Raw genomic sequence first — 60948 nt, forward strand, 5'->3', positions numbered from 1 at the left:
CGTGTGTTGGCCACAGAAAAAACAATAAAACACACGCTTTCACAGCTTGTGATTTTTTTTGTACAAGTGCAGCCAAACACGAGGCTGAAGAGAGAGGGACAGCAGAGCTGCTCTGACAGCTCAGCTGCAGGTGAGCCAGGCAGCTGAGACAGATTGCAGATTGCGCATTAGATCAATAAAAAAGTAGCGAGTATGTGTGTGTGTGTGTAAAATCGGCAAGAAAACAAAACATCGCCGCTCGTCCTTCCAATCGGCAATAGACGATTGGATCGTCAATCGGCACAACCCTAGCCTACACACAAAGTGGTAACAGTAGTGCATTCAGTTTTTTTTCTGCTGGATTATATTTAAAATACGTCCTATATCTTCTCGTCGAGTGACAGCAGGTGTGTTGAGCAGAATGTGCGCTGCATGCCAGGTGGTGGGTGTGACCACACAAGGATGGGATGCAGCAGCGTTGCAGATACTTGTTGATTTAAATTGACAGATTACACGCACAATAAGCAGAAATGTCGTGCATTTTGAACATCTGACCATCAACCTGTCAGCAGCTGATCACTACCTGCTGCACTCTGCCACTCTAATCACAAGCACCGCGGCCCGCGGCTCGTCTCAGCAGCGTTGTTCTGTTGTTGATGGAGCCGTTGCTAAATCGTGTGAAGCTTAGAGTAATGACAATCCACAATATGAAATTTAGAGGTAATCGCACAACTCTACCACTAACATTTCGGCTCGTCAACGAAAACTCACACACGTCTCGTCATGTTTTCGTCATCAGAGAGCCATGTTTATCTCATAACCGTCTCGTTATCGTCAAGAAAAAAAGGGGCGTCAACGAAAATATTTCGTCATCGTCATCGTTAATGAAAACAACACTGGTGCGGGAACACCGTCCTGGTACCGCAGCTCCGCTCACCCACAAACCAGCGCCCTGTGTTGGGCTGCTGGCGACCGCGCCGGTCCGACAGCAACAGGCCCGACAGCGGCGGTGGACACGGCAACAGGACCACCCGCGGTGGCGGCAACGATGGTAACCCGGGACTTCCTGCCACCGGCGGCAGCGGCGGACACGGCAACGGGACCGCCGGTAATAACAAATTCACGTAGGCTACTGTGCTTCTCTGGAAAAGAGCAGAGCAGACAGTTGCTCTTCTCAACCAGAGTACCAGTACCAAACACAACTGCAGCTGTGCTTTTCATTGTTTCATTTCATTGTTTAGCATATATTTTCAGAGTGTTTTCTATTAGTTCGTAACTTTTTCAACATGACAGGCTTTGTCATAGTGTGCAGTATTGTGCACAGTGTGGCGCTGACTGTCCGTACATTGGAGGAATAAGAGCAGGCTGCTACTCACTCACAGAAGCATATTCACCGCAGTAACATGTGAACTGCTGCTTGATTTGTGAATTTGTGACAAATCTGCGGACGGAAGCGCAGCACAGCTGTTGTTCGGTACGATAACCAGTTAAATCAGAAACCAGTTGGACCATAACACCGGTATTTTGAAGCAGCAGGGAGCAGTGTGTGTTTTTCTGCCTTGTCCTAAACCAGCGGATAGCGGGGAAGTGGATTGTTTTGACCGCCAGGGGTGCGTTCCATACGGGCCGTGACCTCACACGAAAACTATCAATTGCGAAAGGCTAAGCAGGTGAAAGAACAGTTTTTTATTGTGAATGTTAATGGCTGGCAATTATAGCAATGCTGTTAGTTGGACCTAAAAAGCATACATTTTGTAGACCAGGCGCAGGCAGCGCACTTTACAAGTTTCTGTACTCTTTCCAACCTCCGTTCCTCCTACTGGCGCAAGTGGGAAAGAGGGAGGGAGAAGGTGTGAGTGGGTTCAACACAGCCGACTCAGATCTTCACCAATCAAATGAACTCCTCTCCTCACCTTTAAATGTGCTGTGGGCGAGGTGCCAAACATCCCTCAGGAGGAAACTGATGTTCTGGTCTGGGAGGTCCAAGCTCATAGTGGCCGAACAGACCCCACGGGCTGATGAAGCAAAAGCAGTCTGGGAGGAGGTTACTAATGTCATTAATCAGGTTTGCCCTGATACACTGTGAACCGTTGCCCAGTGTAAAAAAAAAAACAACACCCTTTTTTCACTAATAAAGACACTCACATTTAGTAACGTATATTTAAACCCTGTGTAAAAAACATGAGTAGTGTGCACAGATGACAACATAAACAAATACCATGTGTAACAAGGATGAAATCAGAAGCACCTGTGTGTAAAAGACAAATTGCCAAACTCCGTGGCCTGGAACATGTCGGTGAGTGTCTCTCTCTCTTTATCTTTTCTTTTGAATTTTCTGGGAAGAGTGATGCTGAATATATACTCACTATCTGATGCCGAGGCTGTTTGTGGTTGGCTGGGAGAGATGTTTCCATTACGCATGCCAACTTACTTTGATCTGACATCAGATGTGACGGGACACATCTGTGCTGATTCAGATAGTTGCATTGCATAGTGATTGTTGTGATTATTTGTTGCATTGAAATCTTCCTGACATTCTGGAAATCTGCCTGTGAGGTTTTGGTGACGTGTGTGCACTGTGCGCCGGTCAGCCAAATTACCACTTGACCAGCTGCGCTGAAAGTAGGCCAGGTTGGGGCTGGCAAGCTTTCAGTGCACTTTCGGCGCACCTTTGGCACACCTTTGGCGCACCTTTGGCGCAGCCTTTTGGCATGAAATTGCCAATGCCAAGCTGAATCTGTCGGCACCTCCCCCTACTGCACCACCACATCCATCTCGGCGCACCTCGGCCTACCAAATTGCCAAACTGACTGTGCATGGTGTTGTGCCAGATGATATAAGCACTGCATGGCAACTGGTAGGAAAATATAGCCCAGGGGGTCAAATGGCGCTTTTCCACTAGCGCAGTACGGCACGGCACGGCCCGCTTTTTTTGCTTTTCCACTAGCTAAAAAATAAAAAAAAGTTTGCAGGTGACTTTGGTCTCTCAGCATTAGCAAGCTCGGCTTGGCTGCGGTAGCTGTGTATGGACGACATAAAAATGAAAGTTCATAGTGGGGAATATGAAATCGTGGACAACAAATCAGTGCGGGCGAAATCGGATGTCTGGGAGAAGTTTGGTTTTCTTTCAGACCAAGAAAACAACATACTTAGTGGCTATGCCGCCTGCAGAAAATGTAAACGTGTTTTTGCCTTTGACAGCCGCAAGCTAGGCACCTCATCCATGAGGAAGCATGTGGATGTCTGTGAGGCCCGCCGGACAGGCAGTGGCGGTGGCGGTTCTTTGGACAGATTTTTAAGAAGAGAAGAGCGCCCACTGCCAACCAGGGAGGACAAGGATATGATAGCCAACTTGGCCGTAAGATTTGTGTGTATGGACGTGAGGTAATTTGAGACTGTAGGTGGGGGGGGGGGGGGGGGGGGGGGGGGATTTATTGAGCTAGCCCAGGGTTTGATCAATGTTGGGCTAGGGCTGGCAGGGTTGACGCCCGTAAACTGTTGACTACCTGACCAACAACAACAACAACGGTGTCGCGGAAAACCCAAAAATATGGGGGAGAAAACAGGGAACAACTCATGCCGGTGCTGAGGGAGCAGCTGTCCGAAAGCAGCGTGGCAGCGACGTTGGACATGTGGACTGACGATTTTCGAAAAGTTGGATATCTCTGCATCACTCTGCATTACATCAACAAGAGATGGGAGCTGATTGAGCGTGTGCTGTGCACAGTTGAGTGGGACAGTTCTCTATGCAAGACGGCTGACAACTTGAGACCAGCAATCCTGGAGGCACTGCGGAAATACAACATTGATGAGTTCTTCCACCGACTGGTTTATGTGACTGACAGGGGTTCAAACATAGTCGCAGCACTGCGCACCGTTACCAGGCTGAGTTGTGCAGCACACATCCTGAACACAGTCCTGCACACCACACTCGGAAAAGATGATAAAGTGTCAGCTCTCATCGAGTCTGCCAAGGCCCTTGTCACTTATTTCAAAGACAAAAACCTACAGAATTGTCTTCCTAAAACAGTGAAGGCATCCGTGGAGACCAGGTGGAATTCCCTGCATACGATGCTGGAGTCCATCCACAGTCAGACTTCCTCTGCCCCTTCGTGCCCCCCTCAAACAAACTGCTGTTCAGGGTTGAAAAGAGTTCTGGATCAGGCCCCTTTGCCTGCCCTGGGTCGGCCGTCACCCCCGCTCTGGCCTGGGCGCGGGTGATCACATGACCGGACAAACCCTTCCCCAGGTCACTGTCTTTGGGCCCGGCCTCCAGCAGCACGTCCAGTAGCACAGGTAAGTCCCAATCCAGGATAGCAGTAACGGGTAACTTTTCACTACCCCCACAGTCAGCAGGTAAGGTTGCTCACCCACCACCACCGTCACCTCAGCTATGGGGTAGGAATGGCTGTCCCCGTGCACACACAAAATGTCTTCCTGTCTGCTATAATCCACAATGCCCGTTGGCACCAACTCCCTTCGGACCAGCATCAGGAAGCTCCCCGAGTCAGCCAGGGCAGTCACAGATTCACCATTAATGGTAACGTCTTTAAAACGCTGTTGACCTCCACTTGCATGCCCCACTAAGCTTAACTTTTCTGATGGGGCACAAAGAAGCCTTGTGCCCTGCTTGCTGGCAGTAAAAACAGACAAACTCCTTACCGGGGCTGCGCTGGCGAGGTGCGGGCCGGGGTTCTCCAGGCGGATGTTGGCTGGCTCTGGCTGCTGGTCTAGGCTGCGATGAAACCTGACGACCGGGACCACCCTGGTAGGCAGTCGGGCCTCCCCTCCGTGCATTGAGGTACTGCAGCGCTAGCTTGCCTGCAGCTAGCCCATCCGTCAGCTCGTGCTCCTTCACTCAGGTGCGGATGTCTGCCGGGAGTGCCAGTAGCTGCTCCAAAATGACCTGCTCACCGATCTGCTCCTTTGTATGCTGCTCTGGCCGAATCCATCGACGGTAGAGACCCTTACAGCGGTGGTAAGTCTCTGTTGGGTTCTCTCCCGGTGGAACTGCCAGGGACTGGAACTGCTGGCAATATGTCTCGTCTCCGGTGAGACGTCAAACTTGGTCAGGAGCGCTGCCTTCAGGTCCGGGTACGAGTGAGCCCTGTCCTTGTCCATTGCCGTGTATGCCTCGAGCGCCTTCCCCGTGAGCAGAGGCACCAGGCGACACTGTAGCCTAGCTAGTGTTTATTAGTTTGTATTATTATTATTATTATTATTAAAGCAGAAGTAAGCGATCCGGTCGTTTTGGCTAACTTCTTGTCAGCCGATGGAGTTAGCAGTCCCCGCCCTCGTCATGGATCTATTGGCAGGGTTCGTACGGTCATGAAAAACCTGGAAAAGTTATGGAAATTGAAAATGGGTAACGCTTTATATTAAGGTCCTTGTAATAAGCATTAGTTAATAGGTAATAAGGCCCTTATAAGTGATTATAAGATGCTTATTAACATTATTATGCATTTATAAGACTATATATGTATTAATAGACTCATTATAATATAGTTAATAGCAGACTATAAGAGATTTATAATAACTTATAATAAACTTAGTTAACTGTTTGTTGATGCTTATGAACATTAATAAAATCCTTATGAGTATCTTATAATTGTTCATAATAACATTACAAACACATATATTGACTCAACTAGCCCAATCATTATGTCTTTGTTATGCCTTTATTAATCTTTTTTTTGTTTGATAATTAACATTAATATATACTTTATTGCTCATCTATTATAAGTTAACTATGCACTTGTTAACAGTTAACTATGTTTTTTGCAGGTACTGGATCTAAAGCGAGAACAATGTCTTATTAAGGCTGATAAATCTTTTGATTTTGGTTTTCAGAAAGGTGCGTCGGAGGAGAAGAGCAGACTTGTAGAGAAACTCCTGCACAGTTTCTTCTCAAAAATCAGTTTTCTGTGTTTGTTTTGTGTGCCTGGCAAAGTCACTTTTTGTTTTCTTCCTCCTCCTTCCAGTGTTTTTGAGGCACCGCTTCTTTTCTGCTTTTTCTCAGTCTGTACAGTCTATGCTGTTGAGTGATTCGTCTACCTCTTTCGCTTTTATTTTGAAGGCAAACAGTAAAACCGGAAGTTCCGGTTTAAGCTAGCAGCTGATAGCTTAACACATGCCCATGTGTAAAATGGAGGTAGTTGCCCAACATTTTTGCCCCCGAGTAGAATTCAAACCCATTCTGCAGCTGACAAGAGGAAGCGTTGTGAGACGGTGGATGACTCTTCTGGTAAGTTTAACTGCTGCTAACTAGTTAGTACAAACTCAAACATCCATAGCTAACGTTAGCCGAAGCTAGTGTAGACCTAGCCGCCTCATGACTGTTGCTGCCCTACGAAAGCGCTCCTCTGTGTATCAGTGAGGAAGTTTTTATATTAAAATGTAGTTAATTTTGTCTCCAGCTAGGCTTATACATACAGTGTACATTGTCGAAATATATAACTTCTCTCTTTCGTTGTGCACCGTCTGATATGTTCTTGACACTTTTCTGTACATGATAGCCTACTTACTGCTGTGAACATTCAGCACAGTCATTTGAGTTTGAGTTTAATGAAATGTGCTAGGCTACATTAAGACTCTATTTAAAATGCTTGAAAATTCAACTGTAAAGTGTTATTGCAGGATATATCGAGACTTTTATTTTTATGTTTTTACATTAAAAAAAAAATGCCATTATGAAAACTCAGATGTAAATTTCCTCTATCCTCATTCTCTACCGACCCCTCCTCAGACTCTCCTCAAGCTCCTCAACCTCAGATGATGGCAAGAAGAGGAAGAGGGAATGGCTTTTGATGCAAACAAGAGTGCAAAAGAGCAGCTGCGTTAAATGTTCAATGGAATTAAAAATTAAAAAAAATAAAAGTGTACTTTTTTTTTTCAAACGCCTGTTTTAGGTTATTTTTATTTTTATACATTTTAAAGCAGATATCAGCTTCACGGCCGTTTCGGCTAATGCTGCGTTCAAGGCAGGCTTTTGAAACCGTAAGTTACAGCTTCAAGTCACAACTACGACTTGGTAGCGTTCCAGGTAACCCGTAGCTCGTGTTTTTACCATCCTGTTGTCTGTGAAAGTTCCCTATAACGGCCACTCGTAACTTCCGACCCGTGAACTCGTACCAGATCGAACTGGTATGACTTCACAGGAAGGAAAAACACAAAGTACGAGTTTTTTTCTTTTTTCTTTCTTCTGAACGCACCATGAGTTAGCAGCCCCCGCCCTTGTCAGGCATCAATTGGTCCTCGTGCTACGTCACCACATTCACGCGCATCCCTTGGCTGCACACACAGCCCTTCATGCCGTTCTCTCTCCTCATTGGATAACACTTGTATCCCACAAGGAAAATTTTCTCCTCGGGTTACAGCAGAGCAGAGTGACGGAGAGACTCGTGTTTAGGCTGAAATACTTCATGTAAGTGATTGCTGACGGAAAATAGGACTATTTAGGACTTATATTAACAAAAACATTCCACTGATATCTGCTTTAAGTATAAAAATCATGTTGCACTTTGCAAAATTGCACTTTTTTGAGTTAAATTATGTTTTGTATAATATGCCTAAATGTTTTAAAGGTGCTTTCTACTTGTTTTAGGTGATTTTTATTTTTATACATTTTTAGTAAAATGTCTCTTTACTTGACAGCAATGAATAAAACAATGTTGGGCTTCACTGTTGAAACATTTGTATTACTATGCAATCTTTTCTTTACATTTTATCAACCTTGATCACATGTATTGTTCATTACAGATGTGGAAGTTGTGAAAATCATTGTTAACCATTAATAAATGCATTACAAAAGATTGATTAGACTTAATAAGGCATTGTTCTCGCTTTAGATCCAGTACCTGCAAAAAGCATAGTTAACTGTTAACAAGTGCATAGTTAACTGATAATAAGGGCATAATAATGCACAATAAAAATATTTATCAGCCTTAATAAGACATTGTCCTCGCTTTAGATCCAGTACCTGCAAAAAGCATAGTTAACTGTTAACAAGTGCATAGTTAATTTATAATAGATGAGCAATAAAGTATAATAATGTTAATAAATCAAACAAAAAAGATCAATAAAGGCATGACAAAGACATCATGGTTGGGCTACACTCAATGTGTTTGTAATGTTATTATGAACAATTATAAGATACCCATAAGGATTTTATTAATGTTCTTAAGCATCAACAAACAGTTAACAAGTTTCTTATAAGTTATTATAAATCTCTTATAGTCTGCTATTAACTATATTATAATGAGACTATTAATACTTGTAAGCACTTATAAGAGCCTTATTACCTATTAACTAACGCTTATTACACAGACCTTAAGATTAATAAAGGCATAACAAAGACATAATGATTGGGCTAGTTGAGTCAATATATGTGTTTGTAATGTTATTATGAACAATTATAAGATACTCATAAGGATTTTATTAATGTTCATAAGCATCAACAAACAGTTAACTAAGTTTATTATAAGTTATTATAAATCTCTTATAGTCTGCTATTAACTATATTATAATGAGTCTATTAATACATATATAGTCTTATAAATGCATAATAATGTTAATAAGCATCTTGTAATCACTTATAAGGGCCTTATTGCCTATTAACTAATGCTTATTACAAGGACCTTAATATAAAGCGTTACCTGAAAATGCAATTTCTAGGTCCTTGAAAAGTTATGGAAAAATAAAATCCTCTGTAAAGTTTTGGAAAAGTCATTGAAATATTGCGTGGTTAATATTTCGGATGTGTAATAGGCCTATTCAAAATAAATATGGTGTAACGCAATCGCGTCGCCTGGCTCTAGCCCCGAACATTTCTTATTCAGCCCCGGATGTTTTCTCAGACGGACAGAAAGTGCACATTGACTGAGAAGGTAGTTTTGTAATTTCCCGGTCACAGTGAATGCAACACAGGCACGACGCCACGACCAATCAGAGAGAAGTGTTGTGGAAGCGGAGAATCCTCCTCCGTGTTTTATTGGCTAACAGCCAGGTAACCAAGGTAACTATCTGAACTCTAGCGTTCCGAGCGTTCCCAAATCATCAGAAAAATTGAAAAACTGACGTTTTTTTACACGAAAAGGGGGAGACGTTTCTGCAGTTGTGGTGGCTCGCGGCAGGGCGGACTGGACATCGGGAGTACCGGGAGTTTTCCGGTGGGCCGGTGGGTCAGTGGACTGGCCCGGTACGACGTGGTGCTGCAAATGACGCGCTGATGTTAGTGTGTTTACATTTTTCTAACGTCTATGAGCGCGAGGAGTGCCTACCGTAATTAATTTATCAGTCCCTCCAGGAATTCGCGATGTTGCGATCGCAACAATTAACGCAAATTCAGCAAATCCCCGCAAATTTTTGCGATCTTGCAATTTTGTACAATCACCGCAACTTTTCCGCAAATTGGACCAATCGTCGGTGCTTTCCGCGAGTTACACAGCAGAGAGTGCGAGTCTGGACGGAGCGGTGGTTGAAAGTGAGTCCACGGAGGAACAGCGTGGCTGGGCTGATGGCAAGAAACTTGATACAACGTGCACAAAGTGATAAGTAAAGGAACACAAGCTGAGTTGAACGTGTTGAGTGTGTGAGTTGTCCTGGTTGACCACCCGAGGCTGCATCAACCCCGCAGCACTCGCCGAGGGGGAATCCAGTGAGTGCGCCACTGCAGGGCCGGAGCGGAGCAGCCGGCGGCCAGGTGCCCCTTCCCCCATCCTAAGGCCCTGGCCCTGGATTTGAGTAGCCTTTTTATTCAAAGACTGGACTGTTTTAATGGCATTTTAAAACAGTTCTTTTACCACGATTTTTAAACAGACATTTTAATTAAAAGTAAAACAACTTTCAACTCTATATAATTTTCCTGTGCCTTTCTTAACAAGTGGAAAATTGCTGGTATAACAGGACCTCACATTATTTTGTGACATTTCAAAATTTTCAATTTTCCTTAGATTTTTTATTATTCAGAACAAAACTGCAACTTTTTTTTGCAACTTTAGCTGTCTCCCGCAATTTAATCGCAACAAAAGCGCTTAAAACATCGCAACATGCACCGCAATTTTTTCAAAATGTGGCCGCAAAATCAGGCATTTTAGGCCGCAACAATCACAAAAAAAGCCCGCGAAATCCTGGAGGGACTGATTTATTCTCGGTCCGAATCCGCCCCAGTCCCAGCCAGGCCAGACCAGACCAGACCGAGTTACGAACCAGCGCGTCCGGTCGGATTGGGCCGTCCATGTTCACTTTATGAGCCCAAAAGAACAAAAGCAGAGCAGAGGAATAAAGAGAGACAGCACAGCAACAGGTGTGTGTGTGTGTGTGTGTGATGTAGGCCTATATGTTCTATACATAGTTGGCTGAAAATTTTAGGACATTTTTAAAGCTCAACCATGTTGGAGCCTCCTTATATATTTAATATTTGATAGAGATGAGAATGGGGCAGAAGTTGTGGAAGAAGAGGAAACAGCCTTTGAAAGGCTGTTGAAGCCAAAATTTAACAAATGGGTTTTGTTTTTGCTCTCCAGCTACAACTCCATTAGACCAGTTCTGAGTTCACTTTCATACACTCCAGCCATTCTTGCCATTACAATGATAGGAACCTCAGTCAGTACTAAATCTGTTTGTTTGTTTGTTTTGTTTGTTTTTATCTGAAGCAATGTTGGCTTTTGCCTTTATTTTCTCCTCTGAGTACACCAGAATGCCTCATTTATGTGTTAAAAATCACAATTTTTTTTTCTGGGGGAGTGCCCCCAGACCCCCCTGCTAAAGTGCTTTAGATAGACGGCAAACCAAGGGGGGGGGGCAAAACCATTGCTAAAAAAGTGTATGAACCCTGATTGGTCCTCGTCCCTACGTCACCACATTCACGTGCATCCCTTGGCTGCACACACAGAGAGGACCGCCCCTTTATGCCGTTCCCTCTCCTCATTGGATAAAGGTTGTAGGATACAGAGATGGGGACTCGAGTTTGCGACTCGAACTCGAGTCGCACTTAAGTCGCACCCACAGAGACTTCAGACTTGACTTGGACTCGTGCCCAAAAGACTTCAGACTCGACTCGGACTCGTGTTTTGAGACTCGTGAACAATCTTTTTTTTTTTTTTTTCTTCTTCTTTTTTTTGCCGTTAACACACCACTAGCGGAGCAGTGCCACATGGCCGGTAACGTAAAAGTTTGTGGCGGAGTGTGTTTGAGGTCACTTTCCCGTCTTTATTTCATGACGTGTACATGTTTAGTTGTGTATCAAAGATGTTCAGTGAAGCCTAGCTCTAGTCTCTGAAGACTAATTTAAGAATACTATGGTTGATTGAAGCAGAGTAAAGTTTGCGATGCTAAGGGTGACCAAGACAGTGACTGGAAACAGGCATACATGAAGCGGCGCTCTACCCGAAGTATAAGTAACGTTGTGCAAGAAGCCTATTGCCAATGTCAATCATGTCAGTCACAATGCATTATACGTATGTCCTCTGTTGAACAGTCCTTCACAGTAAAACATTTAGGCCTTAGTTCATTGCTTGAGTCATTATATGCAAAAGTGTTGAACAAGATGTGATGTGCAATCTGTAAAGTATAATTTTGCGAGTTCTAGCTTTTTAGGCAAGAATTGTGCTACTGTAAAAGAGGCTGGTTGCTTTTTTTCCCGCCTGAATGTCAATGGATAACATGGTCTGGCAAAAAACTGCAGGAGAAACCAAACAATAAAATAATGCATAAATCCTGCTAATCTTCCACAATCTCCTATACCGTGTTATGCAACCTTTTTTCTGTTGAAATTGATATATGTAAAACAGAAAAACCTGCAGCCTTGTGTATTTTCATAGGAAAATGCATACAGTAGAGTAAACTGTCATATTGACAACATTTTGACTATCTTGTTCAATACAATGGCACTGAAACTTATCCTGATGACATTGATGGAATAATTGGCATAAATATTTGCCTTTCAGCCATAACCAAGGCATTTTGAACAAGTTACAGGATTTTGCATGTTATCCAATTTGTTTTGTTGTCCATTTGTTTGGTTCTGATGAAGGTCAATAGACCGAAACGTTGACTTACCAATAAAAGAGCTTCAAGTGAGTGCGGGAGCAAGTGCTGACTTTTTATGTCCAATTTGTTTTGCCATTGTTTTGAAAAATGTTCTAAAAATGCAGTGATGGTAATATTCTCCCACTCTGCTGCTGTATCTCACCTCTTGGTTTTGGATGGACCCAACGTTAATTGGTGTATTTTTGTTGGCTCTGCATACTACTTTTCACAATATGCCAGCAAGAAAGGCAACCTTACAAAGTTTGGCCTTCTGTGGTCATCGCTGTGTAGAGAACGTCCCAGTGGTGGAGATAGCGATTGAGATCTGGCCAGACATGAAGAGGTATGATGAAGCCATTACAAACAAAAAGCTCCCATGTTTACATGATTGTATCTGATGTTAATATTGTGTAGAGATTGCAGAGGACTTAAAAGACTCTTGACTTTGATTATGGATCTGTCCTTCCCCCCGCTCTCTCCAGCTGGTGCGTCCCTGAATTAAGGACCATTCTTTGAAGTCCTTTGCAGATTGAACCGATTTGGGAGATTGGTCATTTTAATTAGCTTTAGCTAGTGTCTAATACCCTCAGTTTCACAGATTGGCCATGGTTGGTTCAGCCATATACAACGTTTTTGGCTAGTCTTGTTGAAGTTGTCTTAATACAGTATGATATGCCCAAATGTTCCTCATCTCCATTATCAGAAAAAACAAAAAACATTGTAAAAGATAACCCTTCCAATTTTACAATATTTTACATCTCATCGCTTATGACTATGCTATGAAAAGCCTGTTGTAAATATTTAACTTTGTGGATTGCATCAGCACAGTAATTTGTGTCTAATAAGTGACACACCCACCTGCATCCACAATGAAAGGGAAAAGTATAAATGACAGTTCTCTCACAAACAAATCACTTTAGTGTGCTGCACCCCTCTTATTCTCAAGGTAAGGTTGTTACAGCAGTTCTTATCAAGCAACCGTGTCATACTTTGTTTTGTTTAAATACATGTTCTGTTATTTTCTCTTTTTATGTCCAGGAAACAGACATTGATAATGGGCTCTGAAGAGAAAGCTGCTACCATATTTAATTCCACATTTGTTCGTCCCACATATTTCTATGTCAGCGGGTTTTCCAACATCCCTCATGTAACTTATTACTATGTGTTTCTGTGTTTTGTCTATATCATGACTGTTGTTGGGAATGGCCTCCTTCTCTCAGTTATCTGCCTGGTCAAGACTCTTCATACACCTAAATATATGATTGTGTTCAACCTGGCGTTGACAGATTTGTGTGGCAGCACTGCTCTTGTCCCTAAATTGTTGGATATGTTTTTGTTTGACAGGAGGTATATTGTTTATGAGGCTTGCTTAAGTTACATGTTCTTTGTTTTGTTCTTTGTAAGTGTACAGTCATGGACACTTGTCACTATGGCCTATGACCGATTTATAGCAATTTGCTTCCCTTTAAGGTACCATAGTATTGTGACAAAACCAGCTATTGCTTCAATGCTGCTATTCACATGGATTTTTTTATTATGTCTAGTAGCGTTTACTGTTGGACTTATTAATCGTCTTTCCTTCTGTGGATCTGTGGTAGTGAAAAGCTTTTTCTGTGATCATGCACCAGTGTATCGTCTGGCTTGTAATGACACTTCTTTAAATAATATAATGGCATATGTTGCTTTCATTTTTCTACTTTGTTGTCCTCTTATATTGATAGCAATCACATATGTTTGTATTTCTATAGCACTGAGCAGGATTGCATCAGCAGCAGAGAGACTCAAAGCGTTGAAAACTTGTACTTCTCATTTGATCCTTGTGGCTATTTTCTTTCTCCCAGTTGTGGGAACCAACATTGCTTCAGTGGCCACCTATATCCATCCTAATGCTAGAATCATAAACTCCTCTTTGACACACACTATACCAGCTTTGCTCAATCCTATAATATACTCTTTAAAGACAGAGGAAGTGTTGAACTCTCTAAAGAAGTTTTGCAAACGAAGTAGGCTCAGCAATATAACTTCATTCAAGAAGGTGAACTGTTTATCATAGTAACATTGGCACTGACTGGAGTGTTACCAAAGTCCTTCTCTGGTGTTACTTAAGCAATATATCACGACAGGCCATGGTATACGCTCATTATACCACGGCTAAAGGGCCTTCTTAGCGTGGTATAATGAGCATATCACAGACTGAAATTATATATTGCTTTTATAAAACGGTTACCAATAATGGCAATATGAAAGAGGAATAAGCAATCAATTTCAGGTAGTTTTTATTCAACCATAAATACATTATCCAATAAAATAGCCCCACTGTGAGAAAAATAGTCCCACATCTCGGGACGTTGCAGTTTTTTTTTTTTTTTCAGGTGAAAGCCACTGCTCAGTCCACTCTACCATTGTTAACCCTCCCTGGAGGTGAAAGTTCATCGATGTTCAGTTTCAGTTTCATCATAAACATGTGAATTCAACTAATTTAGTCTGTTTGTTAACGTTGTCAAAACACAGGCTGCCTTTTGCTACCTACTGCAACAGTCTGACTTTCATTCATACCAGTCATTACGTGCCTGATGCGGAGTGATAGCCATGCTGTGATAAGGCTTTAGAATAGTAGCTGTGGTATATGCTCATCACAGTTAACAACCAATCAGATGGCTGGATTTCACCTTTCTGTTTTATAAAATGGCATAATTGATTTTTGATTTTTTACTGTTTCTTGTCTAACAAATAAATGCTACCCATTTAGGTTCAGTTGCAGCTCTCTCTATTTTGTAATTTGTTGTATTTTACTGCTTAAGTAGGCATATAAGTAGACATTGTGTTTTTACTTTTCATTGCCAACTTTTTGATAAAAAGATCAGTGCCATGGAGATGTATACATTAAAATACATACAATTATACATCAAGCCTCATTCAGAGTCATTAAAGCAGAAGTAAGCGGAATGTTTGTGTTGTTATGAGTCTTAAATAGTTATATCTTTCGACGGCAATCACTTATATAGAGTGTTTGATCTGAAACACGAGTCTGTCAGTCACTCTGCTCTACTGTAAGCCGAGGAGAAAACTTTCCTTGTATCCTACAACCTTTATCCAATGAGGAGAGAGAACGGCATAAAGGGGCGGTCCTCTCTGTGTGTGCAGCCAAGGGATGCGCGTGAATGTGGTGACGTAGGGACGAGGGCGGGGACTGCTAACTCCATCAGCTGACAAGAAGTTAGCCAAAACGACCGGATCGCTTACTTCTGCTTTAAGTTTACAATCACATTTTTAAAACATTAATAACTAGAAAAAGATAGCATTTCCTGAAGGAAATGTGTGCGAATGCTGAAAGCAGCGGAAGAAGGAAGCAAAAAGACAGAGAAAGGCGGTAGGTAGAAAGAAAGAAAGAAAGAAAGAAAGAAAGAAAGAAAGAAAGAAAGAGGGGGTAGTTAGTTCTAGTTCTTGTTTTTCCCTTATGTTTTTTTCCTTTCGTGTATAATGCATAATGTACAGTAATATGTATAATGATAATTATTTATAATAATATAATAAGAATATAATATAATACAATAAAATATAATATAGGCTCATGTAATATAATATAATGTATAATAGACTACATACAATCACTTATCACTTGGATTCGATAACTAAAGTAACTCACCAGAGCAACTCACAAGTCCAGGGATTCACTGCCATTGCAGTGATGATTAGAAAGCGCAACAACTTCTTGATTGGCATCTACTCCATTTTCAAAGAACGCACGGTGCGAGTGTCGTTCATTAGCTGTCACTTTTACCCCAGCTGTTGCTATAGCAGAGAAAATAGGGGCAGCCCCAAGCGCTTCAAACGCACGTGCAGTGCTACTATGACAATAAACAGAGCTCAGAGTGCGGGCATATACCGGCAGTGCAGGCATATCTTGGCAGATCACTGGCTTCTTGACATTGCTGGGGGAGATGTTGTGCAGGACATGGTCTCAATTTGCGTGACGCTTGAAAAGAGGCAGAAATGCGTGAAATCACGCACAAAGCGGGACATCTGGTCACCCTATGCACCAAACTTGCAAAATAGTAAGTAAGTAAATTTGATTTCTATAGCACTTTTAACAGAAAGGGTTCACAAAGTGCTTCACAGTAAAATCAGCAGAATACATAGTATAAAACAAAGACACAGTTAAAAACGGGTACATAAAAAGATTAAAAGATTAAAAAACACAGAAGACATAAAAGCCCCTAAAAAAACCCTGCCTAACTGAAAGCCTGTAGAAACAGCAGTCTTTAGTAGATCCTTTTTAAAAGACTCAATAGAATTTAAAGTGCGCATGGACAGTGGCAGAGCATTCCATAGTCGGGGGCTACGGCTTGGAAGGCTCGGTCACCTCTGGATTTAAAGTGAGTGTGGGGGCAGACCAGCAGGTATTGATTTGAGGATCTAAGGGAACGTGTTGGCTTATAAAATTTGAGCAACTCAGAAATATAGGAAGGGGCTTGACCATTTAAAGCTCTAAAAGTAAGAACTAAAATTTTAAAATTAATCGTGAGACGGACTGGGAGCCAGTGGAGTGAAATGCACGTGGAAACACCCTAAACTGCGCCTGGTCTACGAAACTAGAGCCCCAAGGTGCCAGATTACATTCATTTGAGCAGGAGAACATCCCCATTCACAACAAAAAAGCTCAAGCAGTCCGTGTGGGAATCGCGCATGGTTGGCAGATGAGGATGGACCTGGGGAAACAATTGAGATTTCGGAAACCGCAGAGAAAGCCTCAAGTTGGGTGTGGATTGGAAGTGACACGCAGTGGCTGTTTGGGTTTCATGGGTGAGGGGGTCCAAAGTTGAAAGACCCAAAATGCCCTGACCATGAGACGTCCTCAGATATAAGGACTCCCAGGATTCAAAGGGTCTGCACCTTCTGCACACATTCCCCATGTATGTTAAGTCGGGCAAGTTCTGCAGCACTTTGCTTCCTGAGGTCCAGTAGCCTATGAAACCTTGGGTCTTTGTGGTACATTACGTTGTGCCATTAACAGATAGCATAGTCTTTTATCTGGCTTTTATACCATGGTCTGGGTGAATCCTCGATTCTGATTGGCTGCGGGGTGTCCATTAAAAAGTGTTATACCATGGTCTGGGTGAATCCTCGATTCTGATTGGCTGCTGGGTGTCCATTAAAAAGTGATAATGGACACCCATAAAGATGTTCCGGTCAAATTGCCTGATTATGTTCTAAATATTACTGCACTGGCTCAAACGCTTGTTAGTAACCACGGCAACGGACACTCGGACCATAACAACTTTTTTTCAGCGCATCAAGGCACTGGAGTAAACACAAGCGGTAAGAAGTGCACTGGCCGTCTGAAAAACTTTGTGTCACGTAACATTTAAGCTGTCACCTCACTTCCCTTTACTGATCAACTACCAGGCTGTGGCAGAGTCACTGGCTGTACACTGCGGTCACAGCGGGTCCCTCTTTTTTTTTTTCCTTTTATCACCGACGAGAGTTATTAAATAGTCCGGTCAGCCGCTTATTGTGAAAGACGTATGATTTTAACGGTAAAAACAACATTAAATCATAAGTGAATGATTGAATATGTATTTTTCTCGTAAGTGACCATGGTATATAAGCGGGATAATGCCCTTCGAGGTGTCCGATTATCAGAGATTAAGGTTCACGCCTCCGCGTCGTCCATTAATTTCTGATAATGGACACCTCGTCGGGCATTATCCCTTACGTAATGGACACCCATAAAGATGTTCCGGTCAAATTGCCTGATTACGTTCTAAATATTACTGCGCTGGCTCAAACGCTTGTTAGTAACCACGGCAACTGACACTCGGACCATAACAACTTTTTTTCAGCGCATCATGGCACTGAAGTCTGTAAACACACAAGCAGTAAGAAGTGCACTGGCCCTCTGAAAAACTTTGTGTCACGTAACATTTAAGCCGTCACCTCACCTCCCTTCATTGATCAGCTATCAGGCGGTGGCAGAGTCACTGACTGTACGCCGCTGCGGTCACAGCGGGTCCCTCTTTTTTTTCTTTTATCGCCGAAGAGAGTTATTAAATAGTCCACTCAGCCGCTTATTGTTAAACGTATGATTTTAACCGTAAAAACAACATTAAATCATGAGTGAATGATTTAATATGTATTTTTCTCGTGAGTGACCATGGTATAAGCGGGATAATGCCCTTCGAGGTGTCCGATTATCAGAAATTAATGGACTTCGCAGAAGGAACCATCCTCCGCTTCGTGTCGGACGGTTCACGCCTCCGCGTCGTCCATTCATTTCTGATAATGGACACCTCGTCGGGCATCATCCCTTACGTAATGACACAGCTTTAAATAGCATAATAGCATATCTTGCTTTCATTACTACTCTGTTGTCCTTTTATATTGAAAGCTGTCACATAAATTAGGATTTCATCATGTTCCACACTGTGCCATTAACAGATAATCCAGTGTCTTGGTGACTACATTTAATTTAGTTGATTACATAAACTATGACATAATTACACATTCATGTTAATTACTGTCTAATTCATTACCATGTGACACAGCCACAATGAAAGCAAAAGAATATTAATGACCCTCACTTTTGTCAAGGTGAGGTTGTGAGCAGGTCTTATCAAGCAACTGTGTCATACTTTGCTCTGTTATTTTCTCTATTTACGTCCAGGAAACAGACATTGATAATGGGCTTTAATTCCACATTTGTTCGTCCCACATATTTCTATGTCAGCGGGTTTTCCAACATCCCTCATGTTACTTATTACTATGTGTTTCTGTGTTTTGTCTATATCATGACTGTTGTTGGGAATGGCCTCCTTCTCTCAGTTATCTGCCTGGTCAAGTCTCTTCATACAGCTAAATATATGATTGTGTTCAACCTGGCGTTGACAGATCTGTGTGGCAGCACTGCTTTCATCCCCAAATCGTTAGACATGTTTTTGTTTGACAGGAGGTATATTGTTTATGAGGCTTGCTTAAGTTACATGTTCTTTGTTTTGTTATTTACAGGTGTACAGTCATGGACACTTGTCACTATGGCCTATGACCGATTTATAGCAATTTGCTTCCCCTTAAGATACCATAGTATTGTGACAAAACCAGCTATTGCTGCAATGCTGCTGTTCACATGGATTGTATTATCAAGTCTAGTCTTGTATATGGTTGGACTTATTAATCGCCTTTCCTTCTGTGGATCTGTGGTGGTAAAAAGCTTTTTCTGTGATCATGGGCCAGTTTACAGTCTGGCTTGTAATGATATCTTCTTGAACACGATAATGGCATATGTTGCTTTCGTTATAGGACTCATTTTTCCTCCTATATTGATAGCAGTTACATATGTTTGTATTTCTATAGCACTGAGCAGGATTGCATCAGCAGCAGAGAGACTCAAAGCGTTGAAAACTTGTACTTCTCATTTGATCATTGTGGCTATTTTCTTTATACCAATTGTGGCCACCAACATAGCTGCAGTGACCTACTCCATCCATCCCAATGCCAGGATCATAAACTCCTCGTTGACACACACTATACCAGCTTTGCTCAATCCTATAATATACTCTCTAAAGACACAGGAAGTGTTGAACTCTTTCAAGAAGCTTTGCAAACGAAGAAGGTTTAGCAATATAACTTCATCCAAAAAGGTGAACTGTTTATCGTGACTGTATTGACATGTTACGGACATTAGATATAAATGGTTTAATTGTATTTCTTCAAATGTTCTATGATCTTCCATGCAGTATGAAATGAGGCATTTCCAAGTGTTATTAATGTAAGCTGCAGAACATCGGAAGAAGTTCAGAAAAAAAAATTGAAACAATCTTTGATCCTGGTCTTAAAAGACTTTTTGTGCCTGTATCTAAAAGAGCTGCTGTGTCGATGTGTCACAAATACAACCCAGCAAGTGTCTCCGGTAACTACTTCTGAATATTACCTTATACACTTACCCCCTCTGGCAGCAACTCTAATATAAAAGTAAGTAGTTCCCTTCACTTATAATGGTACAAATGTCCTTTTATTCATGTCTTTCAGTTTCAAAGTAAACTCGTAATCCAACACATCATCCTGCTAAGTCTTCCTGTTATTCATACTGTGCAGATATCAATATGAAAAATGATTATTCCTGTACTTGCTGTGTCTCTTTAGAAATATCTCACTGGAGAGGTAAAGGTGAGGCTAGTCAGTAAGACGGCCATTATGTTATACTTCTATATTCCATTCATTTTCAGTGAATGGAAATGAATGGAATATATCTGCACCTATGGATATGACAGGTGCAGAGATTCATTCAACTTCAGATTTGGTAACTAATAAATGATACATTCTCACATGATTACATGTGTTTTGACCTAGTACTGTAGAAGGGCATTTTGGGAGACTCAGTAGTTCTGGTATGCTGGCACCATCTAGTGGTTTGTACTTGTACCCTACAGGATTATAAAGAGTAAATAAGGTTGCGCACATCCAGTTTAAAAAAAGGTGCTGGCCTCAAACATAAACGTGGATAGAAAAGAGAAAAGAGCAGACCGCACACTTCAGCTCCCTTACGAAATACATAAATTAGAACACACCTTGTGCTAAAGTAGAAAAGACATAGAATATATTTAAGCAATATCACACGAGAGGGAGTGCTGTTGTACTGTATATCAGCACGGCTGTGATTCGGTCGTAGGCACGAGGCCGCAGGCCGAGTGCCGCAGATATTTTTCTGGAAACTGTTACATTATGTAACGTGTGCACAACTGTAACTTGTAATCCAAGAGGCTTCAGCCTGAGGTGAAACGTCTTCCTAGACGAATAACCAAGTCCAGTTGCATTCGATTTAAATTTCCTTGAGATAACTATGACCGGGAGTCCGGGACAAATGAGAATATTCACAGGCTTAGTGCATGTGCACACGCCGGCCGGAGATCAACTCGCAACAATGTAGCTTTCCCTCGATTAAAGTAGCTCTGTCATCTCCCACTTTGTACCGGATAAGAGACAGCACCCGACAGATATGCTAAATGTTTGGATGCAACAAAGTCACTGTTAACAAAATCAGCATCTAATCTGTCCCTTTAAGAGCAGCTGCTGACAGATGTGCATTATTGCTCCGCTCGTGAGTCCAGCAGCATCGGGTCCAGGCTGCTGGCACGGACGTAGCGGTCGTGGGCTATGAGTGGATTATTACATTCACCAGAACTTGCAGAACTCAAACTACTCAAACTTGGAGCCAGACCCGGCCAGGCTACAGGAGGGATCAAAAATATGCAGGGGACCCCCAAAAGGCTGAGAACCACTGATCCTGTTGAACGTAGGCTACTGTAACCACTGTGAAACAATAAAAAAAACAACATTGATCTGATTGACCGGCGTAGCGGTCCCTCTCTCCATCCACTCTCTAGCTCTCTCGACCACAGCTGCAAATGAAGTACCTATGGCCTATGAACAGCGCCACTCTCCATTGCAGCTACGTTGTGGTCAAACGTGGAATTATCCCAAAATCTTTTGAGCTGCATCTCAGTACGATGCTTCCACCTAGTGGCTACAGTGTGACCTACAATTTCACACAACGCGTGAATCGCGCTTTCCGTGAGGGAAACGTCCAAATGAAACTAGTACCCACTGTATTCACAGATTTTCACAGATTTTTTCACAAAGCTCATAAGAATGGTCTAATGCAGTGATTCTTAACCATAGGGCCGCGGCCCACGCTTGGGCCGCCAGCACCCCCCAGAGGGCCCCAAAAACGTTCAGTTTTGCACCTGTGGGCTGCAAGGGCCGCGGACTGCGTAGATCAGCATGTCCAAAGTCCGGCCCGCGTCTCTGGCCTCCAAACAGGCTGAATGACAAGAGGGAGTGAAGCCTCTTGTCAGTCATCCAGGATCTTTGTCTCTGTGGGGGGAGGCGGGGCCGCTACCACACACACAGTGCTGCATGTGAACCTGTGAGGAGCAACGCTAGGTAAGTGTTGCCAACTTGGCGACTTTCCAAACCCTCTTAACGACTTTCTTTTAGTCAAAAGCGACTAGCGACAAATCTAGCGACTTTTCCGGTGCTGTTACAAACGTTTCTGGTTTGGAGACTCGGACGTGAAAGCACGTCATCACTGCTGTTTTCAACGGTGCTGCCGTGAGCCCCCCGCCCCCGTCCCTACAGCCCCCACCGGCGGTGTCACGGAGCTGTCCCCGCTACAGAGACCCGCTCCACGCCGCTGACACCCCCACCACACAGTGCGACATAAACAGCCTCAGCGCAGTCACTACTCACCTCATCTACTGTGATGACACACGGTCAATATCTATTGAAGTGCTATTTTGTTGATACTTGATAAGAACATTTTTTGATTTAAAAAAAAAAAAATTCCAGACAAATTTTTCTTCATTTTATGTGGTCTTCAAATATGAAAAGCAGAGTGATTTTTGGTAAAAACTTGTTTAGATTTGTTTATCTGTGAAGATCTGTTAGAGTGTCCAACGTGTATATCCAGTATAGTTCTCTCCTGAGGAGTAAAGTGTCAACATTGCCACCTCTGCGAGGGGGTTTGATTGATTCAATCCCAATGTATTTTAATGAGGCGACACTGTGACGAGCTTCTGTGAAGTGGACTGCAACTGGACTGGACGGGTCCTGGTTCCGGATGGCACATCTGTGTTCTGTGATTCTAGTTTTTAAAGGTCTTGTGGTTTTCCCGACATAGGAGAGGCCGCAGGGACATTGAAGCATATACGTAAATGACATTTTCTGTTTTACAGGAGATGATGCTCTTAATGGGGAACCTCGTCCCAGAGTGAGGGTGGTTAAAGGAGTGTGTTTTGTATGTGGAATTACATTGTTGGCAGTTTCCAGTTGGATTTGGGTGAGAAAATGTGAAGCGACAGGTGGTGGTCGGTCTGCTCTCACCAGTATGTTACGAAGAGAAGCATGGCTACTGTGTCACATCATCTACTACATTTCGACATGCGGCATCTCTGCAATATTGTGCTTATTCATCAACTGAGAACAGGATGATTTTGGACACTGACTGATGAAAATAAAATCAGGACTCATTCTCCTATTGCTTTACTTTTATTGTGATCCATGTGGTAATTCAGAACTAATGTTTTACAACTTCTATCTATTTAATCCACAAGTTTATTTAAACTATTAAGCTTATTTAAAATCTAGATCTCAAAAGTGTTTGGGTGTAGGTGGGTCCAAATGCAGAAAACAACAAGTGAGGTTCACTGAGGATCAGATAATTTAACTCCGAATCTTTTATCTTGAAAAATATTGGTTGGCTTATTGCACACATGCACTGCAAAGTGTTTGACCTTCATTGGTGGCATCATGATAACCCAGATATCCCCCTCCCCCATACTTGAATGTGTACAGGCCAGTGTTTTATGTTGTATAGAATATTCATACCAGATCCTGGTCTGTCTGTACAAACATGTTTCATATGACAGTCTTTGTAAACCAACAATTTCATTCTTTTGATGCATTAGAATTTTTAAGCCTCGGTCCCACTTAATGCACCTGTGCGCATTACGCACACAATTTACAGCAAAACCCCCCCAAAAAAACATTCATTCATTAAAGCAGAAGTAAGCGGAATGTTTGTGTTAATATAAGTCTTAAATAGTTATATCGCCCGACAGCAATCACTTATATAGAGTGTTTGGTCCGAAACACGGGTCTGTCAGTCGCTCTGCTGTAAGCCGAGGAGAAAACTTTCCTTGTATCCTACAACCTTTATCCAATGAGGAGAGAGAACAGCATAAAGGGGCGGTCCTCTCTGTGTGTGCAGCCAAGGGATGCGCGTGAATGTGGTGACGTAGGGACGAGGGCGGGGACTGCTAACTCCATCGGCTGACAAGAAGTTAGCCAAAACGACCAGATCGCTTACTTCTGCTTTAATTACAGGTCCGCACGTCCCCGTGTGCAAACCACAAGGATAATTGATAATTTCCCTGGCCTAATACACAATGAAAAAAACCTGGGGAGCAAACCTGCAAATCAACTACCCCAGCTCCAATAGACCAGGCAAAACCCAGTGGATCACTACAAGTTGTTGCAACTTTGGGGAATTTACTCCTGGTAAAAAGGCTTACAAACATGGACCAGGACAGCTTCATAATACGCACAAAAATCCAAAGGAAACGAAAGGTAACTTAAAAAAAAAATAGCAACAGCATGAAGTAGTCAAAATATGTGTTTTACGCATGCCTCTGTCCGTCTGCCTGTTCAGCTCTGCTTACATTTAATGACATTTCGGTCAGCGTAGGCTAATCAACAGACAAGACGTCCGTTGTCCATGCTCACTATCGTTACAACAAATGAAATTATTCACAGCAAATCATTTGGTGATTTGAAAGTCCATAGGCTATCAAATTGATATATTTTTTAATCGAAGATGGCAAAAAAAAAAATAGATAAAAATTGATTGATTGTCTTTAGAGTTTTTTAGGCTTTAGAATAATTACTAATTGCTTAGTTTATGGGTCAGCTTGAAACGGCTCAAGGCGAAGGAGACTCACGGCTTATGTGTTTGCCTCTTTCTTTCTTTTTTGCCTCCTGTTTGTGTCATTTTGTGGAGCAGTAAGGCTAAATATCTGCTGCTCTGCTCATGCCGTTCTATCACACTCTCTCTCCCTCTGCACCGAGCAAAACTTCACTTCCCTGCCTGACACTTCTTTCTGTAATTTTGATGCACGTTTGTTATACCAGTTTCCATGGTATTTGTATCACAATCAATCCTAAGCAAATGTTTATTAGGCTATAGCAGCAAAAGGAAATGCGCAATAGTAAATCTTATGCATTAGGTTCTCAAATCAGCTGTCAATCTGCAGGGACGGTCATAAGCTGAAAGACAAATATGTACACAAACGGGGAAACTCGTGGAAAAAAGAAAAGAAAGAGGCAGAGCCGGCGGCGCATCCTGTGGAGGAGAATGCATCCGCCGCAGGCGATCAGCACCGGAGAGAGCTCCCCAAGTAACCTGGACCCCTATGCTACACTGCCCGTAAACTACTGGAAAAACTGACAAGTCAAACTGTAGTTTGTGTTAGATGACTAATTCATCTGACATACAGTAACATGACCCTCTCTCTCTCTCTCTCTCTCTCTCTCTCTCTCTCTCTCTCTCTCTCTCTCTCTCTCTCTCACGGGCAGTGACACGCTGTCATTCATTTCAGCACTGAGACAAAGGACAGCGTGCTTGGTTGGCGCATAGTTCAGCACTACTAAGACAAAAAAATATCAGCAGTTAACTCTTCACCGATAAATCCCTGGCACTGTCCATATGAGGCAGAAAGAGAACACAACACTGTCTTCTCCTGAAGTAGAATACGTTTTTTTCTAAAAAGTGACAGCCCTAGCATGGCATCCTTTCTAGGATATTGGCCTCTGCTGGTGAATGCATTTTCATTCTCCACTGTGGAAGGATTTGGGCGGAGGGTTAGTCGCCGTCACCTTCCACGGCGAAAGGAACAAGCTGGCACTCTCCATCAGCAGTCTCGGTGAAGAGTTCAAGGTTAGCTGAAAGAAGGAGGTGGAGAGGACACAGGAGGCAGTGGACCAGGCGGAGCTATGGCTGCGTCACAGGGCATTGGTGAGACCTGTGGCAATCTGCCATGCAGGATTGGGTAGCATTCCAACAACCACCCACAGCAATCTAAAAGGCAATGAGAGGCAGAACCTTGTCCAAAACAAAAGTGGGAGCTTGAGTTAAGTGCAAGCCAGATGGTGGGATAAAGACAACAGGGTGCATGGAATGGATGAAAACGCCCATCTAACCCCTTCTGTTGGAGGGTTCCAGTGTGAAATTCCAAAGGGCTGCCATTCTGAACGTTTACTTTCATGTTTTGGAATGCTGGCCCTTCATTATTTTTGGAAAAGGGGCGCCATCCCGAACCTGAAAAAAGTTGGTTAAATGTGCGGTCCTAAAGCACGTGAGTTGACTGCTGCAGCAGTACAGTCGGTAGAGCAGTTGCTTGCCACACAGGTGACCGGGGATCGAATCCCGGAGGAGGTGCATCTTGGTATATTAGCCCACTGTGCATTATTAGCCGGCCGGGGACACACCAGCCCATGACACGCCGCCGACTCGTGCCCTGCTGCGATCGTTTCATCTAATCTATTTTCCGCAAGCGATTGTGTCGAACCGGGCAAGAAGTCAAGCAAAGAAACACGAGAGAATCTGGTCCTAACCCTAACCCTTCAAAATAAAAGACCGCGATTGACACCTTCGGAATGACGGACCTTTGGAAATGTTCAGAATGGCAGTCCCTCGGAATGGGGGTCACCCCCCTGTTGGAGCATGGCCAGAACACCAGAAAGTACCTTCTGCCAAGAAAAAGGAACACTGGATGTGCTCCAGCGTTCCTCAGCAGCTGTCCTAAAACACTCGGTGAGGGCCACTACTGCTGGCACCGTTACCAGGTGCTATAGGTGGTTTCTGAGTCCATCTGCAGTGCTATCGACCAGAGCAAGCACCCCTAACCACCAGATTTGTGGCACGGCGCAAGGTAGAGCAGGGTGGTTTCGACCAGCGTAGCATGGCGCACGGTCAGTTTGGCAGTTTGATAGACTGCAGTGCGCTGAGATGGGTGTGGCGGCACAGCAGGGGGTCACAGATTCAGTTTGGCGCAGTGAAAGTTTCTTGCCAAAAAGCTGCGTTGAAATGCACCAGCTCGAACCTGGTCTACTCTCGGCGCAAAGTGAAGCGCAACCGGTGCAGTGGTAGTTTGGCTGACCAGTACGCAGTGCGCACACGTCACCAAGACCTCACAGGCAGGTTTCCACAGTTCCAGGCACATTTAAATGCAATAAATAATCCCAACAAACACTATTTAATGCAACTAATGGAATCAACATGTGCATTTATATCTATATAGATTGTCCCGTCACATCTGACATTAGATTAAAGGCAGCTGGCACACGTAACGGAAACTCAGCCTGACTGAATTAACACAGCTGAAACTGTGATGCAAACTAACGAAAAACTAAAAAAGCTAAACAACTATCATCTCTCTCAGCCACCCAAAAACAGCCTCAGCATCAGAGGGAGAGAGACGCTCGGCAATGTGTCATTTATGCTGAGATGCTTCTGATTTCATCCCTGTTACACATGGTGTTTGTTTATGTTGTGATAAGTGTACACTTCTCATCTTTGTTACACAGGGTTTAAATATGGGTGACTAAATGTGAGTGTCTTTATTCGTGGAAAAAGTGTGTGTGTGTGTGTGTGTTTGTGTTTTTACACTGGGCAAGGGTTCTCAGTTTGTCAGGGCAAACCTGATTTACGATATTAGTAACCTCCTTATTCGGCCACTCTGAGCTCAGACCTCCCGGACCAAAACATCCACATTTAAAGCAGATATCAGTGGAATGTTTTTGTTAATATAAGTCCTAAATAGTCCTATTTTCCGTCAGCAATCACTTACATGAAGTATTTCAGCCTAAACACGAGTCTCTCCGTCACTCTGCTCTGCTGTAACCCGAGGAGAAAATTTTCCTTGTGGGATACAAGTGTTATCCAATGAGGAGAGAGAACGGCATGAAGGGCTGTGTGTGCAGCCAAGGGATGCGCGTGAATGTGGTGACGTAGCACGAGGACCAATTGATGCCTGACAAGGGCGGGGGCTGCTAACTCATGGTGCGTTCAAAGAAACTCGTACTTTGTGTTTTTCCTTCCTGTGAAGTCATACCAGTTCGATCTGGTACGAGTTCACGGGTCGGAAGTTACAAGTGGCCGTTATAGGGAACTTTCACGGACAACAGGATGGTAAAAACACGAGCTACGGGTTACCTGGAACGCTACCAAGTCGTAGTTGTGACTTGAAGCTGTAACTTACGGTTTCAAAAGCCTGCCTTGAACGCAGCATTAGCCGAAACGGCCGTGAAGCTGATATCTGCTTTAATTTAGTTGATTACATAAACTATGACATAATTACATATTCATGTTAATTACTGTCTAATTCATGACCATGTGACACAGCCACAGTGAAAGTAAAATAATATAAATGACCCTCACTTTTGTCAAGGTGAGGTTGTGAGCAGGTCTTATCAAGCAACTGTGTCATACTTTGTTTTAGCTATATGAATACATACTATTATTTTCTCTATTTACGTCCAGGAAACAGACATTGATAATGGGCTTTAATTCCACATTTGTTCGTCCCACATATTTCTATGTCAGCGGGTTTTCCAACATCCCTCATGTTACTTATTACTATGTGTTTCTGTGTTTTGTCTATATCATGACTGTTGTTGGGAATGGCCTCCTTCTCTCAGTTATCTGCCTGGTCAAGACTCTTCATACACCTAAATATATGATTGTGTTCAACCTGGCGTTGACAGATCTGTGTGGCAGCACTGCTTTCATCCCCAAATTGTTAGACATGTTTTTGTTTGACAGGAGGTATATTGTTTATGAGGCTTGCTTAAGTTACATGTTCTTTGTTTTGTTATTTACAGGTGTACAGTCATGGACACTTGTCACTATGGCCTATGACCGATTTATAGCAATTTGCTTCCCCTTAAGATACCATAGTATTGTGACAAAACCAGCTATTGCTGCAATGCTGCTGTTCACATGGATTGTATTATCAAGTCTAGTCTTGTATATGGTTGGACTTATTAATCGCCTTTCCTTCTGTGGATCTGTGGTGGTAAAAAGCTTTTTCTGTGATCATGGGCCAGTTTACAGTCTGGCTTGTAATGACGTCTTCTTGAACAGGGTAATGTCAAATGTTGCTTTCGTTATAGGACTCATTTTTCCTCCTATATTGATAGCAATCTCATATGTTTGTATTTCTATAGCACTGAGCAGGATTGCATCAGCAGCAGAGAGACTCAAAGCGTTGAAAACTTGTACTTCTCATTTGGTCATTGTGGCTATTTTCTTTATACCAATTCTGGCCACCAACATAGCTTCAGCGACCTACTCCATCCATCCCAATGCCAGGATCATAAACTCCTCTTTGACACACACTATACCAGCTTTGCTCAATCCTATAATATACTCTCTAAAGACACAGGAAGTGTTGAACTCTTTCAAGAAGCTTTGCAAACAAAGAAGATTTAGCAATATAACTTCATCCAAAAAGGTGAACTGTTTATCGCGACTGTATTGACATGTTACGGACATTGATTATTATTTAATGTGTTTTACTAGATATAAATGGTTTAATTGTATTTCTTCAAATGTTCTATGGTCTTCCATGCAGTATGAAATGAAGCATTTCAGTGTTATTAATGTAAGCTGTAGAACATGGGAAGAAGTTCAGAGAAAAAAAAAATTGAAACAATCTTTGATCCTGGTTTAAAAAGACTTTTTGTGCCTGTATCTAAAAGAGCTGCTGTGTCTATGTGTCACAAATACAACCCAGCAAGTGTCTCCAGTAACTACTTCTGAATATTACCTTATACATATACACTTACCCCCTCTGGCAGCAACTCTAATATAAAAGTAAGTAGTTCCCTTCACTTATAATGGTACAAATGTCCTTTTATTCATGTCTTTCAGTTTCAAAGTAAACTCGTAATCCAACACATCATCCTGCTAAGTCTTCCTGTGATTCATACTGTGCAGATATGAATACGAAAAATTATTATTCCTGTACTTGCTGTGTCTAGGTTTTACTCTTTAGAAATATCTCACTGGAGAGGTAAAAGTGAGGCTAGTCAGTAAGACGGCCATTATGTTATACTTCTATATTACATTAATTTTCAGTGAATGGAAATGAATGGAATATATCTGCACCTATGGATATGACAGGTGCAGAGATTCATTCAACCTCAGATTTGGTAACTAATAAATGATACATTCTCACATGATTACATGTGTTTTGACCTAGTACTGTAGAAGGGCATGTTGGGAGACTCAGTAGTTCTGGTATGTTGGCACCATCTAGTGGTTTGTACTTGTACCCTACAGGATTATAAAACTTTAACTAAAACAGAGAAGCATGGCTGCTGTGTCACATCATCTACTACATTTCGACATGCCGTAGCATCTCTGCAATATTGTGCCTATTCATCAACTGAGAACAGGATGATTTTGGACACTGACTGATGAAAATAAAATCAGGATTCATTCTCCTATTTCTCCTTTTATTGTGATCCATGTGGTAATTCAGAACTAATGTTTTACCACTTCTATCTGTTTAATCCACAAGTTTATTTAAACATTAAGCTTATTTAAAATCTAGATCTCAAATGTGTTTGGGTGTAGGTGGGTCCAAATGCAGAAAACAACAAGTGAGGTTCACTGAGGATCAGATCATTTAACTCCAAATCTTTTATCTTGAAAAATATTGGTTGGCTTATTGCACACACTGCAAAGTGTTTGACCTTCATTGGTGGCATCATGATAACCCAGATATCCCCCTCCCCCATACTTGAATGTGTACAGGCCAGTGTTTTATGTTGTATAGAAAACTCATATCAGATCCTGGTCTGTCTGTACAAACATGTTTCATATGACAGTCTTTGTAAACCAACAATTTCATTCTTTTGATGCATTAGAATTTTAAACATTGACAACATTCAGAACTGTGAGTCTTTCGGATCCACACTATCAGTCATTGTATGGTTTAATGGAAGAAATGTTTGGGCAAGTGATGAAAAGGTGATGAAATATATATGTGAAGTAGCAATTTTAATTCTGCAGAGGGGGAGTAGACTGGATGTTTGATCTATGGCAGATAATGGGCCAATGGGCCAACTTGTACTATACCCCTAAACCACTAGAGGGCAGGCATTAACCATAATTATATACCATTGAGTAGCGCAAAATCAGATGGTTGTAAGAGTGCAGGATAAATTAAATGTAATTTAACAAATCTGATTAAACCTGATATGAGAAACTTGTCTCTGTGTACACTAGTCACAGTTTTACTTGAAATATTATTTTATTTTATTTTCACAAATTGCATCACTTTTTTTTCCCAAACGTCATGTTACACAAAATAACAAGAAACATGTAGTTAGACAGCTCTCTGTCATAAAATAACTGTCACTGCATGTAGTAATCTGAAAGTCAAGTGTGAAATTCTGCTACTTTTCATGGATGATGAGGTCATGATATTTCAGAAAAACTGAAATGTAATTGATCTGTAACCCTGTAAGTTTAAACTACTGTAAAAGACTTTTATGCACTTTGGGTATCGGGTATCGATAAAAAAAACATATAAAAATGTAACTTTTATTACTTTTAATGTCATACCACTTTGTTCAGAAATAATGTAATTTGTAAAAAAGTGTAGAAAGGCAGGTGAACTATCTGACTTTTAAATTATAATCAGATGTATCTATGATGACCAGTTTTTATGTCTCTGGTTTTCCTAAAACAACACAAAATTCTGCTCTTCTCTCTACACAAACAACTACTGCAAGCTGTTGGCTTTTGACAAATTACACAAAGGTTAAAAGCCTGAATTCTTGCAACTTTTCTTGTGATCTGCACCAATTATATTTTTTCTCAGAGGTGCCAGGACTCGGTTTTTTATCTCTTTCGTTTTCAAAGAATACACAATGGGGTTGACACAGGGGGGGATGCAAGAGGCCAGTGACAGGCTGAGCACACGCTGGTCTGGGTCAATGAGTCCAAGGTAAAAGCCAATCAGGAAAATTACAAGCAGTGGAACATAAAATATAGCAACAAGGATGATATGTTCAACACAAGTGGCCAACGCTTTCATCCTACTGTCCAGTGATTTCATCCTGAACACTGTCACCAGGATGGTGACATAAGACAGGAGAATGAAAATAAAGGGTCCTCCAAGGATCAACACAGTGAGAAAGGAGGATGCAAACCACTGCATAGTGTAGTCATTACAGGCCAGTCTAAACACAGGTGCATAGTCACAGAAATAACTGAACACTCTGACAGAGCTGCAGAAAGACAATCGAGTCATTATAATTGTTGTAAAAGCTGTTATTCCCACAGCAAAGAACCAAGTGAAGCCAATAATACAAGACATGCTCCGCAGTGTGTTGACAGAGTTGTGACGCAGAGGGAAACATATTGCGAACAAGCGGTCGTACGCAAGAATAGCAAGTGCACATGACTCCAGCTCCCCAAAAACATAGTAAATGTACATTTGCAATAAACACAAATTGAATGGAATGAAATTGTCCTTTACGAGAAATATTTTGATCATGCTGGGAATAGTACATGTGTTCAAGACTACATCAATCACTGCAAGGTTGACTACTGCTAAAAACTTTGGAGTGTGTAAACAGCGATTGAAGACAATTATGCAGATCACCAGACCATTGAACACAACAGTAACCACATACACAAATGCTAGAAAGATAAAGTAGACACTGATGTAGGGCAACGTTTGAAATCCAACAATGTAGAAGCCTGGAGGATGAATGATGACAGAGCTGTTCAACACTGTTCTGAAAAAAGACATAGTTGAACTCCCCAGACTGTGTTGGAGGTCAGCACCTGTGTGAGAGAGAAATCATATCGCTAGATTGCATATTAATCTTGAAAGACTTCATTATGCCATTACATTGATTCCATTCAAAAACTCTTTAGATCTGTTCTCCATAAGTCAAAATGTGATTGGAGTCTGTAAACTTACCTGATGATCAGGTTAACATGTATCCTGAGTGACGCTGACTCCAGCAGCAGCATGGAGGTCTGCACATCTGGCCGTTTGATGGGAGCAGATATACTCTCCTCATTGCTCTCCAGAGATCAAGCTTCATAATGATAAAGAGGAAGTAAAGATCTTCTAATGATTATGATTTGATCCACATAGAGCAGGTCTGTAGCTTACTGATTAAACTTATTACACTCTTATATCAGGAGTCCAGTTAGTCTTTTGAATTGTGATTTAGTACTCGAAAGTTTGACTCTTGCAAACACCTGTAATCAAGTCTAGTGTGGTTGTCCAAAGTGCTGCATATGTCAGAGCTAAGTCCGAGAGCACTTTACTGCCCAAACCTTATGAGCGTGACCTCTGACCTTTGGTGACTAAATGAAGAATTCAGGACTGTCAGTCACTGATTGATTTTGGATTGATTTGGTCACCTGAAACTCATTAAGGTTTATACAATCAGAAATATATCTAAAAGTATGCTTCCAACATGTTTGTGGGACACAATGAATAACTATATTATACAAAACTTATCAAACCTTTCAGGACTTTTTTGCACAAAGTAAACCATGCAATATGATGACATAATGTTCCCCAAGGATGTATTTAAACCTAAACAGGCTATTGTGAACCATTCTAATGAGCTCAATTTGTGATGCCATCATCTGAGAATTTTGGTTAATGACCTTGTTTGTAACAAATAAACTGTTTACTGTTTGAACTGAAGACTAATTGATCTCAGTTGTTCTTATTAAGAATAATAACAATTAAAACCTGCAGCAAACAGGTTGAAGTTTACAGTACCTGTGTTAATGAAGCCTACCACTTTGCCATGTTTCCTCTGGGACGTTTAACAAAGACTAACCTCCATTCGCCAATTAAATTCAACATACAATTGGTTACAATATACAGGCATAGCAAGTGCTAATCCCTGCAATAATATACAAGTGCAACATACATGCATTTTCATAGTATATCGGTTGAATGGCCCAGATTTATCTACAGTATAACGAGTCATATCTTAATCATAATGGATACTGTATATATAATGCAGAAAAAATTGTTGGTACCCTTCCGTTAAAGAAAAAAACCCACAATGGTCACTTGAAACTGCCAAAAGTAATAGTAAATAAAAATCTACTGAAAATTAACTAATGAAAATCAGACATTGCTTTTGAATTGTGGTTTAACAGAATCATTTAAAAAATAATAATAATGAAACTGGCCTGGACAAAAAGGATATTAGGCTACCCTTAACTTAATATTTTGTTGCAAAACCTTTTGAGGTAATCACTGCAATCAAACAATTTCTGAAACTGTCATTCAGACTTCTCCACCTGTCGACAGGTATTTCTGCCCCATCAGTCCAAAGGACATTCTCCCAGAAGCTTTGAGGACAGGTGAGACAAAACTGGAGCTTTTTGGCAAGTGACATCAGCTGTACGTTCACAGACCCAAAAATGAAGCATCATTTAAACAGATGTAGGAAAAGTTCACATTTATTGCAGGAAAGTTTGTTTTCTATTTGTAACATTTCCGTCTTCAACAACTGACAGCCAGTCCACTTCATTTCAAGATACTGAAAATGGACTTTTAGCTGCACTTCCAACATCAAGCTTTCATTTGTTTTCTCTCAATTACCCATAACGTTAGTGAACAGATTTGAAAACAGGTAACAAAATTCTCATGACCTTTTATCTTCATGTCCAAAATGGGGTGAGAAAATGGGTGTGAAGAGCAAAAGGGCCTCAATGATCCTCAGAGGAACTACACAACTTCATCATGTTGTTTTCAACTGCTCCATAATGATTTATTTGAATGTTTACATAACCATCCACCTTTGTATGAGATATCTGACAAAAAAGAGCAGAGCATACTGTATATTGGCCCATATCAGGTGCAAACAGTGTGTTTAGCATTATTGGTGAACAGAAAGATTTTTTTTTTTAATGTAATGTTTTATTTACAGTCATATCACATTAGTTAAGAATGATGAGTGTAATCAGAATAGATATAATATCTGTAAACATAAATCACCTAAATAAAAAAACTAAAGGCACACACATTTTAAAGCAGATATCAGTGGAATGTTTTTGTTAATATAAGTCCTAAATAGTCCTATTTTCCGTCAGCAATCACTTACATGAAGTATTTCAGCCTAAACACGAGTCTCTCCGTCACTCTGCTCTGCTGTAACCCGAGGAGAAAATTTTCCTTGTGGGATACAAGTGTTATCCAATGAGGAGAGAGAACGGCATGAAGGGCTGTGTGTGCAGCCAAGGGATGCGCGTGAATGTGGTGACGTAGCACGAGGACCAATTGATGCCTGACAAGGGCGGGGGCTGCTAACTCATGGTGCGTTCAAAGAAACTCGTACTTTGTGTTTTTCCTTCCTGTGAAGTCATACCAGTTCGATCTGGTACGAGTTCACGGGTCGGAAGTTACGAGTGGCCGTTATAGGGAACTTTCACAGACAACAGGATGGTAAAAACACGAGCTACGGGTTACCTGGAACGCTACCAAGTCGTAGTTGTGACTTGAAGCTGTAACTTACGGTTTCAAAAGCCTGCCTTGAACGCAGCATTAGCCGAAACGGCCGTGAAGCTGATATCTGCTTTAAACAGATTGAATTATTAGAGTATTTACTTAGAAACCTAGAAATATGTAGAAATAAAGGCCTGCATTTATCAGTTCACTCACCACAGCTAAGAAGATGGGTATATGCATTAATATAATTCCCATAGAATGTTAAAAAGAAAATGAATGAATGAATGGTTCTATCACTGTACCCTGTCGATGGTCTTGATATTGAAGGCTTCATGGTTTAACCAAACTTGTGGCCATCTGGCACCATTCTCTTTACAGAAATGGTAAAGTTCAGTCTTGAACATACAGGTGTTACATTATTGCCATGTTTCATTGGCCTTGCAATGATTTTGTTTTGTTGGTATGTTGGTTGTGTGCCAATTGAATTTTTCCTGAATAGAGACAGGACTCTGATTTTTATCTCTTTAGTTTTCAAAGAATACACAATGGGGTTGACACAGGGGGGGATGCAAGAGGCCAGTGACAGGCTGAGCACACGCTGGTCTGGGTCAATGAGTCCAAGGTAAAAGCCAATCAGGAAAATTACAAGCAATGGAACATAAAATATAGCAACAAGGATGATATGTTCAGCACAAGTGGCCAACGCTTTCATCCTACTGTCCAGTGATTTCATCCTGAACACTGTCACCAGGATGGTGACATAAGACAGGAGAATGAAAATAAAGGGTCCTCCAAGGATCAACACAGTGAGAAAGGAGGATGCAAACCACTGTATAGTGTAGTCATTACAGGCCAGTCTAAACACAGGTGCATAGTCACAGAAATAACTGAACACTCTGACAGAGCTGCAGAAAGACAATCGAGTCATTATAATTGTTGTAAAAGCTGTTATTCCCACAGCAAAGAACCAAGTGAAGCCAATAATACAAGACATGCTCCGCAGTGTGTTGACCGAGTTGTGACGCAGAGGGAAACATATTGCGATCAATCGGTCATACGCAAGAATAGCAAGTGCATATGACTCCAATGATACAAATGTATAATATACATACATTTGCAATAAACACAAATTGAATGGAATGAAATTTTCCTTTACGAGAAATATTTTGATCATGCTGGGAATAGTACATGTGTTCAAGACTACATCAATCACTGCAAGGTTGACTACTGCTAAAAACTTTGGAGTGTGTAAACAGCGATTGAAGACAATTATGCAGATCACCAGACCATTGAACACAACAGTAACCACATACACAAATGCTAGAAAGATAAAGTAGACACTGATGTAGGGCAACGTTTGAAATCCAACAATGTAGAAGCCTGGAGGATGAATGATGACAGAGCTGTTCAACACTGTTCTGAAAAAAGACATAGTTGAACTCCCCAGACTGTGTTGGAGGTCAGCACCTGTGTGAGAGAGAAATCATATCGCAAGATTGCATATTAATCTTGAAAGACTTCATTATGCCATTACATTGATTCCATTCAAAAACTCTTTAGATCTGTTCTCCATAAGTCAAAATGTGATTGGAGTCTGTAAACTTACCTGATGATCAGGTTAACATGTATCCTGAGTGACGCTGACTCCAGCAGCAGCATGGAGGTCTGCACATCTGGCCGTTTGATGGGAGCAGATATACTCTCCTCATTGCTCTTCAGAGATCAAGCTTCATAATAATATAGAGGAAGTATAGATCTTCTAATGATTATGATTTGATCCACAGAGAGCAGGTCTGTAGACATTTCCGTCTTCATAAGTTTAATCAGTCCAATTAGTCTTTTGAATTATGATTTAGTACTCGAGAGACTTAAACAAATCTTTTTTAAAGTTTGACTCTTGCAAACACCTGTAATCAAGTCTAGTGTGGTTGTCCAAAGTGCTTCATATGTCAGAGCTAAGTCTGAGAGCACTTTACTGCCCAAACCTTATGAGCATGACCTCTCTGACCTTTGGTGACTAAATGAAGAATTCAGGACTGTCAGTCACTGATTGATTTGGACACTTGTCCTTGGTCACAAGAGACTCATTAAGATTTATACAATCAGATATATCTAAAAGTATGCTTCCAACATGTTTGTGGGACACAATGAATAACTATGCTACACAAAACTTATCAAACCTTTCCGGACTTTTTTGCACAAAGTAAACCATGCAATATGATGACTAATGTTCCCCAAGGATGTATTTAACCATAAACAGGCTATTGTGAATCATTCTAATGAGCTCAAGTTGTGATGCCATCATCTGAGAATTTTGGTTAATGACCTTGTTTGTAACAAATAAACTGTTTACTGTTTGAACTGAAGACTAATTGATCTCAGTTGTTCTTATTAAGAATAAGAACAATTAAAACCTGCAGCAAACAGGTTGAAGTTTACAGTACCTGTGTTAATGAAGCCTACCACTTTGCCATGTTTCCTCTGAGAGGTTTGACAATGATTAACCTTCATTTGCCAATTAAATTCAACATATAATTGGTTACAATATACAGGCATAGCAAGTGCTAATCCCTGCAATAATATACAAGTGCAACACACATGCATTTTCATAATATATTGGTTGAATGGCCCAGATTGATCTATAACGAGTCATATCTTAATCATAATGGATACTGTATATATGCAGAAAAATTTGTTGGTACCCTTCCGTTTAAGGTCGCTTGAAACTGCCAAAAGTAATAGTAAATAAAAATGTATTGAAAATTAAAGGGATAGTTCAACATTTTGGCAAATTGGCCCATTGCCATAATCCCTATAGTCATAGCAGGAGGTTCATTACCTTTAATTGTTGGTTTAAGCTATTTTTAGAACGACCTAGCTGAGCCGTGAGCTGCTCAGAGCTATGCTATGGAGGTTCATGGGATTTCTTGGTTGAAACACCAAAATAAAAGCTAAAATGGCTCCTAGACTCATCAAATACTCAATCCAAAAACTCCAAAACGCTTTCGTGAACAAGTTGTGACCTGCACATTCACCACGCTATGAGATAATAATGGAATGTTAAATTCATGCAAAACAGCTGATGCGCGTTACCATTAGGGGTAGTTTTTCAGCAAGTAGTCTTGTTCCGTTATTATCTCATAGCGTGGTGAATGTGCAGGTCACAACTTGTCCACGAGAACGTTTTGGAGTTGTTGGATTGTGTATTTGATGAGTTTCATGAGGGAAACCAAGAAATCCCATGAGCCTCCCTCTGTAATGTAGTTCTGAACAGCTCATGGCTCTGCTCCGCCGTTATAAAAAAATAGCTTGCACCGACAAATAACAGTAACGAACCTACTGCTATGACTACAGGGATTATGGCAATGGGCCAGTTTGCCAAAATGTTGAACTATCCCTTTAACTAATGAAAATCAGACATTGCTTTTGAATTGTGGTTTAACAGAATCATTTAAAAATAATAATAATAATCAAACTGGCCTGGACAAAAAGGATGGTACCCTTAACTTAATATTTTGTTGCAAAACCTTTTGAGGTAATCACTGCAATCAAGCAATTTCTGAAAGTGTCATTCAGACTTCTGCACCTGTCGACAGGTATTTCTGTCCCATCAGACCAAATGACATTCTCCCAGAAGCTTTATGGACAGGTGAGACAAAACTGGAGCTTTTTGGCAAGTGACATCAGCTGTATGTTTAAACAGATGTAGGAAAAGTTCACATTTATTGCAGGAAAGTTTGTTTTCTATTTGTAACATTTCCGTCTTCAACAACTGACAGCCAGTCCACTTCATTTCAAGATACTGAAAATGGACTTTTAGCTGCACTTCCAACATCAAGCTTTCATTTGTTTTCTCTCAATTACCCATAACATTAGTGAACAGATTTGAAAACAGGTAACAAAATTCTCATGACCTTTTATCTTCATGTCACAAATGGGGTGAGAAAATGGGTGTGAAGAGCAAAAGGGCTTCAATGATCCTCAGAGGAGCTACACAACTTCATCATGTTGTTTTCAACTGCTCCATAATGATTTATTTGAATGTTTACATAACCATCCACCTTTGTATGAGATATCTGACAAAAAAGAGCAGAGCATACTGTATATTGGCCCATATCAGGTGCAAACAGTGTGTTTAGCATTATTGGTGAACAGAATTTTTTTTTTTTTAAATGTAATGTTTTATTTACAGTCATATCACATTAGTTAAGAATGATGAGTGTAATCAGAATAGATATAATATCTGTAAACATTAATCACCTAAATAGAAAAACTAAAGGCACACACATTTTAAACAGATTGAATTATTAAATTATTTACTTATAATACCTAGAAATAAAGGCCTGCATTTATCAGTTCACTCACCACAGCTAAGAAGATGGATATACATTAGTATAATTCCCATAAATGTTAAAATAATAATTAATAATTGTATGGTTCTATCACTGTACCCTGTCGCTGGTCTTGATATTGGAGGCTTCATGGTTTAACCAAACTTGTGGCAGAAATGGTAAAGTTCAGTCTTGAACATACAGGTGTTACATTATTGCCATGTTTCATTGGCCTTGCAATGATTTTGTTTTGTTGGTATGTTGGTTGTGTGCCAATTTAATTTTTCCTGAACAGAGCCAGGACTCTGATTTTTATCTCTTTAGTTTTCAAAGAATACACAATGGGGTTGACACAGGGGGGGATGCAAGAGGCCAGTGACAGGCTGAGCACACGCTGGTCTGGGTCAATGAGTCCAAGGTAAAAGCCAATCAGGAAAATTACAAGCAATGGAACATAAAATATAGCAACACGGATGATATGTTCAGCACAAGTGGCCAAAGCTTTCATCCTACTGTCCAGTGATTTCATCCTGAACACTGTCACCAGGATGGTGACATAAGACAGAAGAATGAAAATAAAGGGTCCTCCAAGGATCAACACAGAGAGAAAGGAGGATGCAAACCACTGCATAGTGTAGTCATTACAGGCCAGTCTAAACACAGGTGCATAGTCACAGAAATAACTGAACACTCTGACAGAGCTGCAGAAAGACAATCAAGTCATTATAGATACTGTAAAAGCTGTTACTCCCACAGCAAAGAACCAAGTGAAGCCAATAATACAAGACATGCTCCGCAGTGTGTTGACCGAGTTGTGATGCAGAGGGAAACATATTGCGATCAAGCGGTCGTACGCAAGAATAGCAAGTGCACATGACTCCAGCTCCCCAAAAACATAGTAAATGTACATTTGCACTAAACACAAATCGAATGGAATTAAATTGTCCTTTACGAGAAATATTTTGATCATGCTGGGAATAGTACATGTGTTCAAGACTACATCAATCACTGCAAGGTTGACTACTGCTAAAAACTTTGGAGTGTGTAAACAGCGATTGAAGACAATTATGCAGATCACCAGACCATTGAACACAACAGTAACCACATACACAAATGCTAGAAAGATGAAGTAGTAGACACTGTTGTAGGGCAACGTCTGAAATCCAACAATGTAGAAGCCTGGAGGATGAATGATGACAGAGCTGTTCAACACTGTTCTGAAAATGGACATAGTTGAACTCTATACTGGAGGTCAGCGCCTGCTTAAAAGCCCTTTAGACTCTAAAAAACTATGAAACCATACTAAGACCCTTATACTGTGTAAATGCTATGTTATTACATGTATAATTTCCAGCTGATGAGCATCTGTAAACTGTTTGATACCTGATGCTTTGTTAAGGATGACTTAGTGCTGCATCCACATGCAGCAGGCTGCTCTGACTCAAGGACAGTAGCAGATATACTTTCCTCATTGATCTCCAGAGATAAAGCTTCATAATGATGGTGAGGAAGTAGCCTGTTAATGGCGTTAATTTGATCCACGGACAGCAGGGTTGGAGCTCACTCACCGAATTTCTCCAACTCTCAAAATAAAGAGCTAATCATTGATCTGAATGATGATTTAGTGTAAGTGCTGTCACTCCACATTCACCACACAGAACAGTCACCATTTGTTTCTTAGTTGTTGGGGCCAACTGCTCGATTGTACCTGTCCTCATCCACACTACCCCAGGATTCCTGGGGGCACTGCCTTCTCTCAGCTTGTTGGTATTGACCCACATTCAAATCAATCAAAGACTGCAGGGATGTGTGGCGACTAAATAAATACGTTCCTGACATATATGCAGAAAATTCCTTTTTGCCACTTTAATTTTGCTTCGTATAAGTGTACAAAATGTTTTGTGTGTCAGTTTGCCCAAAGGGAGCCAAACAGCATAGTGCTCCCTAATAACACATCAAATCAGTGATCAGGCCATGACTCTATTGGGCTCTATTGGCATCACCACAGAATGTAGACATAATGTATTTGACACTTTCATTACTGTGTCATGCCACTGTTTGACTGTCTTATGACAGTACCTTCAAGTAAAGTGTAACCCAAACCTTTTACAGTTTAAACATGAGACTAATTAATCTCTCTCGCACCAGTTTAACGATGAATGCTGCAAAATTGAAACTTCAACTTTCAAAGCAAACTTGCAAACCCAACATTTGGCTGCAGAAGAAGAAAGTCCTCTCCAGTTCATCAGTCATGTTGTTTGGTTATTAAGTTAGAAGTCTTAATTCTAACAAATAATCGGTTGGCTCACCACACAAGATTTTACGTAGCTTCTTACACTTTATTTACATCATAAACAGATTAAATTAGGTACAGGTCCTGATGAGTTCAGCTCGGTGCAGACTCAGTGGAGGTTGGCTGCTGCTTCATCAGCTGCTTTTTCCTGGCTGTTTGGAAATTCATCATGCAGTCTTTGAAAGTCTGGACCTGGCTCTGGCACACTCGCCAGTCCTGGTGTTCAGCCATGCACTCCTGCACGGCGTGGTGTAGCTCCGCGCAGCCAGTGCGTGAGATCATCCGTTCAACCGGGTCATCCTCATCATCTTTCCGGCTGCGGTCATGAGGTGAAGGTGACGCCATTCTGTTTCAATGTACTCGGCTGTCTCGGGCAGGTTGCTGGGGATTAGATTAGATGTCAAATGTAAACAAGTGATAATTCAGTTTAAAGAGCGATCACCTCAGCATGTCCCTGTTGTTCGGGCCTCCTGTAGGACCTGTAGTGATCATATTGTTTTTTTTAAAAATCTCCCTTCCAGACAATTTCAAGGGGATTTCAAAACTACACAAGGTACAATACTGCTGTATCTCATTGGTCATTAATTAACTTCAGTATTAATAATAGCCTACTCTTATCTTATATTTATAGTGGATGTTGTAAATCTTCCTTCTCTCATCTGGGACTCTACAGATAAGAAAATGTTGGCTATTTAGCAAAGAAAGGATTTTTTTTGTTTTTCTTTTATATATCCTTGGGTGTAAATCTGTTGTTTGGAATATAAATGTCTCACATGGTCACAAACCAGCACTCCTGCAATTCATGAATTTATTTGGGGCTTCTAACTTACAGTAAACTGTGAGTAGCCTACAATTTAACTATGTACACTTCCATTGGTCGAGTAGCCTACCATAGATTTTCAGATTCAGCAACACGTTATTAACTGTGAACGTGAATAGTTCAACAGCTCGGTCAGTTGTCACATTTGCTTTTATGATACATTTGTTGAACTGTTTACGTCCATGTAGTCAAAGTAGGCTACAGTAACGAGCATTAACTGTTGCGGAAATGCTCATTTTAAGCGCCTTTTACACGGCTCGGGTTGTGTTTGTGAGAATATTTCTAGTTGCAGTATTTCTATTTTTGTGTAGCTAAGTAGCCTACAATATTCCTCCCCCATATGAACAACTTCTCAGAGAGCTAGCTCTGCCCCCTGTCCCCGGCTTGCTCCGTCGCCGCACACATTGACATTACCTGGACGGACAAGTCCCAGCCAACACACGCGCCTTCACGTTTCTCTCCGTCGCCTTCACCTGCTTATTCTCTCCGACCGAGTCTGTCCTGCGAGCTTCTCAAACTTTGTTTCATAACCAACCACATTCAACATTGCTGTCAGCCGGGGGACACATTTGAGCGGAGGACGGAGGTGTCACCGTAAAATATCTCCGTCAATCCAGACACAAGTTCCGCTGCGTGTGTGTTGTGTGTGTAGTAGCTCGTACTTCCTGCTCGACATACAGAGCGGGGGGGGGGGGGGGGGGTAATTAATTAGTTCTTGTAAGAATATTGGTAATGCTTTATTTTCTATCTCAATACATCCATCTGTTTTTGTTGACATTTGTAAATCCGGATGATGACATTGACATGGCATTTTCAATATTGTGGCAGTGTCTTGTAATTCCAAGTGAGATGGGCCAGACCAGCATGACTGACTACTATGCAGACTATGCAGATCACCAAACTTTCAACAACAATGTTATGAGATCATGATTTAGGGAGTGTTGTTGAAAGAGTTTTATGCTTTACTTATGTTATTTACTCATAGCTTTCTATGCATGTGAATGGTCTGTCAAGACACAGGACTCATCGGGAAGGCAAAACTTAATTTTCTCATTTGGTTGTTATTTCTCATAGGTTCAGGCCCCAATCACTACACCTAATAATGTCAATCCTAGACCAGTCCTAGACCTATTGATGTCAAAATGTGCCCATCTGCAAGATGCATATTGGCACACACAAGGCCCAGTAGCCTACTAAACAACTTTGAAGGGGTATCTTTTTTATTCATTAAGTAATTTCAAAAGGAGTTGTAGACCATGTGTGAGAAAAAAATTAATCTTTTGTAACACTTTCACAGGATGCTCTGAACAAATGCAGCAGTTTAGAAAATATTCTGTGAGCTGTTAGTACAACTTGAATAAACGGTCACAAACCCATATGGTGGCTTGTTTTTTTCAGATAATTAATTTATGACTGCAGACGCCATGGTGAACCAAAACAACAATGACTCCAATGAGCTCAATTTGTGAAGCCATCACCAGAGAATTTTCTTTAATGATCTTATTCTTTCCAAACAAATCTTTTACTGTATAAACCTTTGGCTAATTAATCTCAGTGGCACTTATTAGGATTATAACCAATAGGGAAATAAGTGCGGCAGTACACTGATGCACTGAGTCATTTCATTCAAATTACACCTGAAGAGCCCCAAGAGAAAGGCCGGGCGTTTTTGGCATCCAGTGTCCTCTTTGTTCAATCAAATGAGATGTTTAAGCTCTAACATACAGTACAGGCTCTGCTGTTTGTCAGCCTTACAAACACTGACTTCCTTTCAGTCTTTCAACAAAGTACCCCTGGTTACTGCAGTACTTTCACTGCTTTAGGCAAGTTTTAGCGCTTAGAGAGCTATATTTCAATGAAAAGTCATTTTTCAGTGAATATTTGATTTGTAAATGTTTTATTTGTTCTGACATTGTGCTGATTTAAAACATGAACAGTTGCAAGTAGAAGTGTTGAATTATGTTTGTAGTTCAAGCACACTGAGCCACTTCCTCTAAATGTTGTACATTGCTTTTAGCCTGATAGACTCATTCAGTCTTGTGCAGTCACTTGGTCGCTTCATAGCAAGGGAAATATAGGCTACTGTAGTTCATTTCAGTTATCTCTCTGCTCTCTGCCCATATTCAGCATTGTGTCTAAAATGCTCCTGTTTAAGTTGTTAATATTCATCCATCATGAAAGTGATATTACGCAGACTAAACATATCTGAGCACAAATATAATTGTACTATACATCTCTCTTTCCCACAAGTCTTAATTTTTTAATTAGATTAGAACCACACACACAAGACTTAATAATGATAACAATAAAACACTACACTATAGAAGAAGTTGAATACGGTGAAAAGAGTTTTTAATCTCTTTGTTTGTCCAACCACCTTAAACACGAGCACACAATTATTGATTTAGAATGAAAAGTTGTCAAGGGTTTGTTTTCATTCTCCAGATCAGTGCCTGGGCTCTAGTTTTGATCTCTTTTGTTTTCAATGAATATACAATAGGATTAATGCATGGGGGCAAGCAAGTGGCCAGCGACAGGCTCAGCACACGCTTGTCTGGGTCTATGGCTCGTAAAAATAACCCAACTGAGTAAATGCTGAATATAGGAACATAAAATATAGCAACAAGAATCAGGTGCTCAATGCAAGTGGTGAAAGCTTTCATCCTACTGCCGACTGATTTCATCCTGAGCACGGTCACCAGGATGATGAGATAGCATACGATAATAAAAGTGAAGGGGCCCAGAAGAATGGCCAAAGAATTTGAGGCCAAAGCCCACTGCAATGAGGTATCGTTACAGGCCAGTCTAAACACAGGTGCATAGTCACAGAAATAACTGAACACTCTGACAGAGTTGCAGAAAGACAGACGAGTCATGATTGCGGTGCTAAACGCCAGTACTCCCACACAGTAGATCCAAGTCATGCCTATAATACAAGACATGATCAGTAGTGTGTTGAATAGGTTGTGATGCAGAGGCAAACATATTGCAATGAACCTGTCATAGGAAAGCACAGCAAGGGCAAATGACTCCAGAGCTAGAAAACTGTAGTGGACATACATTTGTAAAAGACACCAATTGAATGGAACAAAATTATCCTTAATGAGGAAAGTCTTAATCATGCTGGGAATAGTGCTCGTGTTCAACATTACATCAATTATTGCGAGGTTGAACACAGCCAAAAACTTTGGAGTGTGTAATTTGTGGTCACAAGCAATTATGTACATCAATAAGATATTGAACACTAGTGTAACCACATACACAAACACCAGAAAGATGATGTAGACACTGATATGGGGAAACGTTTCAAATGCAATGATATAGAAGCCTGGAGGATGAATGATGACAGAGCCGTTTAAAACAGTCCTGAGGAAAGACATAGTTGAACTGGACACTGTGAGCTGGAGAAAGGCATCTGATTAACAGGAGAACAGAAGAGAACAGTAAATCTTACGACTTATCACATTACTTATTCAAATCTCATACTTACAAATGCATAACAATAACAAATGCACATTCATCATTGATCCTTTGTGATGAATAGAGATTAAGTCAAAAACAGAACACAGCACTAGATGTTTGGCGCACCTGTTCTGTTGGAGATCATTATACACAGTGTGACCTCATGCTGTATGACGTCGCCACCAGGAGCAGCCACTGGCTGTCTTAGTGTCCGTCCTATATACTGTACAGTGGGAAATGACCTTCTTTACTAATCTCCAGAGATAACCTTTTACTTTGGAAACAACATTCATTAACCATACAGTAATGACTTGAGTATTAGCCTCTCTCTGAAATGGAAGTTTTTTTCCATTGAGACTGATTTATTTAAACTTGTCTTGCAGACAAAACTACGGAAGGGTATTGCATTCACTTGAGTAATAATAAAAAAATCTTGTTTTTCTGAGTAATTTATTTTTTGGTTTGTTTTTCGGGGTAATTATTTTTGTTTTTCTGTGTGATTTATTTTTTGGTTTGTCCATCCATCCCTCCATCCATCCATCCATCCATCCATCCATTCATTCTTCCGCTTCATCCGGATCCAGGTCGCGGGGGCAGCGCGGAGCAGGGATCCCCAGACTTCCCACTCTTCAGACACTTCCTCCAGCTCTTCCGGGGGGACCCCAAGGCTTTCCCAGGCCAGCCGAGTGACATAGTCACTCCAGCGTGTCCTGGGTCTTCCTCTGGGCCTCCTGGGACATGCCCGGAGGGAGGCGTCCAGGGGGCATCCGATACAGGTGCCCGAGCCACCTCAGCTGGCTCCTCTCAACATGGAGGAGCAGCGGCTCTACTCCGAGCTCCTCCCGGGTGACAGAGCTCCTCACCCTATCTCTAAGGGAGCGCCCCGCCACCCTGCGGAGGAAGCTCATTTTGGCCGCTTGTATCCAGGATCCCGTTCTTTCAGTCATGACCCAGAGTTCATGACCATAGGTTGAGGGTAGGAACGTAGATCGACCGGTAAATCGAGAGCTTCGCCTTTTGGCTCAGCTCCTTCTTCACCACGACGGACCGATAAAACTACTGTATTACTGCGGCCGCTGCACCGATCCGCCTGTCAGTCTCACGCTCCATCCTTCCCTCACTCGTGAACAAGACCCCAAGATACTTAAACTCTTCCACCTGAGGCAGGAACTCTCCCCCGACCTGGAGGGGACAAGCCACTAGGCTTGGGCGGTATCCAAATTTTGATACCTTCAAACTTGATGATAGTCCCCGCTGCAGTCAGAATCCCGCACTGCTCCATGCCGCGGACCCCCCCCCCCCCCCCCACCCGTCTTACACAGCCTCAGCTCAGTCACTACCCTCCTCATTTACTGTGTTTATTGGTGATAAACAGGCATAACGGTAAAACCCGACCGACTTGTTGAAACTAATCAAGTTAGCCGTTAGCTTTTCTATGCTAACGGCTAACAGATATGTAATGTGTTCGAGCCGTCAGTCTGGAAAATAAAGCAATGGAGGAACCTGTACCAAAAGTGGAGTTTGAATAAAAATCCTTAATAATGTTAGCCTAGAAATCTAGACGCACCCTAGCGGCAGCAAATATATTTGCTCCGTAGGTGGGTCTAGAAACGAGCCATAGGAACTTTTTGAGTCTCGAACACCGATTGTGTTCACCAATCACAGCGCTCTATCTGTTTAGAGAGTCGTTGGGCGGTCTTAACGCCATGACGACATATATTTTAATTGGCTTGTCAGGCTAACGTCATCCTGCTCTTTGCTCTGATTGGTCGTAGCGCTACCCTATTGCGTACAGAGGCAGTTTGAAAGACAGCCTTCATCCCGCCCCCTGGATTGAGCCGAGGTCTACCGGTCGTTGCCAGACTATACATTTTAATGATATAGTCTGGTTTGTCAGGCTATAATAATGTATCTCATGGATCTAAGATGTAATAAATTCATGATGGAGTGGAGGCTTGACTGCAGCGGTTAAACAGACCTTGTTCTTATCTTTCTTTTTTCTTGGATTATTATTATTATTTTATCTCACTGAATGTTCCTTCATTGTGTCATAGTAAGGATAAATTAATGTTCTTGTCCCTTCCCACCACCTCCTTGGGTTTCATTATTGGGTCTCACAGTTCTAAGTAGAAGTGTTGAATTATGTTTGTAGTTCAAGCACACTGAGCTACTTCCTTTAGATTTTGTACATTGTCTTTAGCCTGATAGACTCATTCAGTCTTGTGCAGTTACTTGGTCGCTTCATAGCAAGGGAAATTGTTATCTCTCTGCTCTCTGCCCATATTCAGCATTGTGTCTAAAATGCTCCTTTTAAGTTGTTAATATTCATCCATCATGAAAGTGATATTACGCAGCGACTTAATATCTGAGCACAAATATAATTGTTCTATACATCTCTCTTTCCCACAAGTCTTAATTTTTTTAAATTAGATTAGAACCACACTCACAAGACTTAATAACAATAAAACACTACACTATAGAAAAAGTTGAATAAAGTGAAAAGAGTTTTTAATCTCTTTGTTTTAATGTCCAACCACCTTAAACACGAGCTCACAATTTTTATTTTTTTTTATTGTGAAATAGGACAGTACAGTGATATGGACAAAGACAAATTGTGAAAAACAAACAACAACATATGTGGTTTTGTGTGTGTGTGTGTGTGTGTGTGTGTGTGTGTAGCAGTAGTTGTAGTGTTACAAAACTTATTATGATAATAGTGATAGTTATGGCAATAATTATATAAAGTTTGATAATAAATAGTAGTAAAAATAATAATAATAACAATAATAATAATAATAGATACTACAATTAGGAAAAAAGGGGAAAATAAGTAAAATAATAAAAATAGACATGAGAGAGAGAGAGAAAAAAAGAGGAAATGTAGGAGACCACAGGCCAAAAAAAACAAAAACAACAACAACAACAAAACAGAATCAAACAGACAAACAGAACAGCAACAATAACAACCATAGTGAAAATAAATTATAGTATGAGTGGTCAATTATATAAGAATGAATAATAAATAGTAAGAATAGTAATAAAGGTGAAAGTAACAATAATAAAAATGATAATAGTATTGATTATATACATATTAATAATAATGATAATAATAATAATATTGAGAGAGCTACTATAATAATAATAAAGGAGGTATATTAATACACCGGTATATTAATAGTAGCAATAATAATAATGATAAAAATAATGACAATAATACTTATGATAATGACAATAATGACAATAGTGACTATGAAGATAACAATACTAAAAATAATAATAAAAAGGGTAATCATATTATTTATCACTAGTGTTACTATGTTATGTGTTGGTTATGGGTGGGATCATTATCAGTGTTACTATGTTATGTGTTGGTTAGAGCACACAATTATTGATTTAGAATGAAAAGTTGTCAAGGGTTTGTTTTCATTCTCCAGATCAGTGCCTGGGCTCTAGTTTTGATCTCTTTTGTTTTCAATGAATATACAATAGGATTAATGCATGGGGGCAAGCAAGTGGCCAGCGACAGGCTCAGCACACGCTTGTCTGGGTCTACGGCTCGTGAAAATAACCCAACTGAGTAAATGCTGAATATAGGAACATAAAATATAGCAACAAGAATCAGGTGCTCAATGCAAGTGGTGAAAGCTTTCATCCTACTGCCGACTGATTTCATCCTGAGCACGGTCACCAGGATGATGAGATAGCATACGATAATAAAAGTGAAGGGGCCCAGAAGATTGCCCACAGAATTTGAGGCCAAAGACCACTGTAATGAGTAATCGTTACAGGCCAGTCTAAACACAGGTGCATAGTCACAGAAATAACTGAACACTCTGACAGAGTTGCAGAAAGACAGTCGAGTCATGATTGCGGTGCTATACACCAGTAATGCCACACAGTAGATCCAAGTCATGCCTATAATACAAGACATGATCAGTAGTGTGTTGAATAGGTTGTGATGCATAGGGAAACATATTGCAATGAACCTGTCATAGGAAAGCACAGCAAGGGCAAATGACTCCAGAGCTAGAAAACTGTAGTGGACATACATTTGTAAAAGACACCAGTTGAATGGAACAAAATTATCCTCAATGAGGAAAGTCTTAATCATGCTGGGAATAGTGCTCGTGTTCAACATTAAATCAATTATTGCGAGGTTGAACACAGCCAAAAACTTTGGAGTGTGTAATTTGTGGTCACGGGCAATTATGTACATCAATAAGATATTGAACACTAGTGTAAACACATACACAAACACCAGAAAGATGATGTAGACACTGATATGGGGAAACGTTTCAAATGCAATGATATAGAAGCCTGGAGGATGAATGATGACAGAGCCGTTTAAAACAGTCCTGAAGAAAGACATAGTCGAACTGGGCACTGTGAGCTGGAGAAAGGCATCTGATTAACAGGAGAACAGAGGAGAACAGTAAATCTTATGACTTATCACATTACTTATTCAAATCTCATACTTAAAACAAATGCACATTCATCATTGATCCTTTGTGATGAATAGAGATTAAGTCAAACACAGAACACAGCACTAGATGTTTGGCGCACCTGTTCTGTTGGAGATCATTATACACAGTGTGACCTCATGCTGTATGATGTCGCCACCAGGAGCAGCCACTGGCTGTCTTAGTGTCCGTCCTATATACTGTACAGTGGGAAATGACCTTCTTTACTAATCTCCAGAGATAACCTTTTACTTTGGAAACAATTCATCCATTAACCATACAGTGATGAGTATTAGCCTCTCTCTGAAATTGAAGTTTTTTTTTCCATTGAGACTGATTTATTTAAACTTGTCTTGCAGACAAAACAAACATCAAATCATTGTTTTTATAAAGCTCTTTTATAACTTTGCCTTAGACGGAAAACATACAAAGTAAAAAACACTGAATACCACTCAGTAATGTCTGGAACAGATCTGTAAATGTTCACATATAATATAAATGCAACGTATAGTCCTTTAAGTTTGCGGATGGCTGACAGTCTTGGTTGGCTTCTTTTTTGGATGTCCGTGGTGTGCTGATCAAAGGTGAGTTTATTGTCCAGAGTTATTCCCAAGTATTTGAATGTGTCCACTGTCTCCACTGTATTGGGTGTTTATGATGGTGGGGTGCTGGGGTGAGGGGGGGCTGAACAGTCATTCCTTTGTTTTATTTACATTGATTTGGAGATGGTTGTCTGCGCACCATTTGGTGAAATGGGTGACTGTGTTGTGATAGTCCAGAGTGGATTGGTTGTCTGAGAGAAGTGCAAGGATGGCTGTGTCGTCAGAGTATTTGAGGTATGATGTGGTGGGTGAAATGCTAAGGCAGTCATTGGTGTAAAGAAGGAAAGGGCTCAATACACATCCCTGTGGGACCCCGGTGTTGATGGTGAGTACAGGGGATGTGGTTGAGCCCACCCTTACTGCTTGCAGTCTGTTGGTCAGGAAGTTGTGAGTGAGGTGGATCAGATGGGGGGGGGATGTTGAAGTGGTGTAGCTTCCGGATCAGCAGGTGTTTCTGTAGGGAGTCGAAGGCGGAGCTGAAGTCCACGAAAAGGATCCTGGCGAAATTGCCTGGGGAGTCCAGGTGCTGGAGGAGGAGGTGCAGCAGGCAGGCCACAGCATCCTCTGTGCCTCTTTTTGCCTTGTAGGCAAATTGGAGGGAGTCCAGGTGTGGGGTGACAAGTGGGAGAATGATGTTCAGCAGCAGTCTCTCCAGGCTTTCATTATGATGGATGTTAAGGCTATGGGGCAGTAGTGGTTAGGTTCTGTGGGTCTGGGTTTCTTTGGTACTGGGATTATGGTGGCGGTTTTCCATAGTATGGGTATTGTGGCAGTCCGGTAAGATTGGCAAAAAAGTGAGTGCAGTATTGGAGAGAGCTCCATGGCACAGGTCTTAAGCACCCTGGCTGAGATGCCATCAGGCCCTGGAGCTTTGCCGGGCTTGCAACGGCTCAGCTGGCGCCGTACCTCCTCCTCTGTAAAAGGGGCCGGTTCTTCAGGGTCTGGTGGTGGGAGGGCTCTCAGCAAGACCTGACACTCAGGTCTAATAAGGTCTTCAAAGTTAACAAGTTGACACATGCAATTAATCTGGAAAACAATAACGCCTTAAAAAACCCCAACAACGCACGATTGATTAGGTTACATGACTTAGGTAGAGCCTGTCTGAGTGTACAGTCTATGGGCTCTCTGTGCCGCCAGTGGGTTTGTCTCCCGTCCGTTGAAATAGCCTACAGGATCGTCCCGTATTTGAGGATTAAATCATACGTCCTGCTCTCGGGTAAAATGAGAAGATGGCATGAGTGGGTTGTTCCAGAGGTAGTCGGAGGACATGGCCGAGTCATCGGATGCAGTAGTGGGGGGCAAGTCGAGATGCGGGGGATTTGTTTATTATACTAATCAAAATATAGTGCTGATGTGGAAAAATAAACAACTATGATGTGTGAACTAATCTGTAAAATTGCATTCTTATATTCTAATGGATTAACTGCTGGAATATAAATTGAATCCTTCAATACTATACAAGACAGAACAGAAGAAAATACAAGTAATATTAGTATACAGTATAATATTTAGTTTTTTAATCGTGATTAATCACAGAGTAGTACTGCGATTAGCCTAATAAAGTTAATTTTTTTTAATTGTTTGACAGCCCTACATCTTAGCCAATCAGTCTCTTCATCAAAAATCTAAATTGCTTATTCATCCATTAACCCAACTAGGTCACAAGAAACCTGGGTGTCATGTTTGGTGACTAATGATTCTTCTTGACCAAGTTGCATTTCTGTTTCTTGGTGATGCTGCTTTGCTCTAAACAATATCAGTAAAGTCAGGCCTTATGTGACTCAGTACACCATATAGCCTCTTAGTTCAGGCCATGGTCATCTCTCGCATCAACCACTGCAATACTCTACTCCCAAAAGGGCCCAGGTCACTCTGCTACTCACTGACCTACAGCTAGGCCTGGGACGATAACAAATTTTGCTGGACGATATATTGTCCCACAAATTATTGACGATAAACGATATTATTGACACATTTTTTTGAGAACAAATTAACCACTAATATAATAATAATATTTCATAATAATGCAAGTAGACCCTTTTAAATGCGATAAACTTTTATTTCTCATGAGTATTTTTTTTAACCATGTAATTGGAATGACAAGAACTTATAGCCTATAGCTACTATCCTAAAAAAAAATAAAATCAAACAAAAAATAATAAACAGTGCAGTGCAGCTCTTCTGTCCAATAACGTTACACACCTGAAGCTCCACTTTTCATTCAAACAAACTACCGTAATGTGACTTCCACAGATGTAAGATTTCATCAATGAGACCAGCATTTATCTCCTAAAAGATATTAAACCTGCCGGCGGTAAACCTCTAAAAACCTGCTGATAAGTTTTCTTAGTCGTTTTCTCCCCCAATGACGGAGGTTGACCGGCCCGTGAGCTGCTGCAGGCGGCTGCAGACTGTGGGAAGCCCCGCTCCTCCTGCTCGCTGCTAACACATTAGCTCCAAAAACGTCGGAGGAAATCTCCCCCAGGCGATATGTGGATAAACTGACGGGGTCTAAACTGTGACTTTCTGGAATGAAAAAATATTAAAACTTTAAAAAGTGACGTGTTAACAGCGCTGCAGCAAGAATTACGGTAAAATAGCTTTAGCTGCTTAGCTTTACAGCTAGCGCTGCCGGTTGCTGCCAAATGCATTCTGGGAAACAAAGATCCTGGATGACTGAGAAGAGGGTTCACTCCTTTCATTCTGCAAAACAAACGGCCCAGGTGCTGAGACCGATGCACAGAGTGAAGCCTCTTGTCATCCAGCCTGGTTGGAGGAAAACAAATATGTGCGCATGCACATGGCGATTTATCGAGGCCGGAAAAACTATCGAATTCATTTTCATTTATCGTGCGATTAATTGATTTATTGATTATCGTCCCAGGCCTACCTACAGCAGATACCTGATAGTGGAACAAGCTACTGAAGTATATCAGCGCAAGAACGTCCCTGTCTATCTTCAAGATAGTTAGTATACCCTCACAGTGATGTTTGCTTTTATTTAGTATTTATTTATTAAATGCCCCATTAATAATCCATTTCAAAGAATTGAGGACCATCCACAGTATAACCACTGGTTAATTTACACTGGTTTCAGGAATTGTAGAGGAGGCATACAGTAAATCATTATCACATATTATTTGTGGATGTGTAAAGAAAATATGAGATATTCTGACAAGAACTGACAAGACATTTTGTGAACTATGTTTCCTCAAAATGAATAAACAGTCACAAACACACATGATGACTTGTGTATTGCATAATCTTCCCTTAGGATGCATTTATAATTAAACAAGCCACAGTGAGCCAAAACAAAATTGACTCTAATGAGTTCAGTTTGCGATGCCATCACCAGAGAATTTTGGTTAATAACCTTGTTTAAAAAGCAAACAATTACTGTATAAACCTCCGGCTAATTAATCTCAGTGGCACTTATTAGGAATAGTAATAATTAAAAATATAGAGGAAGAAGTGTGGCTGTACACTGGTGCATGTGTGAGACTGTCATTTCATTCAAATTGCACCTGCTTTCAAAGAGCCCCAAGAGAGAGGCCATGTTTTTGGCTTGACATCCATCTTTGTTCTTCAATCAAAAGATGTTTAAGCTCTAAAAGATTGGTTCCATTCAGACTTTAAACCGTTTACTAAAGTCTTAAAATAAATTACTTTAGTCTTAAAGTTGTGAAGCAATGAAATAAGACATGATTTATGATTTATGTTTAGGCGATACTATAATGCAAGACTTTTGTAGGGGCTTGTAGGTGATGCACAGCAGTGTGTACAGCTAGACAATCAATTGTAATCAAAGCTTTTTTGTTTCACTGACTAAATTAAGCTCACAAGCAAATACGTCTATGCAGAAGATGTTCTGCCTTGTCTGTCCTTGTCTGTAACAATACCCATCTTTGATCTCCCACACCGAGATCAAGGACATTGACTACACTGTTTGGTGAAGGAAAACAAAGAGTAGGCTATGTAGTAGTAGTTTTAGCAGAAGTTAGTAACCAGTTGGACAAGGGTGTTCTCAAACAAGTAAGTCTCTCAATCAAAAGTGTCTTCAGAAAATGTCCACACATATGAACTTAATACACTTAATAATAACATATAATGACACTGACAATGAGGAAAATTCCCTGAGGTGTCTTCTATAACCAAACAGAACAAGGTGACCCCAGACAAAAGGATTCTCTACCGTCTCTTTGGCTCTTGGGAACCCTGCTAATGAGCCCTATTTGTGATGTCATTACCAAAGGATGCTGGTTAATGACCTTGCCTGTAACAAACAATCCTTTTACTGATCAGGCTTAAGCCTAATTAATCTCATCTGCAGCCATTAGGGCGGTTTTGCACTCCTACAATTAAAACTTTAGTGTAATGAGAGCGGGGTATACACTGGTATTGGAATCATTAGTGTTCTTGAAAAGCTCAAGTAAACACTGTAATTGACTGATAGTGGCCTCTTCTTTGGAGGGCTGCAATCTCAGCCCCTATTTATCCCCAAGCCCTGTCTGGGGTCAGCTTTCTGTAATTAAAGTGACAAACAATAAACTTAAGGAGCAAATAAACTTCAGATTGTGTTCATACAAACATTGTACTACAGAAGCATCAATAATATGCTCAGTAGCAAGAATCAATCAATAAATGTTAAGTATTTAAAGCAGGGTGTATGCGTTTATTAGCTAACAGTTAGGGAAGTTAAATTGATTTCTTTATTCTGATAACAGTGCTTTTGTTTTACTGAATTTGAAACCTATAGACCCTTTAGTGAAGAATTATTTTAGAATATTTTTTATACGTAGCTAAAGATCAGTGTGGAGTTAAATTGTGACAGGGGCCTTGCAGGGGTAAAGGGTGATTTACTGTATGAAAACAGAGCAGATCATAATAAAGTTTATAAGAGCTATTTGGTCAATATTAAAATGGGTCTCAAATGTCAAAATCTATCTGTAGGTTAACATTATTTCATGTTAACAACATGAATAGACTCAAATTTATTTGAATTATTTATGAACTGTTACATGACACTTCAGGGGTTATGGAGGTTTAAGGTTGGTTGTTTGATGTCTATTCTGCATAAAGGTTTCCTCAAAATGTATATAGTGGCTTTGATACGTCGGTATTCCCATCATCCCATCCGCTGCTGATTAATGAGGGAAGAGATTAATTAGGCAAAAGGTTCAACAGTAGATGATTTGTTTGTTTACAGGCAAAGTCATTAAGCATCATTCCTCAGTGATTCAATCACAACTGGGACTCATTAGAGAGCCTCTTAGGGAGTTGCGTCATCACGTGTTTTCTGATAACAAAGTGAATGCAAGTTGTAAATTCTAAGAGGAATCTCATGAACGTGTCAAATCTAGATATAAGTAAATCTTAATGTGAGTAAATCTAAGACATGGCAATAGATAATAATATAATGAATGTGTTTTGGGCTCCTTGCAATGCGACTGTGTTGTATTTTCTAGCTAGGTCTATTTTTAAATAGTACACTGACCTTGGCTAACTTGTAATGCAGGACAGGGGCAAATACTAGGCTGGGCTTTGCTGTGTGTAGGGTGAAAATAGAAAAGTGGACAGCAGGTTCCTGGAACAGTCAGACAAAGCTCCTAGAGGAGAGCTCCGACAGCAGATCTGAAGTTTCAGGAGCATGGGTTAAGACTTATAGCTCAGGTTATCATGAAACAGTTGGCTGCTTATTGTCAAAATGTAGTTTTACCTTCAATGATATCTTTTTATGGGTTTAATTTTTACGGGTAAGATTTTTTAACAAACTTGGTCTATGGCTGTTATGATTTATGGCTGTGCCTAAACTGCCTGATCTAAATTTCTCTTCCCCTGACGTTGATTTATGATTCTTTTCATTCCACGCCAGTAGATGTAAAATGAGCACTTGTGTTCTCACCATAAAGTGAAATGTGAAATTAATTTGTGAAACTTAAAATATAATTAACTTTCTCTGGAGACATGGCAGTAAGTGCAGGTGTCACTCAGCTGTGTGAGGTCTAACACACCCTTCACTGTACCATCCTGACTCCTCCAAATGTGACACGTACTGTACTGGTGTTGGCTTTTCTTTGCCTGAATAAAAACACCACCATCCCTCATACTGTTACAGTGTAATTAGCATACCCCTGCCACTAGCTGTGTTGCTGGTCGATGTGTAAAGTAATAGGAGGATGATATTCATCATAATGCCAACAGAAGATAGTGTTGGAAGTCACCTTAATGTGGAACTATTCACATATATAATAACCATAATATACCCTTAGGACTAACTTAGTGAATTAAATACCTGATATCAAAATACGTATTGATAAATACTCATTGATTGAATTGATAACAATCTTGGAAATTCAATATTGCCATATGGTTGTCCTGCTTGTTGGTCAGCCTCATTGAGATTTTAAGATTGCTGAATGGTTTGACTAAATCTCACAGATGACAGATAAACATCTACATGTGCAATTAAGCATGTGATAATGTTCACTACAGAAAACACTGGAGGTCAGCTATTCCAGCTCATGAAGACTGGACTCTTCAACCAACAGTAACTTGAATGTTGCAGAAAAGCTATACTATAAATCACATCTTGTCTTCTCTGCAGTAACCAGCTAAGCCTCCATTTCGTACTGCTCTCTCAGGTCACAAGTCAATGTGCAACTTCTTCAGGTGTATGATATTTACTACTCCCACACAAAATGTAATAGGAGCTGAGATATTTTGTGATAGCTCCATCATGTGGACAACATAGGTGATCAGCTTCCTCTGCAAAACTGTTCAACACACAGCAGGGATCATATCCCACTACTATACTCACTCATTCAATCACTTCACTTGGTGTTGTAGATAATTCTACAGAACAATAAATAATAAATAATAGTAAATACATGAAAAAATATAATAATTTATCACAAATTACCCAACTGTCTGATCAACACTTTTTTATTTATCATTTCAAATAAGTGGCAGACCTGGAGCCAGGCAGTGTGTGGCATGAGCACAGATAAAATACGACATTAAGGTTGCTTGGTGCTTCCACTTTGGCCTAGATGTGGAAGTCAAACACATGCCAGTTGATTTTAATCAGTGGCTGCTTTTCAGCCAATTGGCCACACAGGGGCAGTAGTTCACAGATTTCAATGGCGAAGACCATGAAGTTATGTGCATTTACAGGTGCCTAATTACTGATGATGTAATAAGTCTTGACCTAATAAACCAAATAAACAAAGTTTTAACTAAGTAAGCTACAGTCAGTAGAAAATAATGTTAGATCTGTATGCATTCATTTAGTATAATAGCATGGACGGGATCCATGGGGTGGTTCATGTTCTACTATTATTGACACAGTTGCTCAAGTCCTGGGTATATATTATGTGAGTGTAGTAAACCCATGAGACTATTTTGACGGATGTGCTACAAATACAAATATGTAGATATAAGGGAGGGGGGGTAAAAAAGGTGACAGTGTTGTACTGTAAAGCAGTGCACTGTGGGAGCGCATTGAAATTCAGTTTGAGAGAGAGCTCTTCAAATGCTCAGAAACTGACGGACAGGTTGTCAGAGCAGATGCTTTTTTCTCCGAAGTAACAGTCTGATGTTCTGACTGGTCAGGAGATCAGCACCTTCTTCTTACTGAAGGACAGCATGAAATATTCAAACTGCTGAGACTACAATTTTTCACAGCACTTTGAATGAGAAGCTGCCCGTCACAGACAAATACTGCTCAGACTCATTGGCAGCTAATTAGCAGAGCTACGGTAGATGCTGGTGTGATTAATGGGAATGAGATTTAATGAGCACTTAACACTTCAAAGTAGTCAGGATGAATAATCGTTATAAGGTTCCTAAAATGGTTCAGTGATGAAAAGAAAAAGGAATGTACTGAAATACATTTTTGTGTTGTGTTTACAGTGATGTTTTTTTTGTTAAATGTACCAGAAGGAATTTAGGGCTGTTTGTCTAATAAATAGAGTATTATTCTGTACAAGCATATGAATGTAATGTTGACTTACTGTATAAAGCGTGAAAGCTAAGACATACTGAAAGGAAATTTTGAGATAAGATCATAATTTGTCTTTTTCTAAACAAGAATGGCTTACTAAATTGGACATTGTATTGTGTTTTAGTGTCCCTGTTTACTTGTGGCCTGTATAATAACCTGCATTCATAAAGAAATGACTGTGGTGTTTTCAGTACTTATGTCAAGATATCAAGCAGGCTTCAAAATAAGACACCAAAATCTGCTTCTTATTTATTATTCATTATTTTTTTTTGGCTTAAACCTGCTGATGAGCATGGCTCTGTAGTACAATAAGCCATTTAATTATTCCTTCAGATACTGATGGAGTGTTTTCTGCTTACACTTCCTTCTTGTCCTTGACAGGACAGTCTAGTACAAGCTTAATTAAATACCTCTTAGTGCCGAGACAGCTGTTGAGGAGTGTTCAGTACCATGGGCAACAACTTGTAAAAACTGCTGTGGATAAGGCTTTTATGAAGTCACAGTAGCATAAGGTCAGCAAGTTGGTCCTCGATATACATAAAGACACACTCGGGTCTAGGTGAAAAGCAATGATTCCTAACTTGGGGGTCACAACCCGGCAGGATGTGATGCTAGACAATTAAAGGGATAGTTCAACATTTTGGCAAGTTGGCCCATTGCCCTTATCCCTATAGTCTTAGGAGTAGGTTCGTTACCTTTAATTGTCGGTGCAAGCTTTTTTTTTTCTTGGTTTCCCTCATCAAACTCAAGAAATACACAATCCAACAACTCCAAAACGCTCTGGTGGACAAGTTGTGACCTGCACATTCACCACGCTATGAGATAATAACAGAATGTTACGAGACAGAGTTGTTTTCAAGGTAAATTCATGCAAAATCACTGATGCACGTTTCCAGCGGGGACAGTTTTTCTGTCATTTTCCTCGAAACAAACAACCAACAATTAAAAGTAACGAACCTAAAACTATAGGGATTATGGCAATGGGCCAATTTGCCAAAATGTTGAACTATCCCTTTAAGAGGCAAACTTTTCATGCAACATACCTGAGATTTTATTCATACACTACTGAATAGTTGTACCGACCTGGACAAAATCCATAGAAATGCAGCTCATGATGTGTCACCAGGTGCTTTCATTTCAAGGGGTCACAATCCACTGAATAAGGATGGGGCCGTGCTCCATAGGATATTTAATATGTGAGGCACATTTGACAACTGCCATGGTGGATTTTCCCTGTGCATAAATCACGCTGTTAACCTGCAATGTTAAGGGCCCATGTTAACCGAATTATCGCTTGCCAAAATGTACACCAGTGCCCTTGATAGAAAAAAACATGATTGAAATTACCATGTGAAATCTGAGGTATTAATGTTTGTCCTTCAGTGGAGAGATTAAGGTCAGGACTAATGTCCTTCTCATCGCCTCATCACGTACAGCGCTGACTAATTTATGTTTTAAATTGACAGACGACCTTGTGGTTGTAATTAGTGTATAGATATGAAGCACCTGTACAGCTCGTTAATACAGAACCTGATCTCCTGGTTAAAGACCAATCGACCAGCCAACTGTATTTATCCACAGCCCAGGGTGAATCAAAGCCTCTGTGTTCAGAGGCCAGGCAAGAGTTCACAACATCACACTACACTGGTTCCCATGATTTGTAATTACACTGCATACTAGACATAAAATGTAAATATTGACTGGAGTAGTGCAGGTCTAAGCTGCTTTCATAATTATCTCTCTGACTGAGATTAATATTAATTCAGTCCTGTAGAATCCCTTTATGATTGTCTCTGTCTGACTTATCTTGCTGTGTGGGAGCTTTCAGCGTATAAAGTAAGTCAGCAAAATAGTATTGCACCGTATTCCCTGAAGGTGTGGTTATCACCAAACAGGACACGGTGACCCCAGA

General features: G+C 40.8%; 9 protein-coding genes across 9 annotated transcripts in view; 4 read left to right on the forward strand and 5 right to left on the reverse strand.

Annotated features, from left to right (window-relative positions):
- Window positions 1-1107, forward strand: part of LOC310996541 (olfactory receptor 1f45-like) — a gene marked incomplete at both ends in the record, with an annotated part of 4587 nt that extends 3480 nt beyond the window's left edge. Inside the window, one exon of the mRNA XM_083985963.1 lies at window positions 969-1107. Coding sequence (XP_083842089.1) covers window positions 969-1107 — 139 coding nt within the window. The remainder of the gene's footprint in view (window positions 1-968) is intronic.
- Window positions 1108-13060: 11953 nt separating this feature from the next.
- On the forward strand, window positions 13061-14059 carry LOC310996542 (olfactory receptor 1-like; the record flags this gene model as incomplete). Its single annotated transcript, XM_083985964.1, has 1 exon — window positions 13061-14059. The coding sequence occupies one exon, from the start codon at window positions 13061-13063 to the stop codon at window positions 14057-14059; it is 999 nt and encodes a 332-aa protein (XP_083842090.1).
- A 4627-nt stretch (window positions 14060-18686) lies between these two features.
- LOC310996543 (olfactory receptor 8G17-like) lies at window positions 18687-19661 on the forward strand (the record flags this gene model as incomplete). Its single annotated transcript, XM_083985965.1, has 1 exon — window positions 18687-19661. One exon carries the CDS (start codon window positions 18687-18689, stop codon window positions 19659-19661), a length of 975 nt encoding a protein of 324 aa, XP_083842091.1.
- An 8454-nt stretch (window positions 19662-28115) lies between these two features.
- On the forward strand, window positions 28116-29099 carry LOC310996544 (olfactory receptor 8G17-like; the record flags this gene model as incomplete). Its single annotated transcript, XM_083985966.1, has 1 exon — window positions 28116-29099. One exon carries the CDS (start codon window positions 28116-28118, stop codon window positions 29097-29099), a length of 984 nt encoding a protein of 327 aa, XP_083842092.1.
- A 2292-nt stretch (window positions 29100-31391) lies between these two features.
- Window positions 31392-32387, reverse strand: LOC310996545 (olfactory receptor 1M1-like; the record flags this gene model as incomplete). The annotated part of the gene is made up of 1 exon (XM_083985967.1): window positions 31392-32387. The coding sequence occupies one exon, from the start codon at window positions 32385-32387 to the stop codon at window positions 31392-31394; it is 996 nt and encodes a 331-aa protein (XP_083842093.1).
- A 3016-nt stretch (window positions 32388-35403) lies between these two features.
- On the reverse strand, window positions 35404-36498 carry LOC310996546 (olfactory receptor 2AT4-like; the record flags this gene model as incomplete). Its single annotated transcript, XM_083985968.1, has 1 exon — window positions 35404-36498. One exon carries the CDS (start codon window positions 36496-36498, stop codon window positions 35404-35406), a length of 1095 nt encoding a protein of 364 aa, XP_083842094.1.
- Window positions 36499-39674: 3176 nt separating this feature from the next.
- LOC310996679 (olfactory receptor 1M1-like) lies at window positions 39675-40628 on the reverse strand (the record flags this gene model as incomplete). Its single annotated transcript, XM_083986123.1, is given in 2 exon segments — window positions 39675-40112; window positions 40116-40628. Coding segments are annotated over 2 exon segments (951 nt in total).
- A 4302-nt stretch (window positions 40629-44930) lies between these two features.
- Window positions 44931-45890, reverse strand: LOC310996678 (olfactory receptor 1M1-like; the record flags this gene model as incomplete). The annotated part of the gene is made up of 1 exon (XM_083986122.1): window positions 44931-45890. The coding sequence occupies one exon, from the start codon at window positions 45888-45890 to the stop codon at window positions 44931-44933; it is 960 nt and encodes a 319-aa protein (XP_083842248.1).
- A 3491-nt stretch (window positions 45891-49381) lies between these two features.
- Window positions 49382-50341, reverse strand: LOC310996677 (olfactory receptor 1M1-like; the record flags this gene model as incomplete). Its single annotated transcript, XM_083986121.1, has 1 exon — window positions 49382-50341. One exon carries the CDS (start codon window positions 50339-50341, stop codon window positions 49382-49384), a length of 960 nt encoding a protein of 319 aa, XP_083842247.1.
- Between the last annotated feature and the right edge of the window lie 10607 nt (window positions 50342-60948).

Source organism: Trachurus trachurus, assembly GCF_905171665.1.
Source record: "Trachurus trachurus genome assembly, chromosome: 14".
NCBI classification, from domain to species: domain Eukaryota; kingdom Metazoa; phylum Chordata; class Actinopteri; order Carangiformes; family Carangidae; genus Trachurus; species Trachurus trachurus.